The 69,898-nt window shown below is 38.9% G+C and overlaps 9 protein-coding genes and 1 long non-coding RNA gene across 10 annotated transcripts; 3 read left to right on the top strand and 7 right to left on the bottom strand.

Annotated features, from left to right (window-relative positions):
* Window positions 1-802: 802 nt before the first annotated feature.
* On the bottom strand, window positions 803-2,211 carry LOC144655969 (uncharacterized). Its single transcript, XR_013571225.1, has 2 exons — window positions 1,959-2,211; window positions 803-893 (listed from the first exon to the last, which is right to left on the bottom strand). It is a non-coding gene; the product is annotated as an uncharacterized LOC144655969 (long non-coding RNA).
* A 442-nt stretch (window positions 2,212-2,653) lies between these two features.
* Window positions 2,654-3,718, bottom strand: LOC144655965 (uncharacterized). The gene has a single exon (XM_078516166.1). It carries the CDS (start codon window positions 3,716-3,718, stop codon window positions 2,936-2,938), a length of 783 nt encoding a protein of 260 aa, XP_078372292.1. The 3' UTR covers window positions 2,654-2,935.
* A 2,792-nt stretch (window positions 3,719-6,510) lies between these two features.
* On the bottom strand, window positions 6,511-15,538 carry LOC144655957 (prostaglandin reductase 2-like). The gene is made up of 4 exons (XM_078516156.1): window positions 15,175-15,538; window positions 11,526-11,696; window positions 10,616-10,816; window positions 6,511-8,887 (listed from the first exon to the last, which is right to left on the bottom strand). The coding sequence occupies exons 1-4, from the start codon at window positions 15,532-15,534 to the stop codon at window positions 8,552-8,554; spliced, it is 1,068 nt and encodes a 355-aa protein (XP_078372282.1). The 5' UTR covers window positions 15,535-15,538; the 3' UTR covers window positions 6,511-8,551.
* A 6,562-nt stretch (window positions 15,539-22,100) lies between these two features.
* Window positions 22,101-24,957, bottom strand: LOC144655962 (uncharacterized). The gene is made up of 2 exons (XM_078516162.1): window positions 24,173-24,957; window positions 22,101-23,481 (listed from the first exon to the last, which is right to left on the bottom strand). Exon 2 carries the CDS (start codon window positions 23,446-23,448, stop codon window positions 22,549-22,551), a length of 900 nt encoding a protein of 299 aa, XP_078372288.1. The 5' UTR covers window positions 23,449-23,481; window positions 24,173-24,957; the 3' UTR covers window positions 22,101-22,548.
* Window positions 24,958-30,548: 5,591 nt separating this feature from the next.
* On the bottom strand, window positions 30,549-32,450 carry LOC144657893 (uncharacterized). The gene is made up of 3 exons (XM_078518244.1): window positions 32,441-32,450; window positions 31,579-31,821; window positions 30,549-31,454 (listed from the first exon to the last, which is right to left on the bottom strand). The coding sequence occupies exons 1-3, from the start codon at window positions 32,448-32,450 to the stop codon at window positions 31,090-31,092; spliced, it is 618 nt and encodes a 205-aa protein (XP_078374370.1). The 3' UTR covers window positions 30,549-31,089.
* Window positions 32,451-35,672: 3,222 nt separating this feature from the next.
* On the top strand, window positions 35,673-37,931 carry LOC144655964 (pituitary-specific positive transcription factor 1-like). The gene has a single exon (XM_078516165.1). The coding sequence runs from the start codon at window positions 35,993-35,995 to the stop codon at window positions 36,779-36,781; it is 789 nt and encodes a 262-aa protein (XP_078372291.1). The 5' UTR covers window positions 35,673-35,992; the 3' UTR covers window positions 36,782-37,931.
* A 1,480-nt stretch (window positions 37,932-39,411) lies between these two features.
* On the top strand, window positions 39,412-51,105 carry LOC144655958 (uronyl 2-sulfotransferase-like). The gene is given in 10 exon segments (XM_078516157.1): window positions 39,412-39,576; window positions 39,578-39,677; window positions 39,680-39,730; window positions 45,808-45,839; window positions 46,262-46,402; window positions 46,956-47,035; window positions 47,427-47,574; window positions 48,399-48,499; window positions 49,614-49,771; window positions 50,619-51,105. Coding segments are annotated over 10 exon segments (1,011 nt in total). The 5' UTR covers window positions 39,412-39,552; the 3' UTR covers window positions 50,795-51,105.
* Window positions 51,106-52,102: 997 nt separating this feature from the next.
* LOC144655966 (uncharacterized) lies at window positions 52,103-55,234 on the bottom strand. Its single transcript, XM_078516168.1, has 3 exons — window positions 55,045-55,234; window positions 54,545-54,886; window positions 52,103-52,452 (listed from the first exon to the last, which is right to left on the bottom strand). Exons 1-3 carry the CDS (start codon window positions 55,181-55,183, stop codon window positions 52,274-52,276), a joined length of 660 nt encoding a protein of 219 aa, XP_078372294.1. The 5' UTR covers window positions 55,184-55,234; the 3' UTR covers window positions 52,103-52,273.
* An 8,147-nt stretch (window positions 55,235-63,381) lies between these two features.
* On the bottom strand, window positions 63,382-64,700 carry LOC144658655 (uncharacterized). The gene has a single exon (XM_078519116.1). The coding sequence runs from the start codon at window positions 64,543-64,545 to the stop codon at window positions 63,802-63,804; it is 744 nt and encodes a 247-aa protein (XP_078375242.1). The 5' UTR covers window positions 64,546-64,700; the 3' UTR covers window positions 63,382-63,801.
* Window positions 64,701-64,747: 47 nt separating this feature from the next.
* On the top strand, window positions 64,748-69,375 carry LOC144658654 (dnaJ homolog subfamily B member 1-like). Its single transcript, XM_078519115.1, has 2 exons — window positions 64,748-65,540; window positions 67,451-69,375. Exons 1-2 carry the CDS (start codon window positions 65,231-65,233, stop codon window positions 68,125-68,127), a joined length of 987 nt encoding a protein of 328 aa, XP_078375241.1. The 5' UTR covers window positions 64,748-65,230; the 3' UTR covers window positions 68,128-69,375.
* Window positions 69,376-69,898: the final 523 nt, after the last annotated feature.

Genomic DNA, 69,898 nt, shown 5'->3' with positions numbered 1-69,898 from the left:
AGATATATATTGGCTTGGTTTGTTATCCGATCGATCATACGTTCGTAAATTGTTGCGTGCTAGTCATATTTATGTATTGTCCCACTCTCGTTAACAAAGTTCCCAAGTACATCTATCTCTTGACTTAAAAACAATTCTTTTTCTGGCATTTGTAGGTTGTTAGATAGTAATATGAATGGTGACTTTTATTTTGCTTTTGAACCAAACAATTTTTGTAGGCAACACTGAATATTTGTAGCATTTCCAAAATGCTATTCAGTATAATACAGTGTGCATCGTATCATTGTCCCTGAAAATCACTTTTTCTTCGCACACATGGTATTGCATAAAAGGAAAAATTTAAATTTAACATATGCTATTAATGCTGTACTGTAAATTATAATTGTAGTTCTCCAGGTGTGTTATTACACTGATTTACCTTTTTGCAACATCCACCGAGTGTTAGGATGGACATTGAAATAAAAGACAACCTTGTAATGTTGTGAATATTAATTTTCTGTATATGTCATTCCCCAACTGTATGCATTCATTCTGAATTCATATCATTGCGAAAAAAATAAAACTGGTTGCATGCCATAAATAACAAACTGCTTACAAATGATGTGTTGTGCTGTCCTACTGATAATTTGTACAAATCACATAGTGTTTGGAATTCATTTACAGATTCACCAAAACAAACTATGACACAGAAATATACCGTAATGCAACACACTGAGCTTTGCAGGAGGCTGTCAAGAGGTGTGGGCTGGAAAGAACATCCCCCAGTCACTTGTACAAAACACAAAATGATCAGCAGATAGAATGAGAAGAAAAGAATTTTAAATTTATTTTCATTTTACAGTAGGTAAACACTAGTCTTAATTTGTTGTCTGTCCTTTAGTCAACTGCCAGATCTACAAAAATGAAATACAGCTATGATCAGTGTGCTGAAATATAACAGCATACAATAAACTGTTGAACAGCCATCACCAAATAGTTATTTTCATTTCATAAATGGAACAAATCTTCATGCAAAGTCCAAGATACTATGCCATGTTTGAAAACCAATGATGAAGCACGCAAAAGACACAATCTGTTGTGAGACGTACATGTGTATCGTGATTGCAATAGGGGTTACAGAATCACATCTGTTGGTTAAGTCTGAGTGTGAGCCCAGTGGCCCATCAAGCCTGAGCTTACCTTGGTTTCCATAATCAATTATAGCATTAGCGACCGGTGGTTTGGGGAGGGGTGTTAGAAATTTTCAGAAATTAATGCATGGACTCATTTGGAGTTTTGTCTTTTCTATTACTGGCCACAAGGTAAAAATTAAATTGACATTGTAAAAGTATTTCAACAAGCAAATAGGTGATTTCCAAGTGAGGAATTGTGCTTGAACTTTGTGTTAACTAAGCATTCTTTAAGATTCAATGTGGTTCACAATTGCACTTGCCATAGTATAAATTGCCAAACTGTCTCAATAATTTCTTATACACAGTTGCATGTCCTGCTGACATGAGGTTTACAACCTTGTGACAGAAGTTCTCTATTAATTTTCCTTTATCATGCAATAAATACTCAAACAAATTTCCTGCAATTTTCATAATTATTGTTGCTTAATAACAGCTGCTGATATCAGCATGCATTTTAGATGCACGGCGGATGGAAGTTCGGTTAATCCACCAGAATGGAAAATTCCACATTCAATTATTTTCGTAATGTTAGTCTTCAGCCTTCGGCATTTCGTCGGCGCAATTTATACTCAGTGCGCCACGAGCCCAGGAAAAGAAAAGAACTGACTGCCTATAAAGAAATTTTGGTTGTTCGTGGAACAGTTGATTTGGTACGCGTAGTATTGCTGCGTCATGATCATCGAACTTTTAAAAAAGTCTACCAAAAATCCAGGTTGTCTACCTTGCCCAGATTGCACACGATAAAACTTACAACTCCAGGAAAATATTAATGATTCTTCACAGTACCTTGCAGCTCGTCCCAAAATTCCGCCTAAACAGCACCTTCGTGAGTCCTTTATAGCGAACAAAAGCACACGAAAAGTCGATTTGCTCCGACAATCGAATTCGAACACTAGTTCCCAGTCCCTTTTCTGTATTTTCGTCCGCCATTTTGAATTCTTTTACGGATTACCGCTGTACACTCGTTCCCAGACTCCGGTTCCCGGTTCCCGGTCGTTCCCGGTTCCCCGCTCCCCGTTACCACTTTTAGTAGCATCCCTTTTAATACCACATTCGTAAAATAAGCGAAATAAGTTAAAAAAGTTGTTTCACGATATTTTACGTATTCAGCCTTCGTGCTAGTTAAAGGAGCAATGCCAAGATATTTCAACTCATTTTTCTGATTACTTCCAAATTGAAGAAACCCAAAAAATAATAGTTGTGCAATGTAGAAAAACAACAAAGGAGTAATAAAACCGCGAAAATAAACAAGGATGGTTTTGGCTGATGAAGATTTAAACGGATTACGATCGACAAACGTGAAAAAATAACTTGCCAATTTTTTCAAGACGCGTTGCCCGTGACGTTGCTCTAAGTAACATTTTATCTTGCGATATCATACGGGATGTCCAACTTTCAATTATCGAGGCTTTGGCTGTAAGCGTAATCACTTTGATAATAAAATAAAAGCCATATTCAAAGTTATGTTTTATTGTTTGTACAACTGTTGGATTACGTTTTATTAAACAATTAATTTACTTAAAAATACCGTTTCAATTGATGAATAATAAATGTATGTACATTATCAATGGCGACACGTCGAGAAGTTCTTGCGCAAACAATTTATATAAGTCTGTTGTCGGGAACGAATTTGTTTGTTGTGTACTTTGAAGCTAATATCGCAATTTACTCGCACTAGAGAGCTCCAAATTTTGAAAACAAAGAAGATTGGAACACTCAACACTAAGAAACGATATCTTTTTGAACAATACAGTTGACTAAATTCACTTGTTGAAAAGACGCGACATAGCAAGTTGTTTTCGCAGGTCCTCGATTTGTTTTTCCTTGGTGGTCAGCCTTTTGTGGATTTCTTGAATGACCATTTTTCGTTCTTCGCTTATTCGTTTTTCATGGCTGGCCTCTTGCTTAAGTTTCTCGACTAAAGTCTCTAGCCGCGTTAGATTGGCGACGGCGTTGTCTCTCTCGTTTCGTAGTCTCTCCGTCTCGTTGAGAATTATCGCTTTGCTTTGAATCTTTTCCAATTCTTTCGCTTCTTTAATCTCTTTGGTCTTGTTGCGAAGTTTTGACTTTAGTTCGCCGACGGCCATTTCAGCCACAGACTTGTTATTTATGGCTTCAGCTCTATCGTAGGACATTTTGTGGATGAACTCTTTCAACCTTTTTAATTCTTCGTCTTTCCCGCGAATAATCTGTCCCCAGTTCTCGATGTGTTGAAGCTGAAAAACACGCTCTTTCAATTCTTCGTTCTCTTGGGAAAGAGCGAGCTCTGTTCCTTTAGCTGCCATCAGTTCTCCTTGTATCTTTTGGTTTTCTCTCCGCAAAGCACCATTCTCTTCCCTGATTTCCAGATATGCTTTGTAGATGATTTCATATTCTTTAGCCTTCGGCCGCTTGGGAGCCTTCTTTACAGGCTCTTCGATGGTGTAAATACCATTTCGAGTAAATGTTCCCTTTGTTGGGGAAATAAAAATGTGGCTAGTTCGCCGTGACCCGGCAGCAACTGCTGGGGTAAATCTTGACGCCGGTGCAGACACCCTGTACTCCATGTTGATAAAAGCAATTCACTATACACTTGCATTGAAGTTGTAAACAAACGCCTTTAATTACTCTTTGCTAAGACCGTCTTTCTGACAAGTAATAAAATTCCTTTTGTTTTCTCAAGTACAACTTACAATTAATGCAATCAAGTAGTTTGGCTTGCTTTTGTGACGTGTTTGTTGAATCCAATGTGGGTTGTGTACAAAAGAAAAGCAAATGAACTGCTTTGGAAATTGGATTGGTTAAGTATCGGCAATTAATTAAACACTTCAAGATTATCGACCTTGAAACGTATTCTCGCTAAAAGCGATAAATAAACAAGTTTTTAAACTGAATAACTCATTTCGCGTGCGAAGTAAGTGAAGTGCTAAGATAAAATATCGTTTAAGGGCTGTTTAGAACAAAAATACTGCCCGCTCGGGGCAGTGAGGCGGAAAAACAAAGACATTCATTACAACTAAACGTTTTAACTTTAGTACAACTTGGAATTTGTGTAATCAAGTTGTTTTGTGACGTGACGTGATTATTGTATTCAACATGGGTTGTGTATAAAACAAAAGCAGATGAACTGCTTTTCAAATTTGATTGGCTAATTGGTAATTAAACACTTCAAGATATTGACCTCCTGAAAACTTGTATCACTCAAAGCAAACCTAAAACGAGTATTCAAGGTAGATGAATTCCACATGCGAGAAATTATCCACCGTATAACATAAACGTCGCAAAAAGCGTTCTTTGAAAGTATTGCCCGCGCGGGAAAAGCGGAAAGTCAAAAGAATTTCATTACAATTGGGGTCTTTGTTCCTTACAAACCGGCGTCCAAAAGGCAACTCGGCCGAAATTTCCAGTAAAAAAAAGAACAAATATGATTGTAACTATAGTTTTAAATACAGTACAGGCGCCATTACTTGTCAGCTTTTGAACAACTTTATACCAATCAAATGGCCTACAACTGCACGAAAAGTGAATCAGTCTTTAAATTACTTCAAGGTAACTATTTTTAGCAGGAGCTAAATTTAGCGATTTGGTTTACCCAAGATTTCTTTGATTTTACGACTAAAAAAAACAATAGGCAGAACTCCGTTATCTTAGGCTGATTTTGGTGATCGAATTCTCTGACACCAGCGATTTTTCAAAATCGTGGTCTTTTCTGTCATTGACACGAAGGAAAAGGGCAATGTGTAATCCAGTTTTAATCTTTTAATAGGGACGAGAATCAACTCATTCAGCAAATTTAATTGCTATAAATCCTCGAATTTTAGACATTGAGCCACTACAAATTTCGCTTTCTCGACAGAGGCTTCACACTCAGAAGAGTTGCTAAGCAACGGTGCACCGCCAGGGTTACCCGTCTCAGCCACCCAGTAACTGTTATATTAGGTTTTTTCAACGAAAAAGAAATTCTAAAAGGAGTCCAATATACCCAGAGAACATGACCCACAAATATTTCGCAGTAGAGCCCTATGATTTTCTTCCGACAGACCGTAGAGCCCTGAAAACGAAGAAATGCGTTCGAAGTTTCATTTGGACGGAAAATAGGAGAAAACTCAAAGGGCTGAAATGAGTGAGTGGAAAGACATTCAAACTGCAGTGAACACCGATGTAACGAAGTCCCCAGTATAACAAACGATATTCTTCTGCCCGGCCAAAGTAATTAACAAGTAAAACGTACTTAAACAGCACCCCGGTATAACAACCCCCAGTTGTAACTACCGTATTTATTCGATTAAGCGCCCAACCTCGAATAAGCGCCCACCTCGTATAAGCGCCCACCTCGTATAAGCGCCCACATCACCCTGAAGGTAGGAAAAGTTAATAAGCGCCCAGCCTCGAATAAGCGCCCACCCCCACCCCAGAAAAAAACTGAAGTCCATAAGATTATTGATTATTGAAATTGACTAAGTACTACTAAGAAACCCCGAAAAGAGCCCTAAGACTTCCCCCATGACCGAGTTTTCTTAGTATTTTACAGAAACTTTCAATGAACAGTTAAATTTCTGCTTTGGTACATCTTCACGTTTCATTATTATTTATTGTTTTGTTACAAAAATAAACTTAATATTTGCTGAAAATCGTGAAAATTTAATAAGCGCCCAGCCTCGAATAAGCGCCCACACCCAAGTACCAAAAATTTAATAAGCGCCCAGGGCGCTCAATCGAATAAATACGGTAACCCGTTTCCGCAGTCCCTTGACACTTCGTTGTATCGGGGTATTACTGTAGCACCGACCTCGAAACGGGACCTGCAGGGATCACAAATATCGACAGAATACTTTCAGGGAACAAGCAACACAAGGAAATTATTTTGGGGAACAAGGGAACGTGGAACCACCCAGCCCCCACCCCCCCCCCCCTCCCCCCACCAGGCCCCTTCTCTGGGAGGGCTCAGTCTTCCTTTGTCCTACGCCGCTGAACCAAAGAAATGGCGGCGATAGTCATTTTATAATAACTAGCTGTGCTGGGTTAAACCACAATAATAATTCTCATTGAAATCGTTTTTAAAAGAATATTTATGAACAGGTTAGATCTTGTTTCCCGGTAACCAGTTCTTTCAGGGGGAACGTCAATACTTGAATGTTGGATGAGGCGAAGAGCTAAATTATTAATTTTGGAATTATTGCGTAAAACCAATAAGAACTGAAGGGAAAATATTGTGCTGTAGCTACATAATCAATAGTCAAAATTTTTATTACGCGTTCTGTCAGAAAAAAAAAAACAGTTTTTCGGCAAGAAAAAAAAAACAGCAAATGCGAGACTGTTATCTGACGTGCGAGAAACGCTCATAACTACTATAACAAGATGCTAATATCACTTTTTATTCATACACTATGTATACAGAAATCAAGACGAATATTAAAAGAGTAAAAAACTTCCGCCGGGCGCTGAAGACAGCTGGTCTCCCGCTGTTTAAGTTGTGCAGTTGACAGGCTATTCACTTGGAATTAAAATCAAAAACAAAAATTTTAAACCACTTTAAATGAGATCATGGCATTTTAGAATAACTTAACGTGATTACAAAACATTTATGCCGGCAAAAATAAGAAAAAGATATTTGACAAACACATATTGCAGCTGAACGAAAACAAAATAATTATTCCTCAATAATTAAATTTAGAAAGTCAGTCAACATCTGTGAGACATTGCCTTCACCGGTGATCCGCGGCGAAAAACCCGGCAGCGTTTTCGTTGGCTTGAAGTGGACGACGCGCTATAATTTTCAAATAAAAATCACTTCTTCTTCATCCTTCCGTGTCATAACTGTTCTCAGAAGTTCTAAAATGTTATCCGGGTGAACGTCAAGTTTTAGCAGCTCCACAATGTGCTCGAAGACTTTTCTATCGATTTTAACGTTCGTCGTCCCTAACAATTGAAACAGATCATCAAAATATGCTGTTCTTTCTTTGGCTTGTGATTTTTCGCTTTCCGACGTCAAACTCGACAAAGACACTTTTAAATTCTCGGCCTCCGCCTTCAATTCTGTTATATCCCTTGACCGGCGTTTCTTGTGTGTCGAATCACTAGTTTCTGTTGACAGTCCTGCTGCTTTGACCTTATTTTCACCAATATTCTCAGCTGATTGCATCTTCAATAATTGTAACCGGAACTTGAAAATGTATGTCTTGCTGCAACTCTGCCCTTTTTCCAATAATTGACGTGTTCTCTTTGCCCTCGTCTTTCTCTCGGCACGCACAGCAAAAACAAGTTGGTAGACTAGATAAATCCTTGCTGATATTTTTCTGGTAAGAAAATACGCTTCCAAACTCCCCTTAGACGAGTAATTTATGTACACAACCGGGTTTTAATTTGAATTTTAATAGATTTCCCCGGCACATGTAATACTTTCAGAAAGCTTAGCAACACTAACTACATGCATCCTGAATATTTCTATGGTTTTTAAAGTAGCTACGTCACGGGGATTTTGTTCTGAAATTAGTGGTAGGCAACTAAACCCACGAAAACATTATCTTTGAACATCTAGAGGAAGATATAACCTTAATTTGCGGAGATAAATCAAACCATGGCTATAAAAATCCATATATTTTTTGAAGACGCGCGAAAACAATTTGAAATGTTAAGCCTTAATTTTTCAAGTTGTAATCCATTTCCATCTTGGCCATCCGCAGCCAAAGTCGCTTGCTATCAGTTTAGGTTCTCTACGACACAAATAAATATTTTGGCCGTTCAAAAATCTGTTAAAAGCCGTGACGAGGCCACTTAAAGATATACACGAAAATTTTACAAGTTGCATGATTTCTTGTAGTCTCCCTCGCAGCCGTTTTTAGTGTCGTTACGCAACAAAAATTCCTCCCCACAAACGGCTGCTCACATTCGAACAGCGTGACGACACTAAAAACGGCTGCGAGGGAGACTAGATTTCTTGGTAATAGAGTTCCCATTTTCTCAAAAGGGTCTGTATTAAGTTGTAGTAAGTGACTCCGTTTAGCTTCAATTAAAAAATGCATATTTTATTTTTTTTCCTGGGTATTATAATTTAAAACTATTTCAAATGTAAGGCAAGTACTATGGGAATACAGCAGTGCAGATTCAACATCCAACACTTCGACGAGTGGAACTTGTTCTAATGGAAATATTGGCAATCAAGTCTACTTGTAGAACTAATTTCTGCCACTTGGAATATTGGGCATTAAATACATCTGTCTTATTATATTTCCACAGAACTGCATTACATTTCAACTTACTTTAACAGTGACATATCTCTACTACGAGAAATCCGAGATAGAAACAGTGTTCGGTTTTTCACAAGTTGTGTGGTCCTCTGTATTTGAAGACTTTGAATGTTGCAAAAATAATTTAGCTATGATTGTAAAAGTTTGTCATTTTCATGGCGTTACCTCTGCCACTTTCACAAGTTGTTTCCCAATATTCCCGCCGCTCATCATAGCAACGAACGCTTTACCGGTATTTTCCAGTCCCTCCGCGACTGTCTCGCGATTTTTTAGCCGCCCCTCTCGAACCCAGGCCTCCAGTTGTTTCTTTCCATCCGGGAACTTTTCCATGTAGTTTAATACCAAGTAACGGTCACGTGTTATATTTTTATCTTTGAGTATGTCTTGAAGGTCCTGGGGGATTGGGGGAGGGTAAGGAACGTCTTTGTTGTAGACCGAGATCTGCCCGCATAAAACAACATGGCTGTCTTTATTCATGCAGCGTATTACCTGCAATGGTAAGAGTTCGTTTTAATTCAGTAATCCGAAAAAAAAATTGAAAACGCATCTTTTTTTCGCCGGTTTTGCCAACCGTCCACACAAATCCGGATAAATTGTCCAACGAAAACGAATCTTTCCGAAAACGCTCTTCAAAGTTGATTTATTTGAAAACGCTAGCTTTGCGTTTTAGTGTGGACAGAAAACAGTTTTAAAAACGCTCTTCAAAGTGGTTATTTGATCGCGTATTCATTTTTGACCAAAATAGATGCGTTTTCAAATTCGGACTAGTGTGGACGGAAATATTTTATACGGCGCTTTCAAATTTCTCCGTTTTTTCAGTTATTTGGATTAATGTGGACGGAGTCTAAAAGCTTCTGTTGCAAAAAATTCTCCGGATGGGTATTAAGTTGACCAACAACGGTAAGAGAGTGGTACCCGTTCATATACAGCTACTTCGATTAACGTTTTTCGGTCAAAGCTTCAACTTTAACGCGGAAATGTAGTATAGGTAGGGGGCTGCTGCATGTGCTGAATACTCAGTAGTAAAACAGGGTCGTAACCAGGTATATGGGATCAGGGATCACAGCCTCGGGATCGGGATCATGGACCCGGGATCACGAGTCACAAGTCATGGCATGTCATGGGATCCGGATCGGCCAATCAGATGGGATCAGAATGGAATCAGGGATCAAATGTTGCCACATTAGGGGATCTGGAATCAAAATTTTGAGCTAAAATTTGGGATCAGCGACGAAAAAAATATACCTGGTTACGACCCTGAGTAAGATATAACGACATTGAACGTTTTCTTTCGCCTTAGACATGTGAAAACGAAATGCTTTTACCCGCGCTGAATTTAAGAAGAATTTTTCAAATTCAAAGAGATGTCACAATAAAACAAATGAACAGAAAAAGGTCGCATAGAGGAAAAAAGTACTTTGCATGAAAAAAACCCTATAGACTTCCTTTGCAAGATATGTAAAATTACAATAAATACCCAGAGCACCATTCCGTCTTGTCGTGAAGGCTTGTAACGCTTAAAATAGCTGTATGAGACAAGCAGGGACTGATCATGATGTGCCGCGGTTTCCAAGCGTTCCCATACAAATAGAGTCTTCAGCATTTTGGCCCCACAAAAATTGGGGCAAGGGCAAATTGAATTATGATGTGGGCATGGCTTGCTACGTAAGCTAATTGTTTCTGTTCTGATAAGGTTGTACAATCTTTATTAAGATGCCATTTTTCCAGTCTCTCGAATAGCGTCTTGCATTTAGGAATTCATTGATAGCTGCTAACTGCTTCTTAAGAGTTGTTGTTAAGCTTTATTTATATTCCACCAGAGCCGTAGCTAGCAAGAGGCAAGACTGACAAGGCACTTGCCTCGTCTAGATTTTATGAATTTTAACCCAAATTAAAAACAAAATACCGGTACGTTTAGTTTGTAAACTAACTCCCAGTTGAACAAGATTGATTGTTCTCAAGAAGTAACTAATGAAAAATGTTGTAAAACGCGTTTCAGAGCTTCAAGACTATAAAGTTTTCTGGGGGGTATGCCCCCAGTACCCCCTAGCAAGATTTTGCCTGCCCTCGTCTGTGCTTTATGTCTGGCTACGGCCCTGATTCCGCACAAACTGTAATGGAGCATCCCTCCTTATTGAACAAGAAATGTCAAAATGGAATAAACCATTTCTAAAGCTTTCTTTTTACAAAAAAAGGACACGGTAAGTATTAACTCACCTCTTTGCTGACTTCACCTCCAACATTGTCAAAATACACATCAACTCCTGTTGGACATTTTAGTTTTATCTGTTCACTAATGTTCTTTGTTGTCTTGTAGTTGATTGCATCATCAAAGCCCATCTCCTCGGTGAGGAAGCGGCACTTTTCATCTGTCCCACATATGCCAATAACAGCGCCACATCCCCTCAACTTGGCAATCTGGATACGATAAATCATCTGTGGGTTGCTACGTCTTTTTCTTGTCTCAGTGTAAAAATAAATTGTTGTTGCGACATGATCTCACTCACAAACACTGACTTGAGATACCTGGGACTATTATCTATGAAGGTGTGTAGAGGAGGTGTTTGAGGTGAATTTAAGATTCAAGATTTGATTTAGCCAATCAAATCAACCATTTCAAACTCTGGTGTAACAAAAGGATTTTAAAATGGTTCATTTGATTGGCTTTTGCTTTTGTTCAAATCTAGCCAAACAAATTAGTTCTTCCATAACCTCGAACTGATTATCTCAAGAAAAGTTTTTCGTACAGTGGAGCTCAGTTGTGGAACAACTTACCTATAGAACTAAGACAAGCATCTTCACTGGCCGATTTCAAATCTAAATTAAGTCGGCACAGTTTAAAGTAATATCTAAATTTTAAGTAAATTTTAGACACAGCCTCCATGAAAAGCAGACTTTTCTTTTTTTTTGTTATTTGAATTTGTTGTTATTAAATTTTTGTAGTTAGTTAGATAGGTAGATAATCCAGTAACTTAATTGACTGATGGAAAAACCGTGTATATCTTATCTTAGCCTATCAAATCGTGTGTGCCCAGAGCCACTTGTTTCTCATGCACAGGCTCAGCTGGCTTAGATTGACAAGCCGCTCTAGGGATGAGAATGTTTGACATTATGATCAGTTACTCACCTGCCCTGCAGCTATCCCACAAGCCCCTGCAGCCCCACTGATCACCACAGTTTGGTTGGCTCCAGGCTCAATGTGTGCCTTTTCTTTGATGCCAAAATAGGAGGTCAATCCTGGGATACCCACTATGCCCAATAATAGAGATGGCTTGGAACAAAGGAATGGGCTCTCCTCCTGTTAAATATAAAGCCAATGTCAATATTATTTAGCTGCTTTAATGACAGAAACTAAAGTCTTAAAAAATTAAACAATCCACTAGCACCCCCTGTATACAAATAGTGCCAACCCTCCCCCCCCAGAATTCTGAATTGGCCAATATCTGAACTCAGTTCATCAAATTCTGGTGCCAAATTTGGTGCTTCTAACTCAAAGGATGCAGTAAATTTTTCATCTCAAATGTTGCCCACCCCCACCTCCATCCCTTGGGTCCAAAAGGTGTCCCCCCCCCCATGACAGAATTCCGGATGGGCCTATATCTAAAATTGATCAGCTCATCAAATACTATCACTGTGGCAAATTTGGTGCTAATTTAACAAAAATGGCACAATCATTTCACTATATTGCTGGACTATCACTTATAAACCTACGGATGTCGAATTGTGACTTTACGAGATGGCAAGACTGATATATCTTTTCTGCAAACCCAAAACCATTTCTTAGCCTTGTAAAACTCTGTGACACTGACAAGGGACCCTGAGAAAAATTAGAATTGGCAAGACACTTGAAACTTGGCTAAAATTCTGCAAGACAAGCATTTTTAATTTGAAGGACTAAGTACCACCCCTAAAACTGCTTACACATGTTTCAAATCACAGACTGAGATAAGAAAAGATAAACAAAGGGTGAGGATTTTACTCCCCCTATGATATATAAAACACAGCCATAGAGACCAATTCTAGAACAATAGCAATTATACCATAACCGAGAGAATTCTCGCGCGCTGATTGGTCAAAAATTATGGTCGATGAGAGTATAGACCATAAAAGTGACGTCAAATCACGCCATGCACACGCGCAGGCTTGAAATTTGTAAGTTTGGTCTCCATGAATGAAAGCGAATTTCATCTTGTTTTGTTTGAATCAAGTACGCATTTGTTTTCGGAATTCAGGATTGGACTTCTACTCAGGTAATCTGTAGAAAGAAAATTGATCAGGCTTTTGAATTTTTGGTCTAACTGAGAAGAACGGTGCTAGCCAACCGGCAGTGGACTGTCGATGTTCAGTGAACAAGCGCTAACAAGATCTTCAGAAAGAAAAATAATGTTGCTCGCTTCAAGCGATAGGCACACACTCAATGAGAGAGGAAAAGGCAGGGCGCGATAAAAGTGCTGTCCGATAGCCCGGGGCTAGTGGAATTATCCATCGGGCTAGCGTATTCTGATCACGGGTTGCCTGACGGGCAAGCAACACGCGGGCAAGAAACATTGTTTTTTATGACAACCTTCAGAAATAAATGTGCACCAGACAAATTAGAGGGAAAAATTTGGGGCTCGAAACTGTGACTCACTGCATCCTTGGCGACTAAAACTCCTCATGGTTTCATAGTCGCCAACTTGAACATGGCTATACTCCTCTGTGTTAAGATGAGTAACGGCTATTTTCTGAGGAATTGTGTCCTTCCAGAAAATTATATTGGAAGATCTTTGCTTCTAAAACATTCAAAATAAGAAAAGAAGTCACAGTGCTCCAATCTATGGTATTGCTTTGCCGCCCAGGGGGGGGGGTACTCCGGCTTGTAAATGACGGGGATGATCGAATGGAAGCAAAAATCAGGACCCAAAAAAATCCCTAAGTCCTCCGACATTACCCAAAAAAATCCCGCCAAAAAAGTCCCTTGTCAAATTACCCCTAAATTGCCAGGAGAGGCAATAATATAACACAAAGAAAATCATAACAAAAATGAACGTTCGTGTTTCAGTTTAATCATATGCCAAGGCACTTTGGTTCGTTTTTAATACCCAAAAAATTCCCCTATTTAAATCAAGTCACCCAAAAAACATACTTGCCAAATTTTCCAACCCAAAAAAATCCCGGAATCGAAAATTTCCAACCCAAAAAAATCCTTCGATCATCCACGTCATTTACAAGCCGGAGTACCCCCCCTGGGCTTTGCCATAAAGTACTCCATCACTTCGTAAAACTTGCAAATGGCTGACCGTTTTTGAAAACGCCCCGAAATGCATTGCAGGCATTGGGTGCGTCATGTATGCTTATGAATTGTGTCTCTTAAAAATGTATCCTTCAGGATCCTTCATATATACAGTAATGTGTTTGTTTTAATTCTTGTGGTAAGATTATTTTCTTTTTCTTTTTGAATGTTTATGTATTTATTGTCTCCAAAGGAAAAACAATTTTAAATTTGCATATAATTAATTATGCAAATTACCTTCGGGCTAGCTCCTCAGAGCTTTGGGCTAGTAAGATAAAATAACAACTTGCCCGAAGGGCAAGCTGACTTTTTTATCTTTGTCTCACCCTGAAAAGGTAATTAAAATTGTTATTCTTTGAATTCTTGTTCATCTTCTTTTGTATCATTGTCGTTTTTACGTGTCGGACCGGAATCTTTACGTCCGACCGGCAAAATTTCTTCGCTTTTGATAAATACTTGTTCGAGTTGTTATGGTATAAAACAAATCGACCACATTTTCCATGGTCTACTTAACAAATAGATTTCATTTTGCCGTGCGTCTGTTCAGTAATAGATCACAGATGACGTCAAAATGTGGTATGAACAGAGAAGTGGCCCACGAGGCGCTAGCCGAGTGGGTCACTGATGTTCATACCACATTTTGACGTCTTCTGTGATCTATTACTGAACAGACGCACGGCAAAATGAAATCTATTTGTTTTATATAATAACACAAGACTTCAGCACACTTCTGTGTGAGCAATGCTGCCGTACCAATGAGCTAAGTTGTTTTGATTTCACTATTAAGTTTTCGTTAACACGAAGCATTGTTAATCCGATTGAATAAACAGAAAAATGGTCAATTGAAAGTCAATGAAAAAACTAACCTTTATTCCGATTTGGAAAGTTGTTCAAATCTGTAAGCATTAACCGAAGCGTTCAACCGCAATTCGTTTGTTTTCCGTGGCGTCGTCCAACAGATTTCGGATAATTTCTCGAATAATTCACTGTCTTCTTCAAGCTTGTTTCGCCCAGTTAAATGCTTCGAAAGGTGAACGATGCTTGGCGTATTGTTTCTCACTGAAGATTTGTAATTAAGCTGAACTTTTTTGCTTTGTTGTGGCCCCGCAAGTTTGAAAAACTTTGCCGACAACTCTGATCTGGACTATGAACTCTGATCACGCGCGCGAGTCACACCACCGCGTGACGTCATCCATGTGTCTGTACTCTGATAGATCATAAGTAAGAACCAATCAAAATGCGCGTAGAATTCAGGTTATTATATAAACTCTTATAGACCATAGAAATGACACCATAAAATGTCCAAAAATTTGCAGTGAAACCACTCGCCTACGGCTCGTGATTCTTCTTGAGTTTTGAACATTTTCTGATGTCATTTCTATGGTCTATAAGAGTGTAGACCATGAAAAAATGTAGTCGATTTGTTAATTACCAAAAAATTGAATAACTTGGTGACCTGTGATCACAAAACAGAGGGTGCCAAACCTGTGGCATGCTGGCCTACCTTGTTGAGGTAGGGGTTTTCACCGGAAAAAACTACGAATTCCTGCCACGGCCACACAGCTGACTCCACTATGTCACCTTCTCCAAATCTTTCACTCCTGCTCTGCACTACCTTCCCCACCCCTCCCCCAGCTGGTGGCTCTCCGAGAGCCCATGGAGCAAGGTAGGCTGTTCCAGTATCCTCGTTCATCCGACATCTCATGTACGGATCTACAGACAGATACAACGTCTTAACTAAGATTTCTCCTTCTTTGCACTGTGGATTTTTTACTCTTTCTACAGCAAAATTTGATTCAGTGGGTAGATTATTTACTCCTGGGCGACTGTGAAAGACGACTCTTCCGCAAGTTTCTGTCACCATTTTGTTTTGTCGCAAGGGAATGGGGAGAGTACAAAAGTACTCGACCCCAGGGTTTTCTCGACATTGTTTTCCAAAATGGCGGCTCAGTTGAGCTACTTGGAGTGGATGGGCTTATTGGCTTGACAGGGTGCCGCTCATCACATTCTTTGGAGTGCGCAACACCAGATTGTTTTCCAAAGTTATCAATACAACTGAAAACACGGCGTTTTCGGTAATGTGAGACAGTGAGTCGTTTTCTACCCAAACGACAGCACCAATAAGTGAAGAAGGGAGGGCAGTAAGAGCGGACCCTGGACTTCACTCGTCATAATTATTTTGAGAATGGTATTTAACCCCGGTATTATGCAGCCTGCAGCACAATTAGGTACGCATGACTTGTATGTCTTTTTGTATGTAATGTCAACAAATGTGACTGGCTTCCTCCAGGGATGACCCCTGGGCACATGGGCCAACCAGGGGGGGGGGGGGGGCAATTTAAGGGGACTGTAAAAGGGTGATGCAATCTTAATGGCTTTTCCCAAGGTAGTGCAATGTTTTATGTCAATAGTGATGACTGGCTTCCTCCAGGGGCGACCCCTGGGCCAACCAGGGGATCCCAATCCCCGAGATTTATCCATTTTGTTTGTAGTTTTTGTTTCAATTGAGAAGATCAGGGGGGGGGGGGGGAGGGCTGGCAGCTATCTTTGATCTTACCGCTTTTCCGCTTTCGATGATCGCCCCAGTTAAGAAATCTGTCAATCATTCGAGAACTGTACGGAGCATGCGCACAATGCCTTGGCAAATAACTAAAAGTGGCTATAAGCCACTAAACTCGGAAAAGTTATTATGAAACAAGAATCGAAAACAACAAACTGACAAATAAAGGTTTGCTAATACAAATGATGTTATACTTTCCAAACTTCTGTTTACTTCACTTTGATTGTCATCAAATACTGACTGATCGAGAGCAGACCGAAAGGCCAAGAGATAGAGTTCCCATCTGTTGCAAATTGATTTCTTTCTTTTTATTTTTCCTTTTTGTTATTTGAAGGTTACGAAAAATAATAATAATAATAATATCATTGGCTATAAGTCGAGCGATTTTTTTTTCACCAAATCGTACTGAAATAAATTCATCTTTAGCTGAGTGTTTTGGGTTAGTTTTTTTCTAACTGGCTCTAAAAAACCAAAGGTTTACGGTCTCGGCTTATAGCTGAATAAATATCATAATATTATTTCAAGAAAACTGACATTAATACAATATTTCGGTTGGTGACTAAGCATGTTAATTTTATGTAAATTAAAAGAAATGTAGGTATCAGAGAAAAGGTCTAATCCATTAGAGGCCTTAAAACACTTGCACGCATTGCGTGCATATGTCTAACAGGAAACGAGTGAAGGAGTGATGGAGTGAAGGAGTGAATTCACTTCGCCCACTACAACTCTTTTCCGAGTTAAAAAGGAAACAACATGGCGTCGCGTGTCGAGTTGACTGTAGAAAACGAATTCGCTGTTGGTTATTGCCGTTTACTTCCCGTTATAATTTTTTGTGGCAGTTCTGAGACAATCTAATTTAATGAAGGATCAGCTCTGTTTTAGGTTAGTAGAGCAGTTAAAAATTTAAATGAGCAAGGAGCGAGTGACATGTTTCGGGACAAGTTTCTGTGTATACTGCATGGGCTGAGATTTTCCCAGTCGAGTGTTATCTCATCTTCACGCCTGCACAGCAAAAGAAATTATTTCGATCGCGATTCTCCTTCACTTAACAGAAAATTCAGTAACAGTGTCCTTTATTGGCGTCGAAGTGTTTCACGACTGCCCCTGTCAAGTAGGGTTGACCTGCTAAGCTTTATTAAAGTTTACATTTTATATACAGTACCTGTCTCAAGTTCTGTGTCTTTATACAAGCTTACACATGTAGTTTGCGTATAAAACATAGAAGTTATTTTTAGAAATTCATCTTCTGATTGAACGTTTATAGTAGCATTTACTTGTTGCTTTCGGTTGAAAATCGTTTCAAAGCATTTTCCATCATGTCCATACGAATGGGCCCACAGGAGAATAAACGTTTTCTAAGGTAATCTTAAAGAGATATTAAATTTCGATTTTCCTTTTTTTTCCTTTGCCGGTACAAGATCAAGCTGAAGTCAACAAGGCAAAGAAATCCAAAAAGAATAAATTTCTTCACTTAAATTTAAATGTCAAAAATAATAATAATTGCAGAGGGTATGGCTTCAATTACCTAAACTGGGCAATCTGAAGTGCCTTGCTGACAAATACAGAAACCGTTAATTATGTTTTGGGTAAATACTTTGGTTGAACAGGGTCAGAGGGATCACAATTTAATAACAGTATTTAAAGGTGGTAAAGTAAATGCTTGTCTTATGTACTGGAAACACTTCAGCACTGGAAAAATTATAAATTTGCCCATCAACAATGGAATGTCTGTTGCAAACAAGTACATTGACCTACCATACTTACCGGGTAGTTTTGTCTCCCAGGGTTTATTTCACATCTCCAAATGAGCTCCTCATGGGGATGCACCCCTTGCCGGTAATAAAAAAATTCTACAATATTATTATTGCAATACTGTTTTCCCCCACCCTAAAAATTCTCATCTATCATCTATCACTACTTTCAGGAGACAGTGTAGCCAAGTGGTTTTAGTACTGGTGTTGTAATTCTAAGATCCCAGGTCAAAATCCTCTACCCAGCAACAAGCTGAAATTGTTCTCGGTTGTCCTGAGATCAAATCCTTGGTCATGCTTTGTAGATAGAGAACTGGTCTGCCTCCTGCTAGTTGGAATTTGTAACTGTTATGTTCATTTAAAATTTTTGTTTCCCTTGAAGTTAAGGGCATGACCACTGTAAACAACTTTAATTTTACATATTTTTTTTACATTTACATCTGAAACTTTTTCCTGGTCAGCAGGAAGATTATTCAACTGGATGCGAGTAGAAATTGATTTTTTCTTTGGACAGGTAGGGCAGTTAAGAATCAACAGGTTAAGTAAGTCTCAATAGGATTTTTAAAAGTGTCAGATCCCATGCAATGTCTCAATTATTTCTCTACCAGGGTACAAACATGTACATTTGAGGAGCAGATCCTTTGCAAACTCCACCATGGTATAATTATTTTATTGGTAAAAGCATTTCAAGATAATGCATTGCTAAAAACATTTTAAGCCCCCTCAGAACTCAAGTTTCATTTTTTTCCTCAAGGAAATACAGCAAACCGTGGTCACTAAGTTTTAGGTGACTGACCATGACTGGAGCATTCTACAACCAACCAGCCTACTGCAAGGTTCAATTCTCACCCCACAGGTGTGATAGGCAAAGTCTAAATGCAAGGTTACCCCACCAGCTTTCTCAGTGAGCGCCATTATCACGAAGACATGCTCAGTTCAAAAGTTTAAATAAAGAAAACTGTTGCAAACATTACCACCTAATCTTAAACATGAAAAAATGTTATTGTAACTGGTGCAAAACATAAAATAAAAAAATACTGGTAGGCCAATTAAATTTTGATATATTTTATTTCGATAAACTGTATTTCAGTTCCATGTTACTCTAGATATTATATTCTTATATTCAAATTCTAACTAGGCTCTGCGGCTTAATTGGGAAATAAAACAAAACGAGTCATATCAAACCTTCTGCACTTTCTCAATAACAACTACGTCAACTACGGTTTTTTATCTAAGTCTTACAGAAAAAAAAACTGTCCGAAAATGGCTACCCTTACCGTCATGGCGTCTAGTCCAGAAATAAAGATCGTTCAGCTTATCCAGTGTATGAAACAATTACTAAAAATATTCTGCTGTGATTTCGTTGTCTTCACTGGGATGTAAAAACGCAGTGGTGGTCCCGTTCGCCGGTTTGCGGCGTAAATTTCACCTGTGATACTTCTTAAAAATCGAAATTTAGATAAAAAGTGCTTAAACGAACCCCTGGATGTTCGAACGTGGAAACAGTTCTCGAAACGTTTATGAACCTTCGCAAACGACCGTCCGCCATAAACATCCGCCATCTTTGTTTTCAATTAAACCGGTACTTAGTCCCACTCGGCCATATTTCTTAACTGGGGCGATCATCGAAACTCGTCCCAGACCTCGCTGCCAGCCTCCCCTGGAGAAGATATATCAAACACCCAAGACAGTGTTTCATCAGCTATCCAAACACATTGTTAAAACTTTCTTCTCAGTGTTCGGATATCCCCACCGATGAAACACTGCCTCTCATGTTTGATATACCTTATTGTTACTTATTTTCGCGGGCACTTAATTTCGCGAATATGGAACGGGCATATTTCGCGGGACTAAAATTTCGCGATTTTGCCAAAAAAATAAGATTACAGGAACTAAATTTCGCGAAAATTGTCAAAATACTGGTCTACATTAACAAACAGTAAGTCTCAAAATTGGTCGAACTGATTTTAATTTTCCACTGCAACAGTTTCCAATTACACTGAGCAAAACCATAAAACTAAACAAAACTTTAAAAACAGTTTGACATGTTCCTTTGCAGTAAAGTAGAGCTAGTTTGACGACTTACCAAGGTTTATAAGTAGTAAGCTGACGGCAACGTTGAATATTCATAACGAATTATATAGAAGGGTATTAAATTTCGCGTCGTTATTTTTCGCGAGAACCTTTTTTCGCGGGTCTTAAATTTCGCGATTTTCATCGCGAAAATTAAGTCCCGCGAAAATAAGTAACAATAAGGTAGCTCCTTTATTAATTCCTTTCGACGCCACTCATAAGTCTTACATTACAATACAATCCCAATTTCTCGAACCCTCTGCGGTTTCTCGAAACTCCCGAATTCTCGAACAAATTTTCGTTTTCGGGATTCTACTTTATATACCACTTGAGACTTCTTGTTTTTCTCTTTCTGCAGGAACTATTCAACTACATGGATGATGTAAGTTTGTGCTTGAAATTTGATAAACGTTTGTTTGTTTTCGTTTATATAGCATCTTACGTTCCTGCAATCAACACTTCTTGTTTTTCCTGTTTAGGTTTCTTTAAATCGAAAAGTGGAAGCAATCATTGAGTGTTTCTTGGACTCAGCCACCCCTGGCTACAGGTAAGAACCGGGGGAGATCTCTTACCCAGATTCTTTGCGTCAGGAGGGAAAACGGGGTTCACCTGTTCGGTCCCCCCCCCCCCCCAACCGCGCGCCTTAAATGTTCTCGACTTCGCAGCGACCCTCAGTAGAAAGTTCTGATTGAAATCCCGCAAATATCGGACTCCGGTTGAATTACGCATACCTAGCATACTGGCAATTCAGGGGTGACGGGTATAGGACTTGCCCATCATTCTCTACTCCAGAGCTCATCTCTTTTGCGCATGACTGAGGTGCCTTCATTATGCATATATGACGACAGATGTCTAAGCACTGGGGTTGAGAATTCGGGTAGCCTGCGTTGCAGCCGGACGTGTCACAAAATCCTCGGGGTTTACAGTCAACTCTTTTTTAACGGAACACCTCTTTAAGACGGACACACGGGGGGGGGGGGGGTACTCGAAAAAGTTTTATACGGGGAGGCTGCGCCCCAAGTTCTAACCCCTACCCTTTTATATACCATTTTTGACAGAAATTGTACCCCTTTCGTATACCTTTAACTGAAAAAGGTACCCCTTTCATATACCTAAACGACATGGCATAGCCTTAGAACAGGACGTTTTCTTGTCATTTTTATGCAGCGCTAAGGGACGGACCATTATTTTCTTGGAGGGGGGGATGAAAAATTTTCCTCTGCAAACTTTTTTTTTAGTTAATGCACCTCTGCAAACAATTTTTTTCGAAATTCTTACTATTTTTTGTTATACATATCGTTTTTGCAAACAATTTATTTTGTCTTTCCAGGCCCTGCAAACAATTTTTTTCAATATTCACCCCCCCCCCCCTCCAAAAAAATAATGGTCCGTCCCTAAATAAATTAAAATAATACAGCCATAAAGTGCGTCTGTTCGAAATATTTTAACTAAAGGCCCTTTTAAAAACCTAAATGACGGATTTTCATACCCTTTCGTATACCAAAACTTGTGAAATCCCTACCCTTTTAGAAGCCTGAAAAAGGTACCCCTTTCGGGCGGAGCCTCCCCGTATAGGCCATTATATAAAGTACCCCCCCCCCCCGGGCTCCCGCCTTGCGCACACCTCGCTATTACGGATACTCCGTTATTACGGACAGGAGTTGAAGTCCTGGCGAATAAGTATTATTGAAAATAACTTCCGCTACTACGGACTTTCTCTATTACGGACACGAAATTGTGGTCCCCAAGGTGTCCGCTATAGTGACAGTTGACTGTATCACCCTGAATATAGCGTGACTGTTTGATTGAATGCCCTCAGGAAAATAAGCCGCCCTGCGGGGGACAAGGTCGCGCTGAAAGGGTTTAAACATCCATCAGTCCGTCATGCATAATTTATGTGATCTCCAGTGAACTATTTGCATATTTTATAGACATACATAAAAAAAAACCCCCCCCCCCCCCCTAATAAAAAACTACTTACAAGCTGGATACGTTTAAAGACATAATGACTATAATGGTACTTAGACTTTACGAAGAACATTAGGCAATTGCTTAAAACTTTAATAATTTTAATGTAGGCAATACAAAAATACACCTTGCACCTGCACATTTCACCGTTCAAATAAAATCCATCTTTCTCCGACCACGCAAAGAAACGCGCGTAACAAACACCTGGCAAACACCGCTCGCGCCTTATTTGCTCAACGCAGCTCAAAATGACGGTCTGTTGTCTCGCGTGACAAGACACAAACGAAACACATTGTTGCTCACGATGTTTCTTGGCTGAACCAAACTGGTGGGGCACAAAACAAATGTTTTCTTTCCGCCATGCTGCGCAAGACATTAATTGCAGAAGCAAAATATTTCTGAAAAAAAAAACAGCAACATTTTTTATATTCGGAACAAACTTGTGTGCGCGGGAGACAGGGAAACATTTGTGTCCGCAACAATGTGTCGTCGTTCGCCACGGCCCTTAGGAACACAGATCTTCAACTCATTGCGTTTCTTTGATCTCCTCGCAACTTCGCAACGCGTCTGTAAAAATATGTCCCGGTGGGTTGTCGTAGGGAATTGTCATAAAATCTCCATAAAACGACTGCAACATTTCCTCCCACTGTCGGGGCGCGGGCAAAGCGAAGCCATCAAAATCCACCTCTGTCAAAGGAAATATTTCGCTCGCTTTTCTCACCGTCGGGCCGTAAATAAATCTTCGCATGAACCAATTCGAGTTACTGTACAATTCGAGGAAATTTCCGTCGGAGTCGCTTTCTAGAACAAACATATCTATCTGCAAGCCGTCCATATGTTTACAGCCTCCAGTTAAGCAGGTTTTATAGCAACTTTTCCGGTCGCGTAGTTTTCCAAGCATACCAGTTTGAAACGGAACTTGGTAATGTGCGTCTGTTTGTTCCGTTTGGAAGAAAATGTCCTCGGGAAGCTCGCTCACGCCATATTTGATAAACTTTTCAAAGTCTGCTTTCGGAATGGATATGTCTACATCATTGTCAAACGGGTTGTGTCCGTGGTGCCTGACCGCGCCGAGAAGAGACCCTCGGTATAACCAGTATCTAATACCGTGCTTCTTAGCAATGAGATCAAAAATTCTGATAAGTCTTGTAAGCACTAACTGCGATCGTCGAAGTAGTGTAGGTCCTTTCTGACGAATATCCGGGCAGTTTATCTCGCCGGTTTCCTCACGATCGCACTGAGCTATCGATTTGTAGGGAATCGGATGGAAGTCTATTTCTTGCACGGGAACTTTGCGCGACGCCATTAAAAGTGTTTTCATCGCAAACACCCATACTCCCAGTACAAAAAGGGCTGAAATGAATGTAGCGTTCCTTCTGCTGCGGTGCGCTGACCGAAGGCCGGTCCATCGCCAAACCATGTTCATGATTTTGAAATGCTTTCATTAGCACACTCCTGACTTTCCCCCCCCCCCTCTCCAGATCTGTCAAAAGGAAATACTCTGACGTCATAAATGTCGATCAAACTGAAATGAATATCTTCAAATATAATGTTGCTTGCGTGACAAGTCCATGTCAAAGTTAGCTTAAAAGTTGTCTCGTTTTAATTTTAGGGATTTTAAAATTGCAGCTAAAAATTGTCGTTAATTAAAGATCGTCTCATGTAACATCACCTTTAAGGTGGATTTCCACTGACGCGTAATTTTTTACGCGCGTTTACGTTTAGACCGTTTAGAGACAATGTATGAACGTCTTGCGTAAACGTGTACGCAAGTCGTTCATACATTGTCTCTAAATTTTTTCACGCACGTAAGAAATTACGTGTCAGTGGAAATCCACGTTTATTTTACGCGCGTTTAAAACGGGCGTGAATTTTAATGGTTTGTGTGCGTAAAATACACTGAAAATAAAATAGAGAAAATGTATGGACGGCTCCAGTGCGTCTGCCGAGAAATAAAAAATTCTTTCAGGGTCTTCAGATTTCGTCCGCATGGAAAGTGAATCCAGTGCTGTCGCTATGGGCTACACTCGATACTGGCCGGCCGGGGCTTCGGTTTTCGATTTTTCCCGGAGTTTCTTCGCGATAGAGCAATAGTTAGCGATCAAATGTAATACATAGTAAACTAAAAGTTAGGGTTATGTAAAATAAACAGTTCCTACCTTCACTCAATTCAAGATAACATGTATCGAAGAGCACTATGATTAACGTTTTGCTGGAATGATGATTACTCGATCGGTTTCCGTGACTTACAGCAAAACACCTTCTTTGAGGCTACAGGAAATTACCGACAAATGAACATCTAAGGCCCCGTCCACACTAACCCGGGTAAATTTGAAAACGGAGAAATTAAAAAACGCCGTTTTAACCTAATTAAACCTTTTGTTTTTACAGAAAACACATGACTAATTATATTAGGCGAGCGACTATTTGGAGAGCGTTTTTGAAAAGTACCGAAAACGGTTCAGTGTAGATGGTTGGCCTAACCGGGGAAAAAAGATGCGTTTTTAAATTAACCCGGGTCAGTGTGGACGGGGCCTAAAACTGTAGAAGCAATTTGTGAAGAAATCGTGTGTAATCGTGGCAAACTTTAACACCGCTAGGTGTGACAAGTTGATAGAATTCTTTGTTTAGCTGTTGACTAATTTGCATTAGAAAACCATGTGTTGAAATGTGCACCCGTCTGGAACAAAAGGCAACCTGCTGACGTGTTAATCTGTTTTAGGGCCGCTTCGCACTAGCGGACAAGTGTGAATTGTCCTGAAATTGTTGACGAAAAAAGTGTCGCGATAAGTTGGCAGAGACACCTTGAAGGGAACAAAAGGTGAAAATATGAAAATTCCAAAACAATTCGCATTTGAAGTGCGCGTTTTCTCATGCAGTGGAAAAATGTCTCAGTCGCCTCAATATAACTTTTCCTTTTCTCACCCTTATATTGGTACAAACCCTTCACATATACAGCTATTTCGAGAAATGTTATTGGAAAAAAACACAAAAGTGCAAGCGACAATATTCAGCAGCTCTCTACTTCAAGAGGTACTGTACGTGCTGAATACTAATAAGATGGCGACATGACAAACTCGAAGTTGCATGTTTTTTTTTTCTCTTCAGACATGTGGAAACAAGGTACTTTTAGCTACGCTGAATTCGAGAAGAATTTTCAAAACTCAAAGACATGCAACAGAAAAAGTAAAGCTACAGAAAAAAGGCCTCCTGAAAGAAAAAAAAATTCTTTACGTGCAAAAATACAAACTTGTACATTTTCTCTAGGCCGATATGCAAAATTCGAGTGAATACCCAGACCAAGGGGCATGGGAATGCGGATTGTCATGAATTGTCCTGCCCAGAGGCGGGACAATGGCCCCTTTGAAGTTTTGTCCGTTTTGACAAAATTTGTTCTAGTCAAAACAAGTTGTTCGCACTTGTTTTTGCGATTGTTTTCATTCAAAATGACAAAATGTATCGCGCGTACAACGCGGACCAATCATAAGACTTTGTTGTTATGTATTGTTGGAAAAGTTTTGCGTCTCAAAAAACGTATTCGTACTTGTTTTCTGCAAGAATTTACACATTAAAAAGGAAATCTTCCAATTGTTACAAAACTTTTCTGCAAGTGTGAATTGCCCCTTAAGGTCCAGTAATACGGACAGCATTTTCTTTCTACTTGTCTTGCAACATTGTAAAGTGTTGTTGCGCGTATCATTTGTTTCTTTTACTTGGCCTAATTAGATGTCTTTTACGTATCGACTACCGTATTTACTATTTCTATCAACAATACGAAAACATCTAACGCTTTCACCTCGCACTTGGAATTAATGTGATGTACTTTACGGATCGCTATTCGCTCCAATGATACGAGTTGCACGGAAACAAACAAAGTGAACCACGCTGACCAATCGGAGGGCCGTAGCTACGACAGGCGAACCGAGGCATTTGTCTCGGTAAAAAATTTAAACTCGTTAAATTTTTCATGTTCTTGTAAGAGGCTATGGATATGCATTGCTAGTAAGTACCTTATTCTCACTAAATTTCGCGAGTACTTAATTTCGCGAAAAATCAAGAGCCATATTTCGCGAGTACTTAATTTCGCGATTTTGAGAGGAAGGTACAATTGGAGTGTATTAAATTTCGCGATTTTTACCTATTCTTCAATATGAAGCTTTGACCTCGAAACTGTAACAACATAATTAATATGAAAGTCATCGTAAAAACAGCAAACAAAACAATCTACACATAACAAAACATAACGTATTTAACAGTCTAAATCCCTAATAGGTTCATCCACGACTGCAAGAGCGAGATTTTGAGGAACTTGGCGACAGAGAACAGTTCGAACAGTGCCACTGATAGAGTGGGAGATAACTAATGGACAAAATCAAACAAAAAACTCCTAAACATGAAGCTCAGACATGTTAGAATAACTATGATAAAACACATCGAGTTTCATTATTTTTTTATATTATCAGAACGATATTAAATTTCGCGATTTTAAACTTCGCGTGTCTCATATTTCGCGAGTATTAAATTTCGCGTTTTTTTCAAAATCGCGAAAATCGCGAAATTTAGTACTCGCGAAATTAAGTGAGAATAAGGTACCTTATTGTTATTGTTTGTTATATAGGAATGGGTTATAATTCACGGGACTTAATTTTCGCGATTTGGCCAAAAATATGTAATTCACATAAAAAATACCATAGAAAACGTTTAAAATACATTTTCGCCGGTCCGTTTAATTTCACGAATTTTTGAAAATCGTGAAAATTAAGTCCCACAAAAATAAATAACAATAAGGTATTACCTCAAAAATGGTATATGCAAGGGTATGGCTTAAGAACTCAGGGTGGGCCTACCTGTATAAAATACCCCACCCCCAGGATCATCATGTCAAGATACAACTTATTGGACCCAGACAAACCTTAATATTATTGTCAAATGAATATCAAAACAAGACAACTTCCTGCCTTTATTCCAACATTACTTACCACGATGTAGTGATATAGTAAATAAACTATTTATGGTTTCCTTTAGAATGATTTATTTAAAAAGTGAAACTTCCTGTAAAAATTAGCAACAAATAGTCAAAACTAAACAAAAGAAAAATTACTGTCCAACAGTATTTAAGCCACTCTAAAGGTTAATAGCAAAGAATAACATGTAATTTGTAAAAGAAAAAATCATGTTATGTTAACATAGCCTTCCAACCCTTGACTAAGTTTGGGAACCTCTTAGTTAACATCAAACCTTTAACCCTAAGTTTTCCACACTCCTAAACCAGAACCTTCACCCTAACCCAAACTCTAAAACCAAACCTTTCAACCTCACTCAACTCCTCAACCAAACCCCTATACCCCAACTCCTAACCCACTCTGTACACCCTAACCCAAACTCCTATGTCAAACCATAACCCAACTCCTAACCCACACCAATTCCCAGACCTTTAACCCACTAACCCCCATCTCAAAACCCTATTCCAAAATCCAAAGCCTGAACCCTTACCCCTACACCCAAATCCCAGCCCTTATATATCCAAACCTTGTCCCAAATCCAAACCATATTTAACCCACACTCTAATGTCAAACTCCATCCAAAAACTTCTAAGGTCCCCCAAACTTACTCTTTTGTTGTTATCAGGCAATGTGAACATGTATGCGCAATTTTCTTTGTAATATCTACAGTGGCTACTGTATACATAATTGCATTTAATAAATTCTATATTTAGTGGACGTGTACCAATTAAACAAAATGCAGTAGTCATCAATGTAACAAAATCACAAAACCAACAGGGACTAAAAAAAGGTCAGAAATTGCCAGAAAAAAAAAACACCTGTCCACCTGAGTAAAAAAATATCAGTTTGGCAGAAATCTGTGTACATATGTAAGAAATGATAGCTTAGACTCTACAGAGCCTATCCTACGAGACTGAAAAAATAACTCACATGCAGTCTTGTTGACGCTGATGAGTGCTCTCATTGACTTTGGACATATGCTCAAATTTTTAATGAGTCACACAGCGTCTTCTTTTGTTTGGCCTGGGGCTTAAAAAAAATCTAAAAACAATCCGACAATTAAATCATTACGGTGATCAATTAAGGTCTAAAAGGTCTCCCTGCATATTTTACATTGGCTAAAATTAATTTCAAAATTTTAAGTGTTTTTGATGTAAGCTTATCTCATCTCTAAATTGGAACACCTGGAACTCACCATGCATTAGTATAAGTGTAAGTTGCTGTTTAGGATTAGGATTAGCTCAGCTTAAACTGCTAAGTTAAGGCAAATTTATAGTGTCCCAATTCAGAATTTTTAATATGCAAATTGTCCGAGGTTTAGAAGTTTTGAATAGAATTTAATGATAACACATGGTCTCATTTATTTTAAGAATTTGAACTTGTCCAGCGAACTTTTTTCTCAGGTCCTGGCAAAGAAATCAAGATCAACCGTGGTCAGTTTTAGTCTTCAGGACACATTCCCCATGGGAAGGATATTTTGCCCAAACCCACCCCCTCTGGAATTTTCAATTAAGCCTCATACATTTTATTAAAGATTTTCAGTTGGCCTTTGAGTCCTATCCTTCCTGTAGGGTGGGGGGTAGTATGGACATTTTATCGAACCACACATTAAGTGAAAAGGCAACAGATTCCATCCCTTTTACGACAGAAACTTCCTTATAAAATTTAGGTTTATAATGAATCAACTTGCAATATAGGCTCGCAATGTGTGTAAAGACTATGGATGTTACTGATTCTGTGTATGTGGCACTAAAAAGAATAAAAAGCAAAATTAGAACTCTTGGTTTTAGATAATAATTAAAACACAAGGTAAAATTATATACAAGGTAATTATATACAAGGTAAAATTATATAAAAGGTAAAATTATTTACGGGTATAGTTTAAACTTAATTATAAAAACACTGATAAGAAAAACTTTATCATGTCAATGCAATATTAAAAACAAAATTCTGATATATTTTGAATGGCAGTAAAAATAACCTTTCTTCAAACAAAAAAAATACACCAAATAAAATCGAACAAAAATTCAAGAACATATTTTTTATATTTCTTTATCCACTTTTCTCAGAATCTCAAACCAACAAGAATGATTCTGACATCACCACCCTAAACACTAGACGATATAAAGTAAAACATTTCTGTTTAAAATAGGCCTTTATGAATGATAACGTCATATGCTTAAAATTCACCACCAATTAAGCCTCGTTTACGCAAATTATTCTCAACCTTTTGCCACTTTCATTCTTTTCATCTTTGCTTCTTTGAGAATCCGTTCCTGATAAAATTTACAAGTTCGCACTTCGAAAGAAAAGGCTTGGTGGTGAAACTAGCCAGTCTGATGTAAACATGCATAAAAGCTATTACCTAAAATATATTACAGGGCTGGAGACTTACGGTAGCCAACTAGCCACAGGCTGGTAGAAATGCAGTTTTGGCTGGTAGGTTCTGGGCTTTCACTAGCCAAAATGGCTTGTTAAAATTTCAGGAATTTGACTGGAAGAAAACCATTCATCCAAAACAACTCCGAGAGAACAGAACTTACAAGAACACTGTCAGTCGAAATTACCAAAACGTAACCTACAATTAACCCTAAAGTTAATGATAACAGAGCCAGTGAAGACGGCAAAGTGTCTCTGCCCAAACCTAAGTTAGCTTGAGAATTCTGGCTAGTAGAAAATTGGTTTTGGCTAGTGAAATCAAAGTTGTCACTAGGCAATAGGCTAGCTAGCAAAAAAGTTAGTCTCAGCCCTGATATACCTTGTGGACTATTACTCATCCAGCTTATACTGTCCAGCATGGGATTGCAATTGACTGCTCTGCGTGGATGCAGAATCCTTAAGCTTCAGGCTGCTTGTCCAATGCATGATCTGCTGACTATGATTGGGAAGTAGAATTATCTTTGTTTGTTATTTGCCTGACTGTCTGGCTTGACTGCTCAGTATGGGTTTGACAGAATGATCATCCCAGTCGACTTTTCTACTGCACGTGGGCACTAAAGGACTGGAACAATACTAGCACATACATTAACTTTTGATGATCACGAGCTTATTGAAGTTGTAGCGTTCAATGAGTTCAATTAGGTTTAATTTGTTGGTTGCAATATGCCAATAAAACCATCCTTTAAACCTCTGCTGTTAAGTGTGTATGTAAAAAGACGTAGCTTCTGATAGGCGCCAAACACTTTTGAAGCATCAAATTGTATTAAAACTGTTATTTTCTACTGATTTTTATTTGCGGTATGCATAAAGGCGTTCTGAAGATTACGTTACTAAAGTGCCTCAAAGTTACCAAAGTGCCCTAAAAAGTTACCGAAGTGCCCTACAATGTTACCAAAGTGCCCTACATGTTATCAAAGTGCCCTACACGTTATCAAAGTGCCCCATTCTAGTTACCAAAGTGCCCTAAAATGTTACAAAAGTGCCATTTCCTCTAGCTCTCTCGAATTTGTTCAAGGTCTGCATTTGCCACTGATCAATTGAATGTGTCACTATTAAATCTGGTGAATATACAAGACAAAAAATTATAAAATCAATACAGCTGACTGGTTTTGACCATGCCATCATCGATTCATGGGCGTCTTCTTCGGGTATATAACATATAACGGGTATGCGATATGGCTGAAAACATGCCGAGAAAAAAATGAACAACAGCGCTGAAAGGAAGATAAGAGAGAGGAGGAGAGAAAAAAGACTGACATTCACTTTAGTTTTTATATCGTCTACTTCACAGCGATTTGCGCTTAAAACGGTGAAAATTTCATTAACCTGGTTTTGATAAATCCAGTCATATATATTATTTGTATATAACACAAATACAGCTGCACGTTTTTGGCCATGCCATCATTGATTCATTGGCAACTTCTTCAAGTATATAACACAAATGAGGGCACATCATTTTTATACCATTGTTTGTAAGTAATTGTGTTTTGGTGCAATAATTTTTCTTATCTTCTGTTCCTTTCCTTTTACTTCATTTGTGTTCGGCATGATGTGTCAAAGGAGGAGTGATTAATTTATCTTCCTATTCATGGTATTAACTTTACCATATGATTGTTGATTATAGTTCAAGGGTTTGACAATGAAGCTTGGCCCGAGGCTGGTTTAATATATCCTTCGGAAGTAACCTGACGATCTCTATTTAATGGCTGGTAATGGGTTCCTTCATCAATTTCCTGATAAATATCCTCAGTCGTTGGACGAACATCATCATAGTTGGTAACTTGGTTGGACTGTACTTTATCAATCTCTTCATATGTGATCTGCCCTTCAGTTGCTGGCACGTTGCGAGCAAGACCTGTGTTATAGTAGCTTGGTTCCGTGGCTACGTTGCTATACCCTAGCTCGTTTGTTGTTGGATTCACGGAAGGAGACATTTCTAAGTTTTCCAGCGTGGAACAATACTGCGGATTCCTTGAGCTTGATTTAGTCTCTGTTGAAATATAAAAGAGCCAAGAAAGGAAAAAAAAAAACAGTTGTATTTGTTTTAAATACTGTCTCATTTTTTTCGCTAATATGAAATCATAACTAGCAGAGATTGTAACGAAGAGACGCACCATTACGTTGAAAGCGACGCCACATAACAATCCCACCAAACACGATCAGCAGAACAAGCAACCCAACTATTACTGACAATACCACGATTGTTGCCGATAATCCATCATCTTCGGTTTCCTCGGTCTCCTTGGTGGTAAATTTAACAAATCCCTCATTTTCATAATCACCGTTTTCGGCAAAAGACCGCTGGAAGACAGCGTATTCTGAGCCTTCGTCAAGGTTTCCATTAAGATATTGGGTGACTATTAAGGAAACAAACAAAAAAGCGTCGGTTAAAAAAGGAGTGGAATTCATGAAGCTCTCCCAGGTTTGTAAAGTATATCTAGAGTTTTACTTAAACGCCCCACTCATGGTTTTGAAACAAATCCAATTAATCAAACTTATATGGTGTTGAAAGCATTTTAAAAGTGAATTTAGTACATGTAGCAATTTGCGTGTACAGACGTGAAGCTGATTGAGGCCATTTTCTGCCGTGAAATGTGATTTTGGCTTTTATTTTTTCGTGATTCGTGATTTGCAATTTTAAGATCTTTTTACGTGCACGTGAACGCAGTTTTAAGCTTAAACGTGACCCGTGAACGAAGAGTTGAATTAGACGTGAATCGTGAATCATCTTCGTTTCGTGACTTTGTTTCTGATTTTTTAGTTAGTTCTTGTAAACGCACGTCTTTGTTTTAGCCCTGTGGTTGGTTTCAGTAAACAAATGCAACTTTTGTCAGCTATTTTGCTGCGTGCGTGATCTTGACAGACACAATATCCGGACTTACATCTTACGAGTAAACAGGGATCGCCATGATTTTTGCGTGAACGTGAAAACGTTTTTAGACCTATTTGTGACGCGTGAAAACCAAATATTTTTACGTGATTCCATTTTGCAAAGAGGTATAGGAGACCCTGGATCTAAGCGTAATTGAATATTGTCTGTATTGTCACTCGCGTATGTAAGGTGGGTGTCATCTGCGTACATCCTTGGCTCACAATTTGAGAGACAATTCGGGAAGATCGTTTATATATATAATAGAAATAGTAGTGGCCCTAAAATCGTTCCCTGGAGGACACCACAACATAATGAACAACTACTGGAGAGCGTACCATTGATGGAGAACATTTGTGTGCGGTTTTCTAAATATGACCTAAACCATTGGTTTGAATTACCGTATACACCGTAATGACTTGATTAAGACAAAAGGCTTTCATGGTCAACGGCGTCGAAGGCCTTTTTTAGGTCTAGGAAAACAACAGCATTGATTTTGCCACGATCGATATTATATGTCCAAGTGTCTGTGGCCTCGAGGAGAGCCGTAAAAACATCAACTTTCAGATGTTCTTAAGAAACTTTGGACTGGACTCTGGACAGTGGGCCCTGGGCCCTGGGCCCTGGACCCTGGACACTGGACCCTGGTCCTTGACTCTGGACTCTTAGAGTTAAGAGTCCAGTCCAGAGTCCAGTCCAAGTTCAATATTCCTTTGACACGCAATGGTTACCCCAATGGTATTATTGCTTATAACATGAATGATGTAGTAAATAAACAGCAAAACAAACCTCAGGACCCTATTACTAGTGTTCCCAAAAAGAAATCTTCATCGTTTTGCCCTATTAAGGATTCCAAAGTAAAATAATGACAAACAAATTAAATCTTGTATCTATAAATTTTATGGTTGTTTTAATCTCAAAATTATTTTCTAAAACACTCGCCGTATTAAGTCTTTTTTCCCATAAAAGGACAGGCTCAGCCGCTATCAAATGTCCAAAGCTGTTTATAAGGCAAGTTGCCGGTGACTGCGATTACCGTAGAATTCCGGTTGTAAGCCCTGGGCTTATACAACTTCGTAAGGGGTTTTGGGTGGGCTTATAAGCGAAGGGGCTTATATCCGGGAGGGCTTATAAGCGGAATGAAAAAAACGTTTCGAAACGAGTCTCGGTATTGTTGATCGCAATACGTTTTTAAGTTAAAAACGCACAAGAAGCAACATTTAGACCTGTTCAGTTCTGTCATCCGGTAGAGGGGGGCTTATATCCGGGGGGGCTTATTATCGGATGTATTTTTTTGTTACCAGGTTGATGGGCCTATAACCAGGAGGGCTTATAAGTTGGGGGGCTTATAACCGGAATTTTACAGTATTTTTAGACTGTAAAAACGAAGCGTCGATTGCATGAAAGGAAAACTAAACACTTCAAAGCACTTTCGAAGAGTTGTCACGCATCAGCCATTGCAGATCATATCACATCAACGGGTGCTATTTTGAGAAAATGCTTTAACAAACAGTACTAAAATATCAAAAAGTTAACTAACCCCCTCGTGTCTATTAAGCACTTCTCTATTAATCCCCCCCCCCTCCCCCCTCCTCAAAGGCTCCTAAAAAGAAATAAGCCCCAGGTTAATAAAGCTTTTACGGTACCTCATTTCCTTTGATAGACAACATGCACCTTTTTAAAATATTGACGGCAAACTGATCCTTACAGCTAAAGCGGTCAAAAATAAACAGAGTGGATAAACAGAAAGAATATATTGAAACAAACTTTGCCCAACTTTTCATGCAACTTGTCTAGAAATGTTGTTGGGACATATGTCGCTTGAAGCATCGCTACCTTATATAAGAAACACCATTACAAGATGAACATTTTTGACAACATTTTATTTCGTAAAGACTGTGGTACAACGCCACAACAATTATGCAATTTTATCTCGCAGCAGTGCAACGCAATAATAACATTGCTACATTGCTAAAACAGTCGTGGTTTTTCATGCATGTTCTCTCGGCCAAGGTTACTTTGAGTTAATATTCATTTTATTGAAGCTGACCTTCGAGAAAGGTCTGAATGTTTCTGTTTCAAACTTTTAATTTTAAATTTTGTCTTTGTGCCGTTTTCGTGTCTTTTCGGCGACTTCTCCGCCGCCAAAATCAGTTTTTCATTCCTACTCAGAAAAAACGAAAAGATTGTTTCAATGAAAACTGCGAGTTTCAATAGTCAGACACAGAAAGCTTCGCCTTGTTTTGTTTCTCAACAAAAAGATATTTCCGGCAATAGAGTCGGATCAAGTTTTGCCATTCGCGTGTAGCAGTCGAATCGACGTACTTTTTAGATCAATCAATTGCGTGCTTATCAATCTGTGATGTTTCTTTTTTGAAAACTAGCACTATATCATTACAATCATGATTATGGTCTGACAAAAGGAAAATTAAATCTGCCCCGTGCTATTAACAATGAGTCACTGTAGATTGCGAATTTTTAATATATGCGAAAAAACCTTAGGCATAACCAAAATAATTTCTATTTGAATTCGTTTTCGGCTAATAAAGGCGGTTAATTGCGCAGTCTGTAGGCTTAACAAGAATTTTAAAACGGCGTTTATAATAGTCGTAATAATTCATAAGCCAGCTCGGTGTATCTTTGTAAGTTCGGCTTAATGTGTTCAGTGCATTAATGATTTATCCTTTGCTTGGTGACTTCAGCCGTTTATCTTTAAACATCTTCCGTTGGGAATCATTAATATGGAAACATTTGCGCCTTTGGTTTTAACAACTTATTATCACTTACGCGCAAGCTAAGAATTTCTTTGTCTTTAAATTATCCGTTGGCGATCTGTTAAAAAGTAAAAACACTAAACCGTTCTTTATTGTTAGTCAGTGGGAACTGAGAAGTCTCGATATTGTAATTCGCACGATCGGAAAATAAAAATAATTCTTTTGCTCAAATTTGACTGAGTAAAAGATAAAAAAGCGGCACTGAGCAAATCCGATAGGAAAAGCACGGAATCTAACTAACTTCTTAACTAACAGCGAACTAATCGAAGTCGCCTCGAGTTATGATTTCCCTAACTAAATTTAAATGGTGTTTAACTTCCGATTGCGAGTTCTAATTAAGTCTTGAGAGAAATAAGAACTGTATTACGTATAACATAAACTATAATCGCACTTTCCTCGAGTGTGAGCTTATTGGGTTTCGTGATTCGAAGTAATGGATAAGCCTTCCTGAAATTTTCTATCCTGACGTTACGGAAAAAGGAATACATCCGAACTAAAATTTAACGTTTTAAGTTTAAACAGATCCTTTAAAAAATTCCGCAAAAAAAAATCGGGGAGCCGTAACAAGGCCATCAAGAAAATTTAAACTCGTTGAAAAATCGCGTGAGGTTAACAACTGTATTTTCGTTCCGCCCTCCAAATCTTTTCAATCTCACTTCGCAGCTCATCTATAGTCTGGAAATTACACTTGCTTTTAGCGCGCACTGTATCAAAATACAGTGTTTATCTCTCATCTATATAGCGCAGCGATAGCAGAGCACTTTGAACCTAAAACATCGGCACTTTTGCCGTGTTTCCGACTTGATTTCTTCCGCTCGTAAGGAGCTCGCGTGGACGGTTTTGTTATCTACAATTATTGCCTGCAGCGTGCGGAGTTTGCTTTAAATGACGGCTCAGAGATTTGCGCCATCATTCCGACAACAAGACGAAGAGAGGTTGAAAACAGCCATGGCTTGTCCGCCGTATCCCACAGAGGTTTCTTACGCGCCTTTTCAGCAAATGGTTCGAGAGACGCCGATTACAATGATGCCTTCGCACCCATCTTCGTTGCCGCCCGTAACGCACTGTAGTAAAATGGACCCGCGTGCCAATATTCATGTCGCGTCGCCATTTGTCCTCAATCCTATAGGGGGTTTTGACAGCGATCCCGGCATGGCAGCTTCCCATGGACTGGGCTTTGCCATCGACACGTCCAAACTTCGCGAATTGGAAGAGTTCGCAACGCAGTTCAAACTCCGTCGTATCAAGCTAGGTTTCACACAGACGAACGTCGGCGCTGCACTAGCTACAGTCCACGGCACGGATTTCAGTCAAACCACAATCTGCCGCTTCGAGAATCTCCAACTGAGCTTCAAGAACGCCTGCAAGCTGAAGCCGATTCTGGCGCGCTGGCTTGAGGAGGCCGAATGTTCTGGTGGGGCATGCGGAGATAAATTCAACGCCGAACGCCGCAGAAAAAGACGCACTACCATCGGGCTTACTGCTAAAGAGCACCTGGAAGATCACTTCCTTAAACACCCCAAGCCGTCTTCCCAAGAAATCATCCGCATAGCTGAGGGATTACGCCTGGATAGAGAGGTTGTTCGAGTGTGGTTCTGCAATAGGAGGCAGCGAGAGAAAAGAGTAAAGACCTCGTTGAGTATTCATGGATTTTTTAGTTGCAAAAACGACTGATTTATGTACAGACACATATAAAACACTATATATTTAAAGGCTGATTACAACAAAACCTCTGTTACCTAGCTCCCTCGTTAAAAGAACTGAGTTCTAAGTTCGATAAAATAGTTAATTTCGAATATTGAACCACTAAAACAACTCGGTATTTAGAACACGAAAACGCTTGGTTTAAATGAATCAATGACCATTTTTAGCCAGTGCAAAACTCTAACTAACTTACCTTTGATTTTAATTTTTCGTTCTCGATAAATAGTCAAGGAAACTCAGGGAAAGCAAGGGTTTTTTCTTTGCATAATGTAAGGTAGGAGGCTTGAAAAAGTACTTTATCATTTAACTTGTTTATAAAACCCAGTCTATTATTAAAATGAATAACTCTAAACAGTTCACGTGTTGATGGAAAGGATTCTTTTGGCTTGTGAAATTGCTTTTAAAAGTCAGTGTTTATCTTTGTATGTATTCAGGAGTAAACTATATCAAGCTGTAATTCAAGGCTAATTGCTGATTATAAATATGTAGCGAAAATTGAGAGCTTTCCGTTAATAAAGCCAATCAAAACATTTTGTTGACAGCTACATTACTAGCCCATTGAGAAAAATAAAATTTATTCATAGTATCAAATGGCAAATTTATATGTTGCTCTTCATTTGAGTTCTTCTGCAGTCAAACTTTCAGTCTTAAAAATCATAGATACTTTCTTTTGAAGGATGAAATTAAATTCAAGACTCAACCATAGAAGAAACAGAAATACGATAAAAAAGAGTTACTTTTATGTGCGGAGTTTCCGCAGTTTTTGTTAAGAAGAATGAATATATCACTAAGTTTACGACCCACTAAAAGAAGAAAGATGCTTTTTTGACAAAAATTTTGAAGAACACATCGCTAGTCAATTCTCTTTTTATCTCGCACGAAAGTAGCCAAATTTCTTTGATTATCAGTGACTTCATGACCAGATCTATATCTGTCTGTTCTGATACATCCCCAAAAGCATCCGCCAAATCTGAAAGAGACCATTAAACTGTCAGAGTTAGTGGTGTAAACATTACATTGTGAAGTTTGCAAATACACATGAATTTGAATAAAGCTCCATTATGTGTCTTTGACTAATGAATCTATGCATGTTATCCTCTAGTCTCGTCGGTTTTCTTTTTTCACCACGTTAAGCTAGCTAAAAGGAAACAATTAATCTTCTTACTCTGCTTGCCTAGTCCGGCTATAGTGTGAGTACACGATCGACTGATTTCCCCGCCAGCGGAACTAGCCTCAAGATCAGTAAAAAAAAAAACACATGTAGGCATTGCGGGTCTATTTTTCTTTCCGTCCTTGCACTTGCGCAATCTGATTTTCTCTGACGTAACACTGCCTCCATTCTCTTCCTCAGAGACTACGATCTTTATGGTCGCACCTTCTCCCCTGGGGGAGAAAAAAAAAAAAAAAAAAACATTTTTTATTTAAAATAATATATGACTTAGCCCGTGGGCGGTCAAGATGAAGCACATCTTGTGTTCTGATTGGCTACCCGAGCGGGATCGCCCGTTGTGTTCCCGCAAGTAAAATTTTTTTTTTCTGACTCTACTTCAAAAAGCTTTTTTTGCACTATGAAACTGTTTACGAAACAAAACAAAGATTTTCTGTCTGTTTTTAACGAGTCCGATTACCAAGAAATAGCTAGGTCTTGAACAGGAGCCATAATCGGGGCTCCTGGTCTTGAAGCAAATGAAAACAAACAAATTAAACAACAAATGTTAATTAAAGAGTTTGGTGAATTTTCATTTGCGACAAAAAACGGCTAAATACAAAAATTAAAATGCAAACGACTTAAAAACAAGACTCCAACGTTGATTCGCAGATTAAGGCCATTTCAAGACACTTTTGAGGGTTAAAAAGAGGTGAATTTCGCTGTTGTCGCATCGTTTCACTTCGTCTCAATCGTTTCCAGGGCCGTACCTAGGATTTTTTGTCTTCTGGGGCAAACTCCGCTAAACTCTGATGCGGGGGCAAACTCCAATATAGCTACAAGAAATAGCCCAACAAAATCAAACGCTGTGTAAGAAATTTCGTTTTTCTGGCGGGGCAACTGCCCCCCCCCCCCTCCCTGTTCCCCCGTTAGGTACGGCCCTGGTCTCGATTCATTCAAGAATTTTGGACACTCATTCATTTATTCATTAAACCTGTAAGCCAACGAAACTGATTTTTATAGCGCGCACTATTGATTGTGCATGTAACTGGCTTTCTTTTCAGTGCTCTAAAAAGCATATCATCTAATAAATACTTTATTGACCAGGCTTTTTCGGTCAAGATAGCAGGATACTGGCCTCGTCCTATTTTTTGCGTGTTTTTGGACCGAGACAACATTAACACTCAAAAAAAACTTAGTCAATATCCTGTCATACCAAACAAGCTTGTTCAATAACCCATATATATATAATTTACCGCAATATATCATGGCCTCACAATGTTCGTTGATAAACATCTCGAATTTTAAGTTCAAGGCGATTTACAGCTGAAAAAAAGGAGGGTAAACAGTGAGACTGAAATCGAAAGCTTTGTGCTAAAGCTCCGCGGGCAGCAATGTACAGCGGTAACCCGTTAAGTGATAAATGTCACATACTATCAAGTCATTTTCTACACTTAATATTCCGACGTGTTATTTGCTTTACAATTCATCAATGGTTCGGTCGCTAACACTTGTACAATGTTATATTAGCATTAACCGCTAAACGTTAAAATCAGTGGCACGCTCGGGAACAATTCAACATCCGTCACGGATCATGTATACAAGGCAGAGATTGAAACTTTCTCCTCGTTTTACTCATCGCGTTTGTATTAGTTATAGTAGCCACTTTTTCTTATTTCGGGTCCTACCATTTGAATATCAAATCATCACTGATCAAAGGAGTACAGACGTCAAGGAAGGCCGCTATCGTTATAGTATTCACAGCTGGCAAGGTAAGTCAGTCAATTTTTAAAAATAGTCATTCGATTTTTATGCCTTCCACTGCTTTAGGACCTTTAGCAGTGTATTTCCGATGAACGTATTTCCCAGAAATTCTCTTTAAAGCCGAGATTGAGTTCAAAAGAGGATATACCCCTCTACTAACTATAAGGCGTTTAGAATTATTTGGCATCTTTAGCAATCTTTGGTCTTTGTCGTGCAAAACATTCAATGCGTGATCCAAGGTTACAAATTAACTGACCTTTTCCGTTCTTTTCTACTTTTTCTTGTTATCGTATTACAGATTTACAGTTTCGCTCTTATTTATCCACGTAACAAAAGCAATTGTTTTTGAGGATCGCCAAATATCGTAATAAGTCTTTTTTTCTTTAGCATTATAGGCCTATTTTGATTTAAAATTCTAACTTCATGAACAAATAATTTCTTGTTTTATGCCTCAGGGCTAAGTTAAAATTTTAATATATTAAAATAGACCTACCGTAAAATTCCGGTAAGATAAAACACTGCTGCTCATTTATTAAACATTACTTGTTGTTCGCTCTATAATTGGGTCATTGCTTGCTATGGGAACTTTAATACGCTGGAAATATTAAGAAGAAGCTTAAAGCGCGAAGGTTTGACTTATGGCTGGGCCGAATGTGGCAGAATGCAATAATATTTTTAATCACTTGCGACATTTCAGTTTACTTGTTATAAAATCAAATAGTAAATACGGCTTTTAACGGACTGAAGTGGATTTGGTTTGTTTTTATTGTCTTGCTACGAAAACCATTAACTATAAAATTTATCGTCAAGATTTTTTTTTTTTTTTTTTTTTTTTTTTTATAAATTACAATGACAATAATACATACAAGAACCCAATGACAATGCTACAGACACAAACGAATTAAAATATTAAACAAGCCTTGCACAACGTGACTTAAACTTAGTACAAATTGAAAGGACCAAATAAAGTCAAGATAAGTTGCCATGAAATCGTTATTCGCGGACAGCCGTCAACTGTTAAAATGTCATTTCCTTCAGTTTCTCAACAATTAACATTCAGAAAAGACAAACTAACAAACAAAAGTAGTCCTATGTACGAAACTGACAATTAAAATTTTTGTTGTTTTTAGTTTAATATTATTGTCATATTAAGATAAAGGAAATTTTTGATCCAGCTTTGAATCAAGTTAGAAATAATTAAAAATCACTTTAGAATTTGTTTTCGATGCACTACATTCTTCTAATCACAAAATATGACCCTTGGATACACGCGAAAATTAATTTAAAACACTACGGTTATCTTATGCCAATTTAAACAGCTGCTTTCGCGATTTTTCAATTTTAATTTAAATCTTGAACAAAAGCGATGGATCTTGGGCTTGCATTGAGTATTCGACGTTCTGAAGTGTGAATATTATCAATTATCACATTGTAACTGTTTTCTGCAATATGTTGCGTATTCCGTTTAACCATTATGTGACTATATTCAACTCTCGTTATAGCGGACACGCTCGGGGCGTCCTTTAGTGTCCGTTATAGTCGTTATAGCGAGAAACCGTAATAGCGGGACTCATTTCCAGTCAAACCTCTTTCGCCGGGGATCTGGATTTTGTCCGTAATAGCGAGTGTCCGCAATAGCGGGGTGTCCGCAAGGCGAGAGTTGACTGTATTCCTTTTTAATTGCCCTACACGAGCCAACGAACTAGCGCAAAATATGAGTTTTCGACAATTACCTTAGCATTAGAACTCACCCTTTGGGTGCCATAGAGAGTTATGCGTACACGATTGAATAGAAAAAAATATAGAAGTAGTTGAAAGACGAAATTACCTAAATTACAGTAAAAAAAACAACACGTAGAAGAACTTAGATTTTTCCAACTCAGGCTTAATAGGTTCTTATAGAAATGGTATTTAGTGGGATTTTAGGCTACTTAGGTTCCTAAATAGGTTCCTAATTTGATAGGGGCACTAGCGATCAGCACAGATAACCACTACAGGGCATATGTGATATACCTTATTAATCGGGCGTGGCCGATTTATAGTTTACCCTTTGGTCGTCCTAGAGCGTAGTCTCCTGGCGCGGCCAAAAAGACGGGGATAGCTTGGGGTTGCTACAAAACCGCTACGGGTGACGCATACCGCAATGGTTTTCATTTTAGTTTTGACAGGAAATCGTTGCAGGCACACTTGGTCGACTTTTGGGTTAATGTGTAATCAGGTTGTGTTTTTTTGCTTCGGCGGAAGGACAGAGAAAAAAGCTTACGGGGCAAAGTACAGTATGGGGCCCAGTTCTCGGCCACTTTTGACGTAAACTTGTATTTCTTACCTCAGAAGAACCGCAGGAACTTGAAATTTCTTCCAGAGCTAGCTACATTATTCAGCTTTTTGGTGTAAAGCTATCGACCGGTCAAAAATTAATTTGCCCGAGCAATAATAAAAATAAAAGCTCCATTTGTGGGCCCAGTTCTCGGCCACCTTGGCCCAGTTCTCGGCCACTAAAAAGCTTGTGCGTAATTATCTGTAAAAAAAATGCTCAATTAATTTTCACAGTCATAAAATCACTCTGTAAACCTATTTATACTATATCGATCCCAAATTACTTTTATGATGCTTTGTTTTACTTTAGAAAAGAAGGATTTTAACGCGCCTAGTTGCCTATGTGCAGGTTCTGGCAAAACCGCATTGTGTGACCCGTGCATTTAGATGGTTTATTTTGCAGTGAAAAGGTCTTGAAAGATTTAGGTGTTGTAGAAATAATAGACAAGACAAGAGTCAGCTCAAAACTTAGAGATAAGATTGAACTTTATTTTTAAAACATTTATTTCTTTCATTCTCGCAGCAGCAGATGAAATTATATTAAAAACCAAGCGCTAAGCTGTGATAGCGAGCAGGGTGGCCGAGAACTGGCAAATACGCAAACGTCGCAAGAAAAAATTTCGAAGTAAATTAAGACCAAAAAATACAACGGTTCAACGAAAAGTTAACTAAAGCAGAAAGCTGAATTATTCTACGTTTCACATGCCAAAAATTAGCTCGTATGGTGGGGGCTTTTGAATAAAATACGAATTTAACTACATCCATGAATTTGGAGCCGTAAACAAACAACTTTTTCGGGAATGCAAATTCACCTACCTCCGCGTAAACTCGACGTGTGAGCTTTCTATATCGAATTGAACGATCAAACTCAAGATACTTAAAGCACATTAATCAGTCTATCGTTTGAAGGAAATACCTTTTTCTTTTGATTCAACTGGAGTGTGAAAAAACGCGTTAAACACAAAGTGGCCGAGAACTGGACCCGGCCGAGAACTGGGCCCCATACTGTACTGATATTCACCATTGTGAAATTGCACTTACTTTGACAAGTTAAAGTTATTTTTGTAAATGAAAAAGGTAACGTCATTGATGTCACGCAGTGTTTTTTTTAGCAAACTAGATGGTTTGCTGGTTTCTGACTATGAATGGGGGTGTGATCTTGCGGTATATTTTTTGAGCCTGACTCCGCCGTAAAACTTTTTTTTATTTAGCAAGAACTGTGTCGATTTTCATTTCTGAACAATTGGTCGTCAAGTCGTTTGTCACAAAGAGTAGAATGTTTGTACAGCATGTTTTGGAATTATTTTAGATTTGGTTAGTAAGACGCTTCTGAAGACCTGAGCAAAACATTGGGAATGTACAGTATTAATAGGAACTTGAATGGAATTTTTCACAAGTTGGATAAAGGTATCAACTGAAAAAAATGGAATTCAAAATGAGAACTTGGATTTTGTTGTAATTAAACTTTATCGCGAATTGGATGCATAATATCACGGCTTTGAAAGTCTTCAAATAATTAGAAAGGTTCCTTTCTTCCTTTTGATCTTATTGTTATTTTCATGTATTGATTATTCGAAAGTGGTTTTCGTTGATACGAAAAAAAAAACGGGTTTTCACTGAATTGCTTGAAGTATTTTTAGACGTGATAATATTGGCTTAATCAAATTACATTGTGCACGAAATATTTGTTATTCTTTTGTCTTGAAACTTTGAGGAAATTGAAATTTTTGTTTGACAGTAGTGTATGAAAGGCATTTTATAGAACTGAATAAAAAATAAGAAACATTGATAAAGGTTATTTCAAAGATTTATTTTGCCTGATTTTGAAGGGTTTCAGGAGTTTTAAAGAGTGCTGGTAAACGGCTGTATGTTGTTTGTGATTACGGATCTTACTTAGTTTCGAACGCTCTGGTTTTTAACTATCACCTGCCAAACATCCCCAAAAATCACTCAAAAAATTACAAAATACCGCAATACATAGATACATGGGATGAGTGAAGTTTCCTTGGATTCCTTGAAACACCAACAAGATATTTCCGTTTAAGGTGGCTGATAATGGGTTTCAGTATTTCCCAGTCCTTATACTTTGGTTCAGGACTAAAAGCCTTCATCAATTGCTATAACAGTAATGGTATGAAACAAATGTTCAATCATTCATCAACAAGTTGTGATCATTTTCTTGACAATAGTAGTTCCCCGGTAAACAGTTGTAGTACTGTCCCATCAAAGTGCAATGCCTGGAAAATACCGAAAAGCACACGACCTTCAGATGAAACCGCACCTTACAGTATTACCAATACACTGCACTTTGCTAAGTCTTAAAACTTTACATTGTCTAGTCGTCTACTTCAATCGTTTATTTGTATTGTGTGAGATACATTTATAAATTGAAACCATCATGTCATTAAGTAATAATGCAATCTCGACAACGTTCTAGATATTATATTTGCACACTAATACAGCTCATGCAAGCCCTGTGACTTACACAAACACAGTCGGACTGAGTGCTACTTAAGTAACTGCTTCGTGGTTTCTGCTGTACTGTACCCTGCCTTTCAAGGCAAAGCGCCCGATTTTAAGCTTCTCAAGCTTCTCAATGTTCTTGTTGTAAACTTATTTTCGCGGGACTTGGTTTTCGCGATTTTTGCACCGATATTGTCCCGAATGAATTCGTGCATTGTTACGGCTTTCAAAAGTGAAAAGAAAATTGACTTGAAAAAATCTTTTTGTCTTTTTATCTTTTATTAACCAAGATTTTTCGAACCGTCCTGTCAAGACTTAAGGCCGTTATTTTTCAGTACGGCCCGCTCAGCCATTGAGTTAATTAAATCCCCACAAACGCCCCTCCTACACAACAGTCAAACTACCAATTCCCGCCAAATGTTATCTGTCCTTCACACAAAATCTAGTCCGTCCTGGGCTGCCTTTGCTTATATAATAAAGTCAATAAAGGGCTGAAAGATTTCTCGGCAAACCGAACCAGCCCGTTTAAGCGAGCTAGCTTGGCTCATGTAATCAGACCCTATGACTGTTTCTGATCACAGGAGTCCCTTAAAAAAGGGGTTACAAATGCAATGTTTATGCGTGGCGTAAAGGGTGACTAGAGTTTAAAGGGGCCATGTCACGGACTTGAAGCCGCCAAACTTTGGAAATGACCATCAAATTCGTTTGAATATATAAAATAACCTCTTAAAACAGTGAAGGAATATTTAAATAACATTACACACCAAATGCAAAAGAAGGTACGGATGGCCAAAAGTGTCGAAGATTCAAACGGATTGCTTTATGGGTTTTTGAAAAACGGTCCGGTGGAACAGTTTTCACAGTTGATCTGCTTGTAACTTTAAATTATAACGTCCGGGAGACAAATTTGGTTGCAATAAAGCTACGGTTTTGTCATTTAGAACCATACAAACATTTAGTCACATAGCGAAAATAATGAAAAAAAAATTACTGATAACATAAAATCAACTTAGCCGTAACACAGTGCCTTTAAAAGTACCAGGGAGGTGTTGAAGACTTTTTTGTGTGTTAAATATGACAGTAATATGAAATGAAGTCTAATAAAGTTGCTCGTATCAGTTCTTTCAATTTTCGAGAGTACCTGTGAATTCCAACTAATTCTGCGGGGCTGTTAATTACGAAACGACGGTAAACTAACACTTGCTAGAGTATTAACTTATAACGGAAGTGCACTGCTCCTCAATTAATTGTGTATGTTAACTCAACTCGACTTTTTTATGGGTTTTATATGTATTTTTACTTCCAGATTTTGTACCAGTGACATCAACAACGAGAGTGGTAGGTATCAATGAACTGACTCGCCACAGATGTTGTTCGTTTTCGCTTTTCTTTCAGTTAACTAGTACCAACGTTAAATCAACTCATAGAATCAATTCTCTTTGTTGAGCAATCGATGCAACTGTAATTGTAACTTTCCTACTTTCTTCTTTTCGTGATTGATTGATTGATTGATTGATTGATTGATTGATTGATTGATTGATTGATTGATTGATTGATTGATTGATTGATTGATTGATTGATTGATTGATTGATTGATTGATTGATTGGCTTCCGTTTCACACAAATCTGGTGCAAAGAATCAGGGTTTTGTTTTGCCAAGTTTACCAGGGAAACCAATTCTTCCGTACAAATATGCCTCTGTGGTTTACCAATAAATTTGGGTTTTATTGTCTAATCACAATTTCCTCTCTTCACCGCAGAAAAGAGTGATTTACAACCGAGTAGGAAAATGTGGAAGCCGCACTATGATACAGCTTATGGTGACGCTGGCAAGTAAAAATGGCTTCACAGTTATTGGTTCAACGAGATATAGACTATTACATCTTGATCTTCGAGACCAGGTAACATGTCAATTTGAAGAAGGATTCTAGCTTGCGTGCAGCCGTCTCCTATAATGGTTTATAGTCCACAACTACTTTTTCCGATTCTGATTGGTCTAAATTGATCACGTGACGCGATAGTTTTCTGAGGGCCACAAGTTTATCGGTTTTATTACTGTCAAGTGTTACCCTCATAAAATAAAGTCTTACTTGCTTGCTTGCTTGCTTGCTTGCTTGCTTGCTTGCTTGCTTGCTTGTTTGCTTGCTTGCTTGTTTGCTTGCTTGCTTGCTTGCTTGCTTGCTTGCTTGCTTGCTTGCTTGCTTGCTTGCTTGCTTGCTTGCTTGCTTGCTTGCTTGCTCGCTTGCTCGCTTGCTCGCTCGCTCGCTTGCTTGCTTGCTTGCTTGCTTGCTTGCTTGCTTGCTTACTATAGTTATCATCCGCGGAGGGCACTATCAACTTTTATAGTTCACCACTAAATTTTCTCCGATTCTGATGCAGTTTACTAATAAGTATTCCGTGAACTTGTTCTATTTTATAACAAATTTAAAGAACAATCTCAACGTTTCACTGCAGGTAGAATATGTGGACTTTATAGACAACCTCCAAGGACCCTTCATCTATCATCACCATGTACATTTTGTTGACTTTAAAAGGTAAAACTCAGTATGCGTGAATACGACTCATGTTAACTGTTCGCTTGAGGGGAAAATGTACTGCTCAATAGCTTAATTTTATTTGAATGGTCACACATTAGGGTTACAAGAGCCAATTTTCAAAATTAGGGTATTTTCCGACACTTGATTAAACGACGTTAATGATAGGGGCTCTGTCACGGTATTTTAGGTAATTTTATTTATTTTCATTATTTAAGGGCTCTCAACTTCAATTTGGCAGAGCAAAAAAAAAAACAGTTTCCTCGGGAATAGATCTCTATCCCCGAGGAAACTGTTTTGCCCATAATATCAATCTTATTATTTTTAGCCTCCCATAATTGAGGCCTTAAAAAAATTAAAGCCTCATTGATGCCATTTCTTTGCTCTACAGGTTTGGCGCAGTTCAGCCCATTTACATTAACCTCATACGGGATCCACTCAGCCGCTTTGTTTCTTCATACTACTTCAAAAGATTTGGGGACTATAGGGAGGGACACAGAACATGGAGTTTTAAAGGCACAGAGGAGGAGAAAAATCAGGTTTGTCTTGTGTTAGCTAGGCACGGTGGGACGCGGTTGGAGCCCTGGCCGAGGGTAACTGTGTTCTGATCTTGGCCAAAACACTCGCAAAAACAAGTGGAAACATCCCTGCGGTTAGCCCCCTGCGGTTAGCCCCCTGCGGTTAGTCCCCTGCGGTTAGCCCCCTGCGGTTAGCCCCCTGCGGTTAGCCCCCTACGTCAGTGTAAACTCTTCAAGGGATTTGTTTCAGTGACTACACGCAGGGACTTGTAAAAAATGTAAATGTAATTTATTTACCCACGTAACACCGAAGAGCTTAGAGCTCGTTGAGACGTGTACGTGCATTGAAGATCGATTTTGGAATTTGGAGTGTTGGTTTTTGTGGAGGGAGGAAAACCGGAGAACCAGGAGAAAAACCCTCGGAGCAAGGACGGGAACCAACAGCAAACTCAACCCACATATGACCCTCGAACGAAGAAATACAACAGCTTTCTCTGAGACTGTTTTCAGGCTTCCTTTGTTTGTGGAAGAGGGAAGACTGGGATAGAGAGACCTTGGGGAAAGGAGGTTCTCGATCTGTCCTCCTCAGTTCTCTTTCTTTTTTGTCCTAACCACGTAGGCCCCAGGCCTCTTCTAGACGCTCTGCAATCTGCAAACTGCGATCAGTTCCGCTGGATAAGGGTAATACGGGCTCCGGGAAAGGACATAACATCTGTTTCAGGCTAAAAAGCTACTCCTAAGAAGGAGGTCCACAACGGCATAAGAAATATTTAATTAAATTATAAACTTAAAGTTATAAGATATTATTCCACATTTCTTGCTTTGCTTGCTTTGTTGTTTATTAGACAATTGATGAGTGTGTCCTCAATGAAGTAAAAGAATGCGTTGATCCTTCAAGACTTTTCTACATTGTTCCGTACTTTTGTGGCCACGAAGCCTTTTGCAGGTAAGCCGGAGAAGTTTGGAAACGTTAGAGCAGTTTCCAATTGAGTGTCGTAAAACCAAAACCAAAGTACTGAATTACTCTGGCCAATCATAAAGGACATAGTCAAACCAGTGAGCCAATCAAAACTCGAAGCAAATACACGTAGCTGGCACAAAGCGCGGGAAAACGTGCGCAAGCGAGTCACGATTGGTTTCGGTTTTAGTTCTGATTGGCTGAAAAAGTGGCGCGAGATTTTTAAGCCAATCACTAAGCGTAGTAATGCAAAACCAAAGCAAACGCAATTTACTTTCGACTCTCAAGTGAAAACTGCTCTAAGGGTGATCAGATAATATGTTGATAAAATTCTCATTCTGTAGATACATTCTCAGCCCCAGATGCCGCGATCCTTTTGGCCAGCACCAAGAAAAACAACCCCTGCCTTCATGGCGGTCAAACACAAAAGTCTAATGTCCATTCCGGTTTTCGCTGGCTCGAAGTTTGTAAGAATTTGAAGTGTAAATATGCAAGACGTTTGTAAGAAAACGTAAGGAAAAGAGCAGTAAGAAACCAATTTATGAGCTGATAAACTGTATTTTTATTACTTTCTTTGCATCTGCGCCGTACAAGATTCATCTTTTCAGAGAAACCATCTTGCAGTTTTCGCGGGAACTGTGCGTACACAGTGAGTTTGACCACGGCCTCTGGCTTCTGCGATTCCGCTCAAATCTGAATGGCTGACATTTTACTTTCTCGTCCCCAGAGGCCGCGATCCTTCTGGTCAGCACCAGGGATCGAGACCTCTGGCCGGCTCCAATTTCAAGTCCGTGAATAGCGGTCTTCCGGTCCTTCAGCGCAAGCTCCGACAGTTTTAAAAATTGCGGACCAGAAAGAAAAGGAGTGTGAAGCTTTGAAACAGTTAGCTGTCAAGAGCAAAGATGTGTTAGCGATGGCAAATCATTGATTTATCAACTTCTTCCTCCGGTACTGAATTTATGGAAGATCGTCCGCGAAAAAGTCTACCGTGACAGTTATTTTACTGTTAAATGTACCAGAAGGATCGCGGCCTCTGGGGACGAGAATGGGCATTTTGTTGTTGTTGAATCTGATGTCGTTTATTTCCTGTTTTCTTCCTAAGGAAACCTTCACAACTGGCTCTAAGACAGGCCAAGATAAATGTTATAACAAATTACCTGGTGGTGGGAGTCACTGAGGAGCTTGAAGATTTTCTTTCTGTTCTTGAGATACTTTTACCAGAATTTTTCAAAGGTGTATTGGACATTTACAAGAGACCAGGTCAGTGTTCACATTTTGTTATTGGCTCGTTGCTCTCTTACCATCACTTGTGAATATAGGGCGGTTTTTATGTACTTGAGTATTGAAAGTAATTCGAATTTGCCTTTGGTTTTGCATTACTACGCTGACTAACGCCACGTTATCGACCAATCAGGAATAGACACGTTTTCCCGCGCTTTGCGCTGGCTACAAGTATTTGCTTCGAGTTTTGATTGGTTCACTGGATTGTCTCTGCCCTTTGTGATTGGCCAGAGTGATTGCTTTGGTTTCGGTTTTACGAAACTCGATTGAAAACCGCTCATTCTTTGCAGGGTATTAAACAATAACAACAACAACCACAACAGCATCTTTCTTACTGTGCTATATAATGTTTTTTTTCCTGAAAAAAAGTGCTGAAATTTTGGGTTGTTTTGCGAAACGTTTCGGGAATAACCCCTTCATCAGTCGCATAGTTTAACTATCTTTCTTTTATTGATTTCTAAAATTGCACGACACAATTAAGGCACCGTTACTCTTATGCAGCGTTTCGTGCGAAGGTCGAAAATATTGTGTAGCGCAAATGTTCTAGACTGGGGGCATTGTTTGTGTTGTTTATCTGTTGTTTAGTTTGGCCAATGTGAGGAACATGTGAAGGTGATGCAATCGTTGCGAAAGGTAGAACTTTACTAATTTTTGCAACAATTGCTGTACCGAAAAGGTTGCGAGGCATGGGAATTTTAGGATGCGCTATTAAAGTTGTCATGCAACATTTTCACGCCCCTTCTCTCGCAACAAAACTGCGAACAGTATCTTTATAAAACTTTAAAGAGAGAACGCATTTTTAAACAAAAGTTTGATTTCTTTGTAGACGACGCGCTCCACGACAAAATGACAGGAACTAGAACGGCCAATAAGAACGGACCTTCTTCTGAAGTAGAAGAGATTATGAAAAAACATCTTGAATTAGAGTACGATTTTTATAACTTTGTAAAGGATAGGTTTCATCGACTAAAATCCGAACTAAATTCACGAGTTGAAGCTTAGAATTACTAGTATCGTTAAAATAAATGTAAAAACTATATATATAGAATATATATTTATGGTATACAGAGTAAGCTTAGTAAACGAGGTACCGTCACGCTGTTAAAATGTGTTTTTATTATACATTGACATTATATTCGTATACATATCCTGTCATGTTTTGTGTACCTCCTTGGAACTTCCATTGAACTGCCTGATCAAGTCAAGAAAACACGAAAAAGACATTGCCTGTTACCCTGTAATGTTTTCATTGTTGTCGCACGTTTGAACCAAGCTAACCTGATATTAAAGTGATCGCCAGGTTGTTATGCAAATATGCTCTTTCACCACGATAGCCCATTTGTCCATGAGCCAAGTCCCCAAAAATGGATTTTTATAACACCCCCCTTTATTAAAAATCAGTTTTATACCTAGTAAAATTGGTATCAAATTAAAGATAAAGATCGGAATTTTCTAAAACTACTCGTTACCTGGATGGTAACTGGTGCATAAGGGAGATAGGGCAAGGGTTTCTTCGAGGGGGCGGTGGGGATGCTTTGTAAATACAAGTGATGTAAAAATTCTAACGCAAATCACGAAACTCTCGCCCAAAGTTGATTAAATCTTTTACAAATATACTAAAAATTAGTATTTTGTCATATTTCTGCGACCAGCCTTTTGTGCCCGTTGCCATGGAAACCATGAATGTATCCCATTGCTACTGTATTTCGTAAATTACAAATGCTGTTTCTTATGACTGCAACCCAGTTATCACGAAAAAAAAATCTTTTTGTGTTTCACCTTGTAATTGCATTTGTTTGTTTAGACTACATGTTTCGTGTTAAAATAAAAAAAATCAGTGTTTTTACAAATTTCAGCATTTAACAAGCTTAGCGTTTACACAACATTACAAAGTGGAAAATCCAATCTTTATTCTTGAGACGTTAACACTTCCCATCATCGATCCTATCAGAATTGGACTGCAAAGTTTTCGGTCTGACATTTTCTTGAATATAGTAAAAACCTGCGAGTAAGAACCTAATTTTGCCAGGTTATATAGCCTAAACAGGTTCTTACATAAAAGGCAGTTAAGACAAATTTTGGCTACTTAGGTTCTTAATAGGTTCTTTTTTCCTGAAGAAAAAGTTATATTGTTGACATTACATTGAACCTACTACTTGTATAAATTTTCATACAAAAAACATACAAACGCACTTATCATTCAGAACAAACATTATATACATGTACAGTAATGCCTTGTCCAAACTTATTTTCTCAAAAGTAAACATTTTTAATCAATTTCAGAAAATAAGAACCTGTTTCCAAATTCTAGCCTAACAGGTTCTTAAATGTTAGGTTCTAACTCGCGGGTTTTTACTGTAAAGTGAAGAAATGATCCTTGCAGTATATCGAACATTATGTGGTATCAGTATAAATTGCTTTTAGGCCATGGTATATTTCAGCACTCGAATTAAAATGCTCAAACTACATTTACAGTTTCCGCTAAAATTTTTTGTTTATAATATAAAAGAACCATCTCCAGAAAAGGTAGCAGCAGACAAAAATGACAATAAGGAGAAAAAGTGCAATGCATCCTCCAATGATACCCCACATTTGACTTTTTGTGAGACCTGATGATCCAGGTGAACTAGGATCAGGTGGCTCTTGTGTTCCAGCAGTAGCTGCAGAGAAAATGAAAAATCGTTAAAGGGATTGTGTCACTGCTGAGTTAAGTATATTTTATTTGTAAAAATTTTGCCGAATACTCTTTATGAAGCTTAATGTTTGCAAAGAATCCAAATTACTTATATGGATCAAAATTACAAAACCATAGCTTCATTGTATCCAAATACGTCTCCCCAGTCGTATAATTAAAAGTTACAAGCAAACGTGATTAACTTTGAAAACTAATCAACCCAACTTCAAAAACAATTATCGCCATCCGTTTCAATCTTCGTCACTTTTGGTCATTCGTGCCAAAAAAATAAAAATTACTACAAAAAGATACACACAAAAATAAATAAAGCGTCCTATTTCCTCTCGCCTGCGGCTCGTGCATCCATAACACTTTATTAAACAATGTTATGACGCAATTTGTCATCAATAACAGGACAGATGCATAAAAAACTGACGTCAATCGTTAAATTAAGCTTTTTTAAGCTTGCTGTATTTTGATGAGACGATATTTGTACACGTTGACTCATCCTTGTTTCGAAATCGAGAATTTCAGAAGAAAGCCTATTACCACGACTTAGAATAGATAAATGATTTGCAACTGAGGGTATTTTTTAGAAAAGAAGTTTTATGTTTTCCGCAGACGCAAGCATTTCATTCAACAGCACATCTCGATCGAACTGAAAACAAAATTTTTTAAACAGGTAGCTTCCAAAAAAATAATGGTCCGTCCTTAACTGTGTTACACAGACCAAGATGTCTGTTTACTGAATCTAATAGAACTCGCCAAAATAAATTTATCTTTTTCGTTTACATTTTCTATTAGTCCTTTCTAACTTTCCAGGAGTATTATTATTTTATTTTTCTTCGCGGCCATTTCTTGTTGTGCTTAACACTATCTCTGTTCACGTCCCATATTTATTCCTGTAGTTGCCAGTACTCTTCGGTTCGCTGGATAATCGTTATATTATCTATCGCTTGTACATTAACCGATGACGTCATATTGACGTACGTCACATTCAATGACGTCATACTGACTTAAAAATAATAATAATAGTAATAAATATATTTTTTGCGCCTTCCAGGCCTGCTCTGGCGCTTACATGTTAAAATATATTTGTATATATCATAAGCTGAATAATCTTAAAAACATTAGTATAAGAAATCGCAGAGTAAGTTGCGTTGAGTGACAGTAACGAGCGGAACGCAACGGGCGGGAAAGAGCCGGACATGACTTGGGTGGATGCGGGTTGAGACGTGGAGGTGATGTCGGAGGGTTCTTGAGGTTGGTAGTACGTTGCAATCTTGATGTAGATGGAGATTGTTGATGGAGAGCTTTGAGGTGTGCGATCTTGAATTTTGCGTTCGAACAGGGCCAGTGTGTTCTTTCGTTTGGAGTGATGTGGTCGTTTTTCGGGCAAGTGATGTCGAGCAGCGGCGTTCTTGGCGTTCTTGGAGGCAAGTGAATTCGAACTTGAGCATGCCGCATAGAGCTTTATAAGTTTTTACTATGGGAAGCGTTTATACATGTTATACACAAGAAACAAGCTTAGATTATATCAGTGGAGTGTTGATTCAACTTGGATTGATACCTGCATGCAAAGGAACTTACCACAACGAAACACTATTCAAAGAAAATCACGAAAATTAAAAAGGGTGTCTATGGTATTACAGCAATGTGAACGTATTAGGTCTTCGAGTATTAATTGGACAAAATTTTTACATCCTATTGTCGATTATTGCAAACTTCTGTGTTACTGTTTCAAATAACTTATCAAAAGGAAATCATAGCTACACGTGAGATTTTAACTATAGTTTACATGGTTCTTGTGAACTTTGAAATTCATTTTCTCGGGATCTGATAAGAAATTGTTGTTGGTGTTATCACGGATAATTACTTACCATCTGATTTTAGAGACAATGTATGAACGACTTGCGTACACGTTTACGCAAGTCGTTTATACATTGTCTCTAAATTTTTTCACGGACGTTAACGCACGTAAAAAATTACGCGTCAGTGGAAATCCACCTTTAAGCTTATCGCAGGCAAAGCAGAGTAAATAAACTGTGAAAAGGCCCTAATTATAAGTTTGTACTTACCAACTACCTCAGCAGTCACTCGATCACTCAGTTGCTGCACAAAGCTTTCGTCGAGAATCGAGACAATGTAGTCGTATTTGTCATCTCTTCGGACGTTCTTTAACGGCAGCGTTGCAGGGCGCGATACATTGTAGTCCATATAGTAAGAATCATTCACATAACTAAACGAACTACTTTCGCTTCGCGTTGCAATTCGTTCCGCGTCTGTTTCTCCTGGCCTCTGTCTACTAACTATGACGAAATATTTACTCGCAGAGGCTGTGAAATCCCATATGAGAGTTTTTCTGGTCCCTTCCAATACGCGTACTATGCGTGGAGGCTTCTGCGTGAAAGAAAATGATTCTGAAATAATACAAGGGATCGTAATAAGAAGCAATGAACATCCGAGTCTACTTGTGCTATCAAACAGCATAGTTTCTACAGTTAAACTTAATTTATTAATAGCAAGTTGTTGCTTGAAATATTCGTAAAGTAATCGAAAAGAAAGAACTCAACTTTACCTGACTGAACGACTGCTCCAAGAACCACAAGTGTGGCTAAAATCCATCGAGAAAAGTGAGCGAGAAAAGAATTCATTCTCTTTGAATAACTTATAAAAGTGAAACAGGTCTTCCTTTTGATGGTATATTCAAAGAACATTCAACAAGGAATTTACGCCGCTTTGATTGATTAATGATGTCATAGGGACGTCAAGCGAACAGGAGTTACTGCGTCTTTTATATCAAGATGAATTTTCACTGTCGCGTAACTTCACCTAGGCCAATGCAACGGGCGTGAATTGAACTGGCTTTACCGTAAAATAAAATAGAGAAAATGTATGGACATCTCACATCTGCGGAAAAATGTAAATGCGGTTCGTCTTTGTTCGCAGACGCAACCCAAGCAAGATTTTCAAGTTTCTAGTTGAATCTCTTCTTGTCAGAAGGTCGCGAAAGAGATGAAACCGTCCGGGACGGGGGGGGGGGGGGGCATATGAAAGGGACAGGGGAACTCGTAGGCAAGTTTGAATTTTAAAAAGCCCGAATGAAGATCAATCTGGGCGTGGCTCAAACTTGTTTTCGTCTCTGAAAGAGACCATTTTTCATGCCCGATCGGTCTAGCCCCCCCAGACGGTGCGACAGTGGATTTTTATTTCTTCATGCGCAATCTTAAACAAGACCTTGACGGCTAAAAATATTGGCGTTCTGTCCTGAACACCCAAAGTGAGAATCAAATTCATAAATTTCACCCGTAAGCGAGACGATGAGCATTCCCGTCCCTTTAATTTCATTTGGGAGAAACTATACGCTAATTACTCAAAGATGAACATAAGATATAACTGTAACCAACGGAACTATTCAACAATTCTCTCTTCATTCTTTAATTAAAGGCCTGGTATAAAGCAAGGTTTTCGGAGAAGTGATTGAAAAACATAACAGAGAGCAAGACTCGCAACTGACAGATGCAGTCACATACCTGCCTCCTCCACAGGCTTTTCCAAGGCCGCGCGGGTTTTGGAGAGAGGCAGGGAGCGAGCGCGAAGCGCGAGTAGGGGGATTGGGAGCGAGCGCGAAGCGCGAGCGGTGGGTGATGGGAAGTATGGGTGTATCCCTTCGCCCTCGCTTTCCTCAATGATTAACTAACGTTTCTCCCAACGATCGCGAGCGACTGGGGACGAGGCAGGTCACATACTAACTCCGGCTGTAATCAAACCCTACACAGTTCATTCAACCATAGCAAGCGCGGTTTCAGGCCGGTTTCCACCGTTTCAGGGTAATCGGTCAACCTCTTGTACGAGTGTCTCAAAATACCCAGAAATGACAGTTTATCTAAAACCTTTAGTCGGGGAACTATACCCCCGGACCCCCAACAGGCTCGCACCTTCGGCGCCCGTGTTATCGGGAAACGGGCACTATTTTCTTGGAACTGTGCTTGCACAAAGGGAAATGGTTTTGAAACCTGGAAAACTTCAAAGGAGCAAAACGAGATGCATCGATTTATGTTGGAAGGTCCACAATCTTTTGTTTAAATTATGCTCATGTTGTTGTTCGTCTACCGTATTCGAGGATGACCATAAGACATCTAGATTCTTTGGTGAGTCCGGAGATGGCTGATAAGGCCAATCTGGGCAAGGAAGCCTCTCCCACATGTGGAGCAGAAGTGGGTAGTGGCTGTGCTGTTTGTGCTGACGGCTCTTCCCTTGCGTGCTGCTCGCTTCTCCTCGGCTTGACGGGACCTGCGTTTCTCTGCTGCCTGGGCTCCTTTGGTGATGCATTGGCGCCAGGAGGGTCTGTCGGAGGCAAGAGACTCCCAGGACTCAGTGCTGATGTTAAAGTCTTTTAGGGAGACCAGCGGCAGATACAGGGGGGTGGATAGGGTGGATATCCACCCCCCCATTTTTCAGTAAAAAAAAATCGAAATGTCACTTTATTTGAAATAGAAAATAAATAAAGAAAAAAAATTAGCTCTCGCTCATGTCTGGTTGTTGTTACGCCACGTTTCGCCGTCTGCCGCCACTTAGGGTTAGGGTTAGGGTTAGGGTTAGGCCCTAATGGTCTGTCATCCACCCCCCCCCCCCCCCTTTTGAAATCCTGGATCCGCCCCTGGAGACTTTCAGACTGTCCTTGTAGCGCTTTCGTTGCCCTCCAACGTTAACTGTGCGCTTACCCATAGGCGTACGGGCAATTTTTTGCCACGGGGGGGCGGCGAGACATTTGCCCAAAAAAATTTTCGCAAGTTACCCAAATTTTTACGAAACAGTCGAGAAGAAAAGAGGGTCATACAATGCACTAACATAGGCTTACAAATGAAGTGAAAAATTCTTACATAAGGATCTATCATGATCACATGAGGTCATAAAGCACGTTAAAAGAAATAGCTGTCTCTACCATTTCGACGGCCGAAGATATTAACAACACGATCAATGTCATTGTTGACTACAGAGTTGGAATATGCCCATTAAATGCTAATACAAGTGCGACGACAAGTAATAATTTAGGCCAAGTAAAAAAACACATACAAATGTTTCTCGTCCGGATTTCTATAAAAAGAGAGCGGGCGCGCGCATTTTTTGTTATGCTTTAATTATTTATTATTTGTTGCATTCCATACCTGTGTTGTTCGAATATCGATGTTTTTTCTCCATCGTCAAATTCTCCAGGCCAGAAGCGAACTTCCAAAATAAATCCTGCAAGGTAATTGACCTATCCAGTACGGACCTAGCGCCATGTCTTACTCCGTACAAAGTGAAAGTAAACATTGTTGGTTTTTGTTCGTTCTAACTTTGCCAAAAACAAATAATGAAAAAAGAGAGGCGGCCCCAAAAAATGAAGCGGGCGGGGACGAGAAACATTTGTTTTTTTTTTTTTTTTTTACTTGGCCTCACTGACACGTTGTCGCCCCGCTCAGGTGCTGCGGATGTAAGTTTTCAATCTGTGCAACGCACTGAATGATCGTTCTGCAGAACACGATGTACGTAGCAGGTATCACTCCATGGATATGAACCACGTAAGGAAACTCTGGAAACTTATCAAATAGATCATTCTCTTGCATTGTCTCCAGTATTTCTGAAACAGTCATGCAGCCAAATCCGCACACACGACGAAAACTCGCGCACATTTTCTGCTCGGCTTCCAGAATCTCGCCGTCGATTTTGTAAAATTTAGCAACGCGGAGAAGCTTTCTTTATCAGGTGTTTAACTGTGACAGATATTTGCAGTACAGTGCCTAACAGTAAAAAAAATACAAATATGTATATCAACAAATGACCCCCTTTACTATTAACCAGAAACTCATCAGGTGCTAAGATACCATTGTCTCATGTGAATTTAACTGGCTTTATTTAACTCACCGACTTCAGGTTAAAATATCTATCTCTTCGAAGAAGAAAACTTCTTTAAAAACTGGCGTTGCCCAAATTTCTCTTGCTGCCCAAAAAATATGAGTTGCCCAAAATTTGGGGGGGGGGGGCTGCAGCCCCCCTGCCCCCCCCCCCCCCCGGCCCGTACGCCTATGCGCTTGCCAGAGCAGAGTTCTCCGTAGAAGAGCTGCTTTGGAATGCGATCGTCTGGCATGCGAGAGACGTGGCCTGCCCATCTCAGCTGGGCCTTGCGCATGATGGTTATGGCGCTGGGAAGGTCGGCCTGCTTCAGTACTTCTGTGTCCGGGACTTTATTCGGCCAGCGAATGTGGAGAATGTTTCGGAGGCACCTCAGATGGAAGTGGTTGATCAGCTTCTCATGCCGTCTGTACGCAGTCCAGGCTTCGCAGCCGTAGAGTAGGGTGGTGAGGACCACAGCACGGTAGCCTTTAAGCTTGGTATTAAGGCTGATTCCTCTTCTCTCCCAATTATGCTCATAGCCTACCGTATTTACTCGAATAAGCGCCGCCCTCGAATAAGCGCAAACAAAAGAGTTACGAGCGCCGCCCCCGAATAAGCGCCGCAGTCCCGATGCGGTGCATATTCGAGGAATTCTGTTTAACTAAAAAAAGCACTACAAAGCAACTCTAAAACAAACTTGGACATTTCTTTCCATTAAAAGCGATGTTTTTCAGTTCAACGTGATTGTTTTACCGCTCGCCCATTAGTTTTTCTATCCAACATGCTAACAATACGTAGTTCTGGACAGCTAGCGCCACTTCTCTCTTCAGCAAGAGTCGAATGCTGACAATCAGAAGACGCTATTTTCAGTTAATGTATTAGATTAGATTCTTTGTGGCGTGCAAAATTTTAAATAAGCGCCGCCCTGGAATATTAGCGCCGCACTTGAGGCGCGAAAAATTTAATAAGCGCCGCGGCGCTTATTCGAGTAAATACGGTATGCATGAATTACATAACCGAAACGTTTCTACTGGTTAGTTGCTCTGACAGAAGAAAACACCCAAATCAAGTAAAATTTTGAACGAATAATGCCCATCTTCTAGAGAGGGGCGTGAAGGAATTAAATGGGAACTGGGATTTGCATTGGGAAAATGTTCACTGGAAAAAAGGGATTTGGATCACTGAGACAGGGAATCACAAAGAACTAAACAGTAGAACTGGATTAAAAATATACTACCATTTTCGAGCGACCGTGAAAGGCAAACTTTTTTCTGCGTTTTCTCACGTGTAAAACATTCAAGTTTGTCTAGACAAACTGTCGCGTTTTACAAGTAAACCATTTAACGTTGTTTAACGTAAAAAATACTCTCGATAATCAAAAAAAAAATAAACAATCGCTGATCGCTGTCACAAAAATTGCCAGAAATGTAAAGCCGCCCTTTTCTGCCGGTCCATATTCATTGAAGAAATATAAAAAGTCGACGCAAAAGTTTTCAAAACCATTGTTTCATGTGCAGAAACACACCGGCGGCGCTGTCAAACTTGACATGTTGACGCTCCAAACGTTAATTGGTTCAGTTGAAAAACGCGACGGTTTGCCTAGTCAAACTTGAATGTTTTACCCTTAAAAAAACGCGGAAAAAAGTTTGCCTTTCACGGTCGCTCGAAAATGGTAGTAACACAAACAGCGGTGATAAACATTATGAAAAATCGCATTTTCATAAACTTGACGTTTCGTATGCTAAGCTTCATACATTTTCAAAAGTATGACCGTTAAAATTTTGGCAACTATTTATATATTGATATTTATATGGAACTGGGATTTGGAAAGTCGGAAAACATGCAATAGGCTGGGAAATGGGATTTTGGCAAAATTTGGGCTGGGAAATGGGATTTTATACCCCCTTCAGGACCTTGCCTAGTTCCTAGGCCTCTATTCTACTCTTACCCTCCAAAACTTTCAACTGAGCATGCAATAAATCACAATCAAAATAGATTACCTGTATGTCATTCTTTTAATTTAGAGCTAAATCAAAATACTGTAAAATTACAATAATGATCGAGCCCCCCCCCCCCCCAATCCCCCCCCCCCAAAAAAAAAAATGAATCTTACCAAATCTCTGAAGCAAAAATAAAATATAAGCCCAAATATATATAAGCCCCTGGTCTTCCACTAATTTTATTAAAGCCCTTTGTTGTTGACCTAATGATTATTTGTGTCATTTACAGTATGCTTATAGACTTGTAACAAATTTCACATGACAACTAACAGGGTAGTAAAGGCGTTATGTGTGACACGTAATTTGAGCAAAAATAGCACGCAACAGTCATGAAAACAGCGGGGGGGGGGGGGGGGGTTTCTTCTCTCCGGTATATTTTAAAAAAAAAAAAAAAAAAAAATTTTTTTTTTATTTTTTTTAAAAAAAACCCCCCCCCCCCAAAAGACCCCCCCCCGGGAAAACACTCAATTATCTTTAAAAACTAGTGGTAACCACAGGTTAGAAAGTGCGGGCCTAGATGCACTTAAAGATCCTTCACTGTCACCTTCACCTTCCATGTGACAGAAGCGTCGATCTCATTAGACAAACTTTTGTGATTAACACTTCGCATTCTAATCGTTCTTTGTGGAGGAAAAAATTCTCAACTTCCTAATTGAACGACACAATTTCGGATCCTTTTGCATTGTAGCCGTTCATGGTGGAAGAACAAATAACTTAAGTCACCTCAGTTCACAGCAATAATTCCAACAGGTCGCGAAAATTTCTCAGACGGTGTCGATAAAATCACTGGACAAGAGACAGTTATTCCGAGTAGCGCGTCACGCAAGGAATGCATGATTTTATCGAACATGCGGTGTAATTGAGACGCGATTTTCCTCGGTCGGTGAACTCGCTATGTTGTCAGTGTTGTAAGGGATTTTTCGAGATCAATCGTTGTTGGAATCATTCGTTTTGCCGTGGTTTATCTGTAATGCAATCACAGTAAATCTTCTCAAAACCAACGCCGAAACAACGCCTGCAAAACGTAATGTTTTCAATCTTCCATGTGGCAGAAGCCTCGATCTTATGTGACACACTGTTGAGATTGACACATTGTTCTTGAAGAACAGATTTTCAACTTCCGGTGTTTCGACAATCTGTTGTGATTGACACATTTTTCGCATTCTGATCGTTCTTTGTGGAAGAACAAAATTTTCAACTTCCGCTTTGCAGCTGGTCTTTATAAACGTGGCGCGCACGCGTAATACGCAATCCGCTGGTCACTGTCAAGATTAGGGTTGCGGGCCTCTCTTGGGCCCGCAATAATCTGTGAATTGCCTGAGGCCAGTATGATGCATGATTGTGTTATTTGTGAGGACCATGAACATGATTATGGCTCAAAATTAATTATCTACTCATAGCTTAATTCACGGTAGTTAACCAAACTTGACGAACGGCACGAATGAAGCCAAAGACTGATCTTGTATGGAAGACGCATCCTCTTGGCTAAATTTTTGCATTTTAGGACTTGTATCACACTGTGATCGCACTAAAGTCTTGCTACTAGGCATATTGAAAGGTAAATAAACTTCAAGAATAAACACAAAGATTTTAATTTACAAAACATGTTTCATGACATCTTCAGATGCAAACAACAGTAGACCGCTAATCAGTGTGATACTGTTAGTCGATCTACTGTTGTTTGCAAGTGAAGATAGATGAAGGGCATCCGAAACATGTTTTGTAAATTTAAATCTGTGTGTTAAATTCTTGAAGATTATTTTCTTGCCTGCTGTTATTTCGTAAATTTGAAAGGTGAATGCATGCAAATTAACATATCAGTCAATGCTTATTTTCTTCAGCTGAGTAATATTAAATATTTGCTTCATGAAATGGTCTAAAAAAAGATGCCAGATTCATGATTTGGATGAAAATAGGCTTGCGATTTCAGATAAGGACCTCCCCTCCCCCCTTCACCACACCAAACTAAATTATAACCTGTTTTTTGTGTGTGTTTCAATTACCTCATTCGTACTTATTTTACGCAAGTTCTAATTTTTGCGATTTTCGCAATTTGAAATTAATCGTGAAATTTAATACACGCGAAAAAAACATTGCGCAAAATTTAAACACGCGAAAATTAATACCATATTTTGTATCAAACCAATATAAATTTTAAATGTTTGGAACTGCAACTATCCTTCCTTGAAAATATCTTTCCATCTTGTTTTCGACGAACACCCTTCCTCTGATTACCATTTTCTTCAGGTTGTAAATCGGCCAAAACCTCTTTAGTACAGTCACCAAAGTTTCCATTTGCAGGCTCCTTGTAGTTACATATTGAACCCGACCTTTGTATATTTCCAGTTGTTCCTTAGTCATTGATGACTGATCCAGAAAACACTGACAAAATCAGGAAATTTAATACACTTTTGCTCCAAGTTTTCTTGCAATTGCGAATTTAATACTCGCTTCCGAGTTTTCACGAAAAATTAAGTAGGCGCGAAAATTAGTAAGAATAAGGTACTATTATTAGTCTGTTCCACCTAGTTTAGAAAGTTTATGAAAATTCCTTCGAAAAATAATTTATGACGAAAAATTACAAACCCAAACATTTTTGAAGTACAAAGATTCCTGCTGATAAGCACCACCCCCTCCTCCTACCCCACTGACATAACACCTGCTTTTACATTCACTTACTTGGAGAGAATGATTACATAACGGTAGTTATGTAAGAAACCACTCGAGTTATGTAATTTAAGATTTTTTTAAAAAAAAGAGGAATAAACCAGGCAGAAATCGTAGCGACAAAAGAAGCTTTCGCCGTTACGATTGCTGCCCGGTTTATTCCTCGTTTCACCCCATTAACTGCCTTTGGGTCTCCGAGGATGCCTTGTCTCAAATATTTTCAGTCAAATTTGAACGCGTATGGAATTCCTCAAATCTTTCTGAAATCCGTCTGCAATCGAAGACTGCATACAACAAAATATGGCAATTTACTTTATCCAGAAAAATCTTTTTCCCCTTTTTTTTCCAGTATTAAACAAAAACGCAAGGAATTTTCCTGAAAATTCTTCGTTTACTTTCTTATATTTTTTTTCAATGCAAATCCACGAGTTTCTTGGTTCCTCACGTGTACATCTAGTAATTTTATTCAAATCCACGGGGAGGGGAACATTTATAGCACGTCCACCCCTGAGAGGGGTCAGCTAGGTCGAACAAAATATTAATTTAGCTCCATAAACAGTCTCCATCTTTCGTTACATTGTGCATCTAGAGAATAGTCGCTGGCCCTCCCGCTATGCCCTGCGGTGTTTGAAAGGGGAAGCCATGCTTCAGATGTTTTCATCATCACGTTTTCGAAACTTCTCGAGGAGCAAATGCATTGTGGTGAACCGGATGTTATCGCTAAATTAATTAGCCTGATAAAACAAAAGGCATTCGAAGCGTGCGCTCAATCACGAGAAGGCTTCCAATCGTCAATAATCGTCTTCCTCCTTGATTTTGCTCTTTAACTGCGTTAGAAGATCGTGGATTGATTCCATGGCGATATGTTTCGCCTGTTGAAGCCACCTTATCCCAATGGCGTCGATTCGGTTCAGTTCGGCCAGAGTCGCGACAAGCAACCCCCGTAAGACTATAAATTCTCGGCTGTCCTTCTCCCCTGAGAAGCGACTTACCTGCGTTTGTAAGTCTGTAACGCGATCCGATATCGATTGGATTGCAGAAAAAGAACCAATGCTGTTAAATAAAGCGTCAGTGTCAACGTCAGAAGAGCTCTCGAACGCGCCAGAGGGGTTTGAACTTGTTCCCGTTGACGCACAACCAGTGCTCCCTTCTTCGCTTGCAGTAGACGCTGACGTTGACGGTGTAACTTCCGGTAAATCCGAGAATAAAATAACACGCTCTTTTGTTTGGTTCTGCGGGTTTTCCTGCTTCTCCTTCGAAGGGAATGTTTCTTGATTGCTCTGTTCTTTAGATAGTTCAAAAAGGTGTGTGACATCACTCGGTTCAGGGCTAAATGCCGACTCCAAATCTTCCTCGCATAGCGAACACTTACAGTTCAAAAGATGTCCTCTAGAATTGTACTTGCTTTGAGTATTTCTTTTCTCTTCAAACTGTTGATACCATGGCTTATTCCACTCTATTTGCCACGATGGGATTTCATAGTTCGATGAAGTAAACTGTGGAATTCTGTCCCTATCTCCTCCACCGGACGCCATGTTTTCAAATATTTTTAAAAAAATTAAAATTGAAACGATGCCGTGTGCTACCAAAACACGTGTATGGTCGTGTTTGCCCTCGCAAGTCACGCGTATCAAAACGCAAATTAGTTTCTAGAAGGACAAACGGCGGTAAAGAAACAAATAAACCTTCCACAGTACAAATACAAATTCGAGAACGTTCATCTTTCGTGACCGCAGCCGGCGATGTGTTGCGGTATCCAGCTGGGAGCAGATGCGAAGGCAAAAATAACCAGGGGTGGGAAAGGCAAGAAATTGACAGTCGTTCTTGACGGGAAAGAATGGGCTGTTATCGTTTAAAAGATCACATTCAGATCGCTTACTTTTTGGAAACTATATTTTAAAGCTTTTGGTGTGTTTTAAGAAGGAGAAAGTTAAAACGGGTACGAGTTTTTAATTTGTGACCGCCGGTATGAACCCGTGGGCTCCCCCGCGCGTCTAAATAGTTTCTTTCACGGGCGGTTGCATAGCGATTACAGTTTCTGGAACCTTCGATCGCCTTTGGGAAATGAAGACGATTGTGTTCAGTTGGCGAAGGATTTCGAAACGGCTCGGTGTTCACACATTCTGCTGAGTTGCATTTCTGCTTAACTACTATTCTATTGAAAGGGAACAAGTGATTTTATATCCCGAGAGCTTAGTTTGGAGCGAATAGGTGGCGTATATGGGGAGAGATTTCTATTCCGTACTTGGTGTTCCGCGAAATGCCTCGTCCGAAGACATCAAGAAAGCTTACAAAAGGCAAGCTCTTCTGTTTCACCCGGACAAGAACAAAAGCCAGGGAGCAGAGGAACAGTTCAAGAAAGTATCCGAGGCTTATACAGTCTTAATAGACTCTAACAAACGACAAATATTCGATGCGTATGGCGAGGAAGGGCTCAAGAACGAAGGCGGGTTTGGTTTTGGTTTCTTCGGGGATCCTGTGACAATTTTCCGCGACGTTTTTGGCGACGATTCCGATTTCCCATTCACAGGTATGTAACTGGTTTGTCGCTTTTTTATAATTTTACAATTTTCGTTTCCTAAGACAGCTTTTAGTTGCCCATTTTTCGGGCTTCCAAATAGTATCCTCGGGGAGAGACCAATTATATATTTTAAGTAAACCGAGCGGTACGAACGTAACTGTTACATTTTACCCAGAGCTATTAAGCTCAAGTATTAAGACATCGCTTTTCTACTTCGAATTAGGTGACATGTACTTTGGGTCTGGTATAAATCTCCGAATTTGTCCTTCTTATAAATACATATTAAAGAAAAGCTCCGTCATGAAACTCTCGAGTCAATATCTGCTGTTCGTTTTTCTAGAAACTTCTATTTTTGGTCGCGTTTATATTGGGCGAGTTTTAAGCCAGTAGCATTGAATTTTAAAGCTTATTTCACGGTTTTTTTTATTAGGATCTTGACAAGTATTAACTTTGTTCAAATCAAGCAAAAAAAATTGCTGTCTGGCCAAAAAACGATGAACTCTTCGAATTTACGCGTTCAAAACAAAGAGGGATAAACAATGGCTGGCTTTGTTTCTCGTTGATTAGCACGAAGCATTTATCGGGATAAAATGATATCGTAGTTATTACGTACTTTCTTGGTATTAAAGTGTTTGACGTACAGATCAAGATGTTATTATTAATTTTCTCACAAAGAGGTCTTCGCGAAACTCGTTCAAGTGGAACAGAAGTCTGCTCGCTATCTTCTTCTCGTCTGTTTTAAACTGTTTACCTAACAAAATAGTAACTTTCTTTAAATTTTGGCTAAAACTAGTAAATCGAGCACCAAATTGGTTTTGAACAGAAGTTTATGGCTTTCATCACAAATTTCCTCGCTAAACTTTTGGCGTGTTTGTCGTTTTTCATGCATATCCAATTTTTTCTGGAATTTTCGGTCAACCATTAACATGCATTTTATATTTGTCTGTTCGCTTTATTTGTCACTGGAAAAACAAATCTCTTTGAATTTTGCATGTTTCTAAACTTATGCTAGAAAGCAGTTGTGAATTGGTGTGTTTCTGAGATCTTTTTCTTATGCATTTGGATAATGACTTTCATTTCTTTCATAGCTTTGTAATTGTTTCAGTGATACAATCTATCAAGGGGTGTGAAAATTGTACACCCTGTCATCAGAAGATCTTCTACAACCATCTACAGCCACACTCCCTAACAAAAGACAAACAGTTTTGATACCAAATTATGATCCGCTTGTGAATATTATGACAGTTTTTGGGACAATTTGAATAAAATGATTGAAAAAGACGGCAAATTTCAAGTGATTGTCATTAAAATTTGGTTGTGATAATGAAATTTTCAAATGAATACATAACTTCTTTTTTTCTGGAACCTTCCATTTATTGTCTGGGTAAAAGCATGTTACAGCTTGATTAAGACAATTGCACTGCTCGATATTGGAAATTTTAGTTTCAATACGTGGCACATTTTTCTTTTGTTCCTCGGCAAAGCGATGGTCAGAAGAACATCCCTTTGAACTGTTAATTAAAAGCGGTTTGGAAGATTTGTTCTGTTCATCTGTTGTGTTTATCCTTGTGGAATAACAAGATCAGATAGCGTTAGGACAAATCCACTTCTGCCTTGAGTGTTTGTATATTTGCAAATCTTCGTACAAGATGACAGGGCAAGGTGGATATTTTAGCCAATGATTTTGAGATTTTTACCACAATTCCATAAAGTGTTAGGGATAAATACTGTGTAATTACTAGTAATTGTTTAGCTTTGTTCTCTTTCAACAGTAATAACATTTTTGTCCATTTTCCCAGTGATTTTTGATGATTCAGGACTAAAAGAGCTAACAATCTGTTGGCTATTTCAGTTCCTATCTTGTAAAAAGAATTTTTATTTTAGCATTGATTGATTGATTTTATTTTTTCCTTCAACAGATTTCTTTGATGGCTTAAACTCAGATTTTTCCCGCATGTTTAGTACCTCACAATTTTCTTCATCATCAACTGGCTTCAAACGTTTTGGTGATGACTTTGACTTTCCTTGTCCGGATCCATTTAAAAAACAGACTGTACAAGATCCTGCCATCGAAACAAACATTCAAGTAAGCCTTGAGGAGCTTGCAACTGGATGTACAAAAAGACTTAAAATAAGCAGACAGGTCTTAACTCCGACTGGAGGGACATCACGCGAAGAAAAAATCCTTGCAATAGAGATAAAACCTGGCTGGAAGGCAGGAACGAAAGTGACTTTTGAGCGACATGGTGACCAGAAACCAGGCAAAATACCTGCGGACCTTATATTTGTAATTGGGGATAAACCCCACCAGTATTTTAAAAGAGATGCGGAAAACAACCTTCTTTACACTACAAAGGTTAGTCTACGTGACGCTCTCGTTGGGTGCCTCCTACAGATTCCAACCATTGATGGGAGAGTGTTATCTGTACAATTAAATGAAGTCATACAGCCAGGAACACAGAAAAGAATTCCGGGTGAAGGTCTTCCTCTTCCGAAAATTCCTGGGAAAAGAGGTGATATGATAGTGACTTTTGATGTGGAGATTCCAACAAATCTCTCAATGGAACAGAGACAGCACTTAGCCAATTTAGTATGAAAAAAGACTTGTAATGTAAAGTGTTCTCAGAACTATATTTGAATGATTTCACAGTAGCTGCAACTTAACGTTGATAATTTTAGTAAATTTTGAGGAAGGTGGTGAGAGACTGCCAAAAAAGGCAGCTACCTTCAAGTTGAAAGTACACTGTTAGTAGTAATGTATTTTTTGTATAGGTTGTCTGAATCGTATATTTTCTAAATGGTATTTTTTGTGGTCTTCTTGTATGAAAGTTGATGTGGCCCTCTGTTTAGTAAGGTACTTACAGCTAAATCTCTATTAGAGTTTAAAAGTGAAGTACCATAACTCTCTTTTGATATTTGTCACAATTTCACTTTGTAAATATACGAAATGAATTTTATGTTTTTAGTGTACATTTCTCAGTTTTGATCCAATCATTTCTTGCAGCTTTTTAAGTTGATCAGATTTCTTTGCAAAATGTGTGTTTTGAACACTTTTATTCAAATATTAGTAGCAAAATAAATGGGTATTTAGAGAAAGAAGATAAAACATTGAAAGGGTAAAACATGCTTGATCGGCATAAATAATATTGCTTTGACAAGTAGCTCGGTGTTTATGGCAAGGCGTATATATCATTTAATTTATATGAAGTTGGTGATGAGTCGACAAGGCAAGTTTTGCTAGCTGCACTTAAAATGCAGATTACTACCAGGAACAGGGTTACATTGTATAGAAATAATATATAAATATATTTATCTCACTGATTGATGAATTTGTAGAAAATCTCATTGAATATTCGTGGGAGGGAAATGGGTTGTATAAATATGTTATCCAAAGTAGTTCATATTGTACGTGGCATGGGTTGCTTAGAGCCAAAATGCCCTTAGATAAATTGTTATATAGTTAAGTGTGTGAAAATGGAATTTTTAGTGTGATATGTCACATCACAGCACCTTTAGTTTTTATTACTAAGCCAGCTGGAAGCAACTAGTTCTCTTTTGTCAAGGAAAGCTTATTTTGAGTGGCAAAAAGGTTGTAGTAAACATGAATTTGTGAGCAGTAGAATAGTGTTTGTAGGTTTCAATCCAATTGAAATTTAGGTTGGATGTGACTGGGCTATGTATGTGTGTAGTGATTTTTTGTTGTTGTTTTCCAGTAGGGCTTGGTGTTTTCTGAAGCAAAACAGAGATTTCAGTTAGTTTCAAGGTATAATTTAATATGGTACAATGCATGTATACAATTGCATTTGCATAAATAAATTATACTTAAATTATTTTGTAAAAAAAAGAAGTCTTGAGTTTTTTTGCTTATCTTTAAGTTCCTGAAGTAATGGCGGATCTATGGGAGGTGCCCCGCGGGCCCCACCTTATTTTTTAGAACAAATAGAGGTCCAAGGGCCAAGAAATTTTTGGCAGCTGCCCCCCTTATTCTGAGGTCTGGATGATTGACCCCGTCCCCTCCCCCCAATTGACCCTCATAAAGCAGTGATAAAATTCCCCTGTTGTTATTAAAACAGCTGAAGATGTCAAAGAAACCACCAATTGATTGGGAGTAACAAATAACACTTAACCGATATTTTGTTCACAGACCCTCCATTTTCTCCAAGTTCGTATAGAGTGTGTGAGCAAATTATGAATCATGGGGGATATGAAATGCAGGAACTAACCATATGAATTAAAAATAAATTTATTATTGGAGATCCTTCTCTACAAGCCCAAGTTTTGTATGAGCAAATGATCGACAAAGTGCAGCCAAGTTGACCAACACTTGAGAAAACAAGGACAAGTAGTTTTATTGTTTTAGTAAAAAC

Source organism: Oculina patagonica, chromosome 6 (assembly GCF_052425735.1).
Source record: "Oculina patagonica isolate OP01 chromosome 6, crgOcupat, whole genome shotgun sequence".
Lineage (NCBI taxonomy): Eukaryota > Metazoa > Cnidaria > Anthozoa > Scleractinia > Oculinidae > Oculina > Oculina patagonica.
Note: the sequence above shows the minus strand (reverse complement) of the source record. Positions and strands in the feature narration are given on the sequence as shown.

Excerpts from the sequence above, each read along its gene's own strand:
- LOC144658654 (XM_078519115.1), top strand. The coding sequence starts at position 65,231 with ATGGGGAGAGATTTCTATTCCGTACTTGGTGTTCCGCGAAATGCCTCG. Across the intron at positions 65,541-67,450 it reads TTCCGATTTCCCATTCACAG|ATTTCTTTGATGGCTTAAAC; the intron begins GTATGTAACTGG and ends TTCCTTCAACAG.
- LOC144655965 (XM_078516166.1), bottom strand. The coding sequence starts at position 3,718 with ATGGAGTACAGGGTGTCTGCACCGGCGTCAAGATTTACCCCAGCAGTT.
- LOC144655957 (XM_078516156.1), bottom strand. The coding sequence starts at position 15,534 with ATGGTGACAGAAACTTGCGGAAGAGTCGTCTTTCACAGTCGCCCAGGA. Across the intron at positions 10,817-11,525 it reads GTGGGATAGCTGCAGGGCAG|ATTGCCAAGTTGAGGGGATG; the intron begins GTGAGTAACTGA and ends TATCGTATCCAG. Across the intron at positions 8,888-10,615 it reads GAGGTGAAGTCAGCAAAGAG|GTAATACGCTGCATGAATAA; the intron begins GTGAGTTAATAC and ends TTACCATTGCAG.
- LOC144655966 (XM_078516168.1), bottom strand. The coding sequence starts at position 55,183 with ATGTTCTTTGAATATACCATCAAAAGGAAGACCTGTTTCACTTTTATA. Across the intron at positions 54,887-55,044 it reads TGGAGCAGTCGTTCAGTCAG|AATCATTTTCTTTCACGCAG; the intron begins GTAAAGTTGAGT and ends GTATTATTTCAG. Across the intron at positions 52,453-54,544 it reads AGTGACTGCTGAGGTAGTTG|CTACTGCTGGAACACAAGAG; the intron begins GTAAGTACAAAC and ends TTTTCTCTGCAG.
- LOC144657893 (XM_078518244.1), bottom strand. Across the intron at positions 31,455-31,578 it reads GCGTCGCTTTCAACGTAATG|AGACTAAATCAAGCTCAAGG; the intron begins GTGCGTCTCTTC and ends ATATTTCAACAG.
- LOC144658655 (XM_078519116.1), bottom strand. The coding sequence starts at position 64,545 with ATGGCGTCCGGTGGAGGAGATAGGGACAGAATTCCACAGTTTACTTCA.
- LOC144655962 (XM_078516162.1), bottom strand. The coding sequence starts at position 23,448 with ATGAACATGGTTTGGCGATGGACCGGCCTTCGGTCAGCGCACCGCAGC.
- LOC144655964 (XM_078516165.1), top strand. The coding sequence starts at position 35,993 with ATGACGGCTCAGAGATTTGCGCCATCATTCCGACAACAAGACGAAGAG.